This window comes from Garra rufa, chromosome 8 (genome assembly GCF_049309525.1).
Source record: "Garra rufa chromosome 8, GarRuf1.0, whole genome shotgun sequence".
Taxonomy (NCBI): domain Eukaryota; kingdom Metazoa; phylum Chordata; class Actinopteri; order Cypriniformes; family Cyprinidae; genus Garra; species Garra rufa.
This window is the reverse complement of record NC_133368.1, coordinates 37,958,759-38,030,847: the sequence shown is the minus strand read 5'-3', so window position 1 is coordinate 38,030,847 and position 72,089 is coordinate 37,958,759. Positions and strand designations below refer to the sequence as shown.

The window sequence follows — 72,089 nt, the reverse complement described above, 5'->3', positions numbered from 1 at the left end:
GCAACCCTAACCCATGTGACCTCTGCTTTGGACAGGCCATAGTAAGGCAGTGGGTGGCCGGATACAGTTCGTGCCCTAACTCGCTTGTGCCTGGCATCGGGCCGGGAGATGTGCAGCAGATGAAAGTGTCCCGGTGCAGCTGTGAATGCTATCATCGCAGCCATCTGCAGACAGAACGCTGCATGCTGGGGCTGGAGAGGAGACAGCAGCTCAATGCTATCACCGGGGCCATCAGCCAATGGCAGCAAACAAGAGAGGCAGCCCTGCACGCGCTCAGTGGCGGCTAATTGAGTGTGACCGCGGAGACATGAGGCATTGTACTGCACAGGTGAGCTAATACAGCCGCCCACACGGGGTAATGCGAAGACAATGCCCACACGCATGATCGCGCACACACACGACATGTACGCATGACTCAAAATAGTATATGATTTCAAATATCTCGCACTGAATCGTAGCATGAATATGAATAAATGAATGGACTATGAGTAAGGTCTGTATCGTGTAGCCTTGTTCTCTGGTTATCATTCTCTGTTTCCATGATGGAAGATCTCCATGATTCCTCTGGGCATCTTTATGTAACCTAGACTGAGAGTGGAAAGTTAATACCAACTGCACTAACAACTAATGACTGACATTTAGCCATTAACTACTGAGGGGTCAGAAATCAGCAGTGTTTCTCATACATACCGGCCTGGGAACTCATTAATCGCTACTTAAGGGGAGGAGAGAGAGATGAGGGCAGAGGCTGGTGGGAGAAAATGTTACATATTGATTCACATATGTTTCTTAATGTTTCTTTGTCATAGGTACCGCCGGTGACCGATAAGTAAGGCTTAATTAATAGTATTACCCACTTTTAAACTGAAGCTTGCTTTTCTTCCACAAGTTTTGAGACTTCGGTCTTTAATCTTTTTCAGGCCATTGAGCTTATTCTATAATATAAAGTATGGTTTTACTTGAAGAATTGTGTAGTTTTCTGGTTTACTTGTACCTTAATGCTAAGAACATTTCATTTCAATTCAGCTTTTCTGTTATGAATCTTCTGTTATAAATATTTTTAAATAAATAAAAACTATCAAGGAAATCAAGTTAGCTACACTTTCCCCAAATACTGTAGGCGTATACTGAAAATGTTTTGTTGTTCTGTCCCATTCACCCTTTTCCCAGCACACACTGACATAAGTCACTTGTGTGATTTCATTGTCTGAATAATATGTGTGCAGAGTTGTTTTTTTATTACTATTTTGTTGTCACAGTTACTTTATGTTGTTGTTTTGAGTTTGTTTCTCTATCGAAAATGATCACTAACTGAGTTGGCATAACCTTCTCGTGTTTCGCATACCAAATGTTGAGTTCTGTGTGTGGCATCTCAAGCTGTTTTAAAATAATCAAGTGAAAGTGAATTAAACAAAATCCATGCAAACCTTTATTTTTTATCCCTTTTTGTATCAGGGAGGGTGGCTGTTCTCTCAGCTTACTGGATTTGGGCTATTCTGAGCCCTGTTTACGAGCTCTGTGTCTTTTGCTCGGCATTCAGTGCTGACCTTTAATACCATGAAGAGGCACAATGAGCACCAAGCCCATCATTATTTCCTATTTTTTACACAGACGTTCCTGACCAACAATCACTGGAGCCCACAGATTGTAAACGGCACCATCCGCCACAAGTGTCCACAGAATGTGGCCTCACGGGCGATGTTTGAGATGGCTATACATAGAGCCCCTCCAAAAAAACCTCCATTCCAGTGGCTGGGTTAGCGGGAGGGGGGGATCGGAGACATGGCGGGCTCTTGGGGTTGGTCTGCTCTGTCAGATGTTAACCAGCGTAGGGTGATTGAGTTGGCGGAAGAAGTGTATTATGTGACAGCTTGCTGATGAATATTGAATAATGTGTGTAAAGCTACATTAGCGTGGGATTGTGTGGTAATGTGACAAGTGTACTGTATGTGTGCGGCACACATATACAAAAGAGGGTTCAAATATTTTGTGTGGGTGTGCGGATGTAGTTTAAAGACAAGTTGACCACATGGCCTTGTGCTTGACAGGCTAGAATTTTGGATTATTTAAGCGTTTGACAAGCAATAGTATATGCAATATGATTCCTTTTGCAGGTTACATCACCATACCTGTAGGTGTCAACAAGTTACTTTATGGGGGACTTAATGAGTCTTTATGAGTAAGTAATTGAATCATTCACTCAGCCAGTTTCTTCAGTTGACACAGATGCATTCAGGAATGAAACAATTGACTGTAATTATGAATGAATCATTGCATCATTCACTCAACCGATTTGCTTAAACACACTGAATCATTGATTCACTGAAACAAATCAAGTGACTCACTTGAGTAATTCATTTATTTATTTTTTACTCAACCATCGATTTTTACTTAATGGTTGAAAAAAAAAACAGATTTTACAAATGATTTTATGACACACTTTTTGAATCTTCTACTCAACTGATATCTTTATCTTAATAACTAATATTCATTCAGGAACTAAACAAGCAACTTTATGAGTGAATTACTGAATGTTTTACTCAACCGATTGTCTCTGAAACCAATTACTCTCTTGAGTAAATTTAATTTTTTTATCAGGAACAAAACAAACGATTTTATGAGTGACTAATTGAATCTTTTACTCAACTGATTGATTCTGAAACACTAATAAGTATTAAATTAGTATTCAAATTTACTCAACAGTTCAAAAACTCAGATTCATTCAGGAACAAAATAAATGATTTTATGAGTGAATCATTGAATCTTTTACTCAATTGATTAGTTCTAAAACAAATCAAGTAACTTTCTTGAGTAAACTTAATTATTTTTATTCAACCATTGTCTTTTACTCAACTGTTCAAAAAATTGAGAATCATTCAGGAACAAAACAAATGATTTTATGAGTGACTCATCAAATCTTATACTCAAGTGATTGGTTCTAACACACTGATTAATTCAGGAACCAAACAAGTGAGTTTATGAATGAATCACTGAATCTTTTACTCCAGTTGGTTCGGAAACAAACCAAATGACTCTTTTGAGTAAATTTTATTATTTTTACTTAACTATAAATTTTTACCCAACGGTTCGAAAACTCATATTCATTCAGGAACAAAACAAATGATTTTATGACTGATTCACTGAATCTTTTACACAACTGATTAATTCTAACACACATATTCATTCAGGAATTAAACAAGTTACTTTATGAGTGAATCATTGAATCAAAGTCAAACATTTGGTTCTGAAACAAATCAACTGATTCTCATTAATAAATTTAACTTACCCAACCATCAATTTTTACTCAATGGTTCAAAAACTCAAGATTACAAAAGATTAATTCAGGAAAAAAAACTACTGATTTTATGAGTGACTCATTGAATCTTTTACACGCCTGATTGGTGCTAACACACTGATTCATTCAGGAACTAAACAAGTGACTTCATGAGTGAATCATTGAATATTTTACTGAATATATTAGTTTTAAAACAAATCAAGTGACTCTTGAGTAAATGTAATTATTTTTATTCAACCAATGATTTTTACTCAATGGTTCAAAAACTCAGATTCATTCAAGAACAAATGATTTTATGAGTAACTCATTGAATCTTTTACTCAATAAATTGGTTCGAATACACTGATTCATTTATAAAATAAACAATTAAATTATTAGTGAATCCTTGAATCTTTTACTTAACTGCTTGGTAATTTTTAATGATTTTTACTCAACCATCGATTTTTACTCAACAGTTAAAAAACTCAGATTCATTCATGAACAAAGCAAATGATTTTACAAGTGATTTATTAAATATTTTACTCAACTGTTTGGTTCTATCACACTGATTCATTCAGGAACTAAACAAGTGACTTCTATGAGTGAATCATTGAATCTTACTCAACCTATTGGTTCTAAAACCAGTCAAGTGACTAAATTGAATGATTTTACTCAACCATCATTTTTTACTCAGTGGTTCAAAAACTCATATTCATTCAGGAAGAAAGCAAGTGACTTTATAAGTAAATCACTGAATCTTTTACTCAACCGATTTATTTTGAAAAATCAAGTGACTCTTGAGTAAATGTAATTATTTTTACTCAACCACTGATTTTTACTAAACAGTTAAAATCTCAGATTCATTCAGGAACAAAACAAATTATTTTATTAGTGATTTATACACTGATTTACTGTTTGTGTTGTTCGTGGACATGCAACAGTCTGCTCTGTTTGGAGCTCTTTTTATTGGCAGAACAAAAAACAGACAAAGTAACTGGCAATATTATGAGTAAAATGTATGTTACTTCATGTTAACTTGCTTATTGAGCTGTTATATTAAGCAATATCACACTTACACTAGGAGCGCTATTACTTTTAGTCATCAAAGCTTATTGTCTTTTACTCTGATTTGGTGTTTGGTGAGTTCTATTTAGTCCCTCATTATATTCCTCTACAACAAATGTGTTCCCAAGGTGTTAATAGTAACCATTAACAGATTTCAAGCAACCCCGCAGCGCTGCCCTAATTATGTGTTGGCGCGGGGCGTCACACTTTAGTTCTTGGTATAAAGTTATTTTTTGCATAGTAAATCTTTACAAGTTTCTGCTTACTTTGGCTACAAAGGAACATATTAAGTATAATATCAGTCTGTGGAAAAAAAAACACTGATAGATAAAAGAATGACAGCCATCAGTCAGGCTTTAATAAGGTAAACAATAAAGGGACAATCAGTGACGGGGAGATGGGCTGCTCAGTCACGTCTGTTACTGTGGTTAATGTCTGAAGTGAGTCCAGCACTTGCCAATGTCACGTCTGAATGGGTCAATCATTCATGGATGATGTGTCACTGCATAAAAAGGATATTAGAGGGGGTGTATGGAAATTCATTGAGAAAATTACATGTTAATGGACAGCCCATTGTTTTGATACAATGTCCATGCTGTAGTTTTGCTTGTTTGCGGGTGTACTGATAGGAACTAAGCCAAACAGGAGTAGTATGTTGAGTTTTTATTAATTTTTTGAATTAGTTTTTATTTTTCTATTTTCATTAGAATTTTACATTTTAGTAATTTTATATTTTTTGACATTTTGACATGTCAGAAAGAAATGTCTACAAAGTACTATGTTTGAACTGTGATAAATTTTGCAACTCTGTCTCCATAAGAGTGCTTGACTGTCAAAAAGCATCAGCTATAGATGGGGTGGAGGCACTTCACCCCGGGACCCCCTCGGGCAGGCTTGCTCCGCACACCTGTCATCATGCCCTGGCCGCCTTTGGGCATGAGAGGCGTCTGTGATGGCATCTTAGAGGAATCCTGTGAAATGCATTCCTTTATCAGTGCCATTCAACATATACAGTGAGGAAAAAAATATTTGATCCCCTGCTTATTTTGTACATTTGCCCACTGACAAAGAAATGAGCAGTCTATATTTTTAATGGAAGGTTTATTTTAACAGTGAGAGACATAATAACAACAACAAAATTCAGAAAAAGTTATAAATTGATTTGCATTTTAATGAGTGAAATAAGTATTTGATCCCTATCAATCAGCAAGATTTCTGGCTCCCAGGTTTCTTTTATACAGGTCACAAACTGAGATTTAGAGCACTCCCTTTAAGAGAGTGTTCCTAATCTCAGCTTGTTAACCGTATAAAAGACACCTGACCACAGAGGCAATCAGATTCCAAATAAATCAGATTTAGACCATCTAATGTGTGAGTTTGTGTGTTTGTTCAGGTTTTTGATGGATGAAATCATTTCATTTCCTCTCATGTTTTTTTCATGTTACAGAGGAGATTAGTTATTCTGGGATTTAGAGAAATGTGGCGCATTATACATTTTTAATTGCAGCAGCTGTTTGGCCTCTTATATTGAATATTGTGCTTGACGGGGATACTGATGAAATCAGACAAATCAAACCCACTGCAACCCTTGTTGTTATTTTTACCACAAATAGTTTTTTTTTTTTGCCACACGTACACATACCTGACCCCCACTAATGCATCAGACTCTATAAACCCACCAAAATAAATATCCCACTTAGTAAATAATGTGTCAGGTCTCTGGTTTTGAGGTCAGATATCTAACTTTGTGATAGATTAGGAATAAAAGTATTCCTGTGTTTGTCAGAAGCCATCATTTCTATTTTTGCTGTCAAGCTAATTAGGGGCACCAATCAAACAGAGACAGTTTTGATTTTCATGCTCGGTTGAGGTAATTGAATGTTTGTTCATGAGAGCTGATTGGGTTGTGCTCATGTGAATGTTGTTGTTTGGTGCATTAGTGTCGTCGTATGACACTCTGATACGGGCCAGTGACAGATGCCCTGCTTTAGCCTGATCTCCCTCGGGACGTCATCATGACAGCTCACATTTCCTCTCATCCTCAATCTCTCACTCAAATGATAAGCAGGAACTCCACTGAGCTTCTGTGACACTTATTTCAGCTTTTTGTGAAATAAGTTCATCCAAAAAATGACAAATCTTTTCAAATCAATTTTTTTTCCAAACCTGTATGACTTTTGTTTTTATTCTGCGGAACACCACATTTTTTTTAAATATATATTTTTTGTCCATCATGACTTTTATTAAAGGGGCAAAAACAGTTCAAAAATTCTTAAAAATATATTCTTTTGTGTTCCACAGAACAAAGAAAGTCATGCAGGTTTGGAACAACATGGGGGTGAGTAAATGAATCAGTGTTATTTTATTTATTAACTGTTATAAAATGTATTAATATTTTAAACTAGCTTCTATTTTTTCAGTTTTCTATTTAGCTTTTTATTATATTGTATTATAATTTATTTGGATTGCAGTTTTAGTTTTAGGAATTTTAGTACTTAAACTTATTTTAATTAAATACTACCCGTCAAAAGTTTTTTTTATAATGTTTATTTATAACATTCATTTATAATGTTTTTTTAAAGAAATAAAAACCGAGCCTGCATTTATTTGCTCAAAATTACAGGAAAAACTGTAAAAATTAGAAATATTTTTACTATTTAAAATAACTGTGTTCTATTTTAATATATTTTAAAATGTAATTTACTTATATGATTAAAGCTACATTTTCAGCAACATTACTCCAGTATTCAATGCTTTTGTAACATTATACCATTCCAAAAGTTTGGAGTCAGTATATTTTTTTCTTTTTTGGGATAAAAAAATATATAGAAGTTAATACTTTTATTTAGCAAGGATGCTTTAAAGTGACGATAAAGGCATATATCAGATAAACGCTGTTCTTCTGAACTTTCTATTCATCAACGAAACCTGAAAACATTCTACTCAGCTGTTTTAACATAATAATAATAATAAAAATAAATGTTTTTTGAGCAGCAAATCAGATTATTAGAATGATTTCTTAAGGATCATATGACTGGAGTAATGATGCTAAAAATTCAGCTTTGAAATCACATTAATAAATTGTATTTTAAAATATATTCAAATAGAATATTTTAAATAAGAAAAATTAATACTTTTATTTAGCAAGGATGCATTAAATTGATTAATAGTGATGATAAAGGCATTTATAAAGTTACAAAAAAATAAATTTCAGATAAATGCTGTTCTTCTGAACTTTCTATTCATCAAAGAAACCTGAATAAAAAATTTACTCAGCTGTTTTTTAACATCATAATAATAAATGATTTTTGAAGGATCATGTGACTGGAGTAAGTAATGGTGCTAAATATTCAGCTTTGAAATCACAGAAATAAATTACATTTTAATATATATTCAAATAGGAGAAAGTTATTTTAAATAGTAAAAATTTTTCAGAAATGTACTGTTTTTGCTGTACTTTGGATCAAATAAATGCAGGCTTGGTGAGCAGAAGAGACTCTTTAAAATCTTACTGTCCAAAACCTTTGACTGGTAGTGTATATTATAAAATATATGTGACCCTGGACCACAAAACCAGTCTTAAGTCGCTGGGGTATATTTGTAGCAATAGCCAAAAATACATTGTATGGGTCAAAATTATTGATTTTTCTTTTATGTCAAAAATCATTAGGAAATTAAGTAAAGATCATGTTACATTAAGATTTTTTGTAAAATTCCTACTGTAAACCTATCAAAATGTAATTTTTGATTAGTAATATGCATTGTTAAGAGCTTAATTTGGACAACTTTAAAGGTGATTTTCTCAGTATTTTGATTTTTTTGCACCCTTAGATTCCAGATTTTCAAATAGATGTATCTCGGCCAAATATTGCCCTATCCTAACAAACCATATATCAATAGAAAGCTTATTTATTGAGCTTTCATATGATGTATATATCTCAGTTTTGTAAAATTTAACCTTATGACTGGTTTTGTGGTCCAGGGTCACATATTTGTACAGTGTATATGTTTGTTGTTTTATTTTAGCTTTTTAATTTTTTAGTAGTTTTAGTTGTAGCTTTAGTAAGCAAATCACTAGGCAGAACAATCTTGTAAGTGAACAGCATGCTATTAACTTTGAACCAAAAAATTGGTTGTTTATTATAGTTATGGCTTTAATATATAAATCTAAATTTAAAAAACAATGCAAAATTATATGTTAGTTTATATAGCGTATTATAAATGTGTCAGAAAATCTGTTTTAGAGACAAAATGTGAGAGAAAAGCCAAATGGTTTGAGAGGAAAGAGCCACTCGTATGAAAGCGCGCTCTGGGTATTAGCGTGTTTATCAGTGTGTGTATTAATGTGCGGGAGTGAGATTAGGGGGGTGGGTAGCGAGCGTGCCAACGGGAGACCACAGGTGTGTGTTTGCGCTTCACCCCGCTGAATTCTGGGTAATAACAGGCATCGGTGCACCTGCGTCCTGTGCCGCCCCCTCTCTCTCACCTCTAATGGCCCCTAATCACGGTGCCATCAGGCCCTAATACCCCAGCAGCAGTGCCCTGGCAGCTGCCCCCTCTCCCTTGGCAGAGAGCTGTCAATCTCAGTTCATCTGTTCTCTGTCCATCACCCTAACCGCTCAGTTCCCATCTAAGACACACAACATCAAAAGTCCATAAATCTCCAGAGCCCAAGCGAGACTAGATGCGTATTTGATGTCATGCAATCCCGTAGTGTTGCAAACCATTGTTTTCCAGGATGTTTTTGTCACTTAATCAGGAAATACGAGTCCCTGGCACAATTTAAAAAGCATTAACGAAGGCTGATACAACAAACAGAATCAAAGTATTTGTCAAAAAGGCCACACACAGACCTGCTCGCAGACACATTGATGTAAACACAAAGCAACACAGGGAAACCGCATACAGCCACGACCTCACAGCTCTCCGTCACATGGAGTGCGACATCTAAACCTTTCCCACAGAAACAATGATGCCTTTTATTGTGTCCGCTTAAAACCCTTGGCCACATGGGCCTCTTGAGTTTCCTCACACGCACTTCTTCTGTGGTTTGATAATTACAAACAGACAGCACAGTGTTAGAAAGTTTAGATGCTGCTTTGCTGGGCCAATATTTATTCTGGGGTGCGTGCTTCGCTCATGCCCGAGTGATGCCCACTTACCCAGGGGCCCTGACCTGATTATCATATTCACCTGTCAAACTGAAAAAGCTGCTGCGACCCCTCCAAACACTGTAGATTAGAATTAATAGACATTTCATTGCTCATCTAAGTGGCTTCATCAGTTCTAGGATGTTGCAGTGATCGTTTAAAGATACAGTTCACCCAAAAATAAAAATTCTGTCATTAATTACTCACCCTCATGTCTTACCAAACTTGTAAGATCTTCATTCATCTTCGGAAGACAAATTAAGATGTTTTTGATGAAATCCGAGAGCTGTCTGACCCTGCATAGATAGCAACACAACTACTACATTTAGGACCCAGAAGGAGATCGTTAAAATAGTTTATGTGACATCAGTGGTGCAACTGTAATTTTATGAAGCTGCGAGAATACTTTCTGTGTGCAAAGAAAACAAAAAAAGACAACTTTATTCAGCAATTTCTTCTTAGACACTGGTTCAGGAGCTCAGAAGCAGAAGAAAATACACAATTTACATAGAACAGTCTTTTGTAGACATGTCTGAAGAGCATGACTTGCAATTTTTCCCCCAGCCTTACTTATTCAAACTGGAATATACATACAATGAACTAAGAAAGATGGACGTTGTACGTCTGAATGCCAGCTCCAGCATCGCATACTTCATGAAACTATCGTAAACGAATAAAGTAAATTTTTTTGTTTTCTTTGCGCACAAACAGTATTCTCATAGCTTTATAAAATTAAGGTTGAACCACTGATGTCACATGGACTATTTTAATGATGTCCTTACTACCTTTCTGGGCCTTGAACATGTCAGTTGCGTTGCTGTCTATTTAGGGTCAGAAAGCTTGCAGATTTCATTTAAAAATATCTTAATTTGTGTTACGGGTTTTGAACAACATGAGGGTGAGTTATTGATGAGTTTTAATTTTGGGTAAACTATTTCTTACGTTTTTTTTTTTTTTTTTTTAAGATTATACCTTAATAATTACTGCAGGGGAAAAAAGCTTGTTTTCTGTGATCTGAATTTATGTTATGTCATTTTGCAGACATTATTTAAAGAACAAAAAGTAAAATAACTCCATAGAATAATTAAAAGCATGCATACAGTTGTGCTCATAAATTTACATACCCCTTGCAGAATATGCTAAATGTTAATCATTTTAACAAAATCATGAAAAATCATGAAGGGATCATGAAAACTGTGTTATTTTTTATTTAGTAACATCCTGAATACTACAAATACTGAATACTGAAACTATTTAACATAACAGATGTTTATGTATACTCCACAAGACAAAATAATAACTGAATTTATATAAATGACCCCGTTCTAAATCTTTTTATCTTAATACTGTGTGTTGTTTCCTGGATGATCCACGACTGTTTTTATGTTTAGTGATAGTTGTTCATGAGTCCCTTGTTTATCCTGAGCAGTTCATCGGCCTGCTATTCTTCAGAAAAATCATCCAGCTCCTGAACATTATTTGTTTTTTCCAGCATCTTCTGCGTATTTCAACACTTTCCAAAAGTGACGGTATGATTTTCACATTGAGAACAATTAAGGAGCTCATACATAACTATTACAAAGGGTGAAACTGGTGCTGATGCATTTACTGATGCTTAAGAAGGCAACACAATGCATTAAGAGGGTGTAAACTTTTGAACAGGATGATGTGGAAATTTATCTTATTTTATTTACAGATTTTTTTTCCATTTTGTATTGCACTTTAGAAGCTACATAAATATTACATGTCTCCCAGAAGACAATATAAATCCAGTTTTCCTTGATCATCCGATTCAAAAAGTTTACACCCTCCAGCTTAATGCATTGTGTTGCTTTCTTGAGCATCAGTGAATGTTTTTATCTTTTGTAATAATGATGTATGAGTCCCTCAGTTATTCTCAGTGTGAAAAGATGGATCTCAAAATCATACATTCACTTTTGGAAAGGGTTCAAATATGCAGATGCTGCTGGAAAACCAAATAATGTGCAGGAGCTGGAGGATTTTTCTGAAGAACAGCAGGCAGATGAACTGCTCAGGACAAACAAACATAAAAACAGTCATCCAACTGATCGTTATTATTTTGTCTTGTGGACTATATATATATATATATATATATATATATATATATATATATACATCTGTTATGTGAAATAGCTTATTCAGGACAGTATTAAATAAAAAATAAAATGCAATTTTTATGATCCCTCTCATTTTGTAATAATTATTAACATTTTGCATATTCTGCAAGGGGTGTGTAAATTTATAAAAACAACTGTATGTACAAAAACCCATTATATATAAATTTAAATATGTAATAATATATTTATCATAATCATAATACATTTCATTCCAGTTAAAAATGCTTATATATATATATATATATATATATATATATATATATATATATATATATATATGTACATAACTAGAATTTTTACATACCAGAAGAACAAATAAGGCAGTGTTTGCTGTAGTGGTTTCAACTATTTGTTCACTTTTCTCTAATATGGGTAGCATTCTTTCCACTGGGGGATATAGGTAAGAGAACACCAGTGTTCAAGCAAATGATCTCAAAGAGCAGGTGCTTGGATTAGTTTTTGTGTTTTTTTTTCTTCTGAAGACTTATATGACAGCTCTCCAAGGTTGCACTTACATTCTTATCATTTGGCATTGAATGATATCCGTACAGTTATGGAACCCTGTCCTATTGATATGTGATAAAGGGCACACATAGACGGTCATTAAAATATTTAATACAGATTTTGGTTGACATCAGAGAGGAAGAGACAGAGAATGAATGAGCAGAGAAAGACAGAGAGAGAGCGATCCAGGTCGCCAAAGCTATCAGCTGGGACTAAAACTCATCAGCCAGAAAACAAACTGGGCCACACATCCCTCTCTGGGTGGTCTGGCTCCACTGCACTCATAGAATGAGCGCTGACTCTCTTCCAGCGGATGCAACTGCAAATCCTGCCAGGGACCACGGGTTTATAGCTACACCCCTCCAGCTCCCGATGCTCTCGCTGCGACCGAAAAATCCTCTGGCTAATGACATACAGGCCCGGACCTGGAGGGGGAGAAAGGGTTAAAGCAAGCCAATTGAGCGAATAATAAGTTCAATTTAGGAGATTGGAGGGCTGGTGTGGAATGAAAACCAGAGGACACCACTGCAAGCTGTTCTAGAGAGAAGGGAACCATGGAAAGGAGGGAAGCCTGGCAGTTGGCCAGAAAGAGAGGACTCTGCGGTGGCTTTAGTACCGAGGGCTACGTGCGGTCAAGGGACTGATGGGGTGTCACATAATTAACGCAATTCTTATCTTTGCACACAATAATAAATGATAACGAAAATTGTCACATACGCCGAGGCAATTCAGCAGAGTTAACGCCAGTGGAAGTTTATCACTTGTATGCAAATGTGCATTTCATAACCCACAATAAGCCCAAGAGAGCGCACAATGGAATGAATGCAAAGAAGCCTGCAGCAATCAGGTTGTAAAATGCAATAAGGCGTGGAATTATTGATGCAGGAAACTTTTCCTCAGTGTACTTCTTGTTTATTGTGTTGAAATGAAAGTCAGGTTTGTTTTCAGTTGGGACAAAATGGATATTTTGAATAATGCCCGATTCGAAGGAATTTACGCATTCGACTCTGATTTATAGAGGCACTTCAGATTCAGATAGACGCTGAAGCAATATGCTAGACGTTTTTTCACCGCTCACTAGATTGCAGTATCAAGTGATTTATTTATTCAAATTCTCCTAAACGGATAAGCATGAAATCCTACATTGTCATTTCCAGTAACATTTTTCCTATTATGGTTTGTTTGATTACTTTAATGTACAAGTGAAACTGTATTTTGTTTCTTTCCACTCATTTGTCTCCGCTTCTAATCCCTCTGCTCAATACAACATAGCATTGCGCATTAGTCACCACTTTCTTTTAACTTCTGTGACCGTAATGTGGACTACGGATAAAGCAATTTGACTTGCAGACCACCCAGTTTAGTCAACAGTCTGCAGGTAGAACAAACCCACATGCAGTCGTTCCATTTCCTTGAATGCACTTTATTTAAACAACAGCATTTGAAAAAAAAAACTAAATCAAAAAAACAAAACATCGTCATACAAACAAAGAAGCCAAATAATGCACATAAGTTAATTATCACTTAGTGATAATGACAATGCATTCGATTGACAAGGAAAGTACCAATTCAGGAGTGGCGATCCTGATTCACATTGTAGGCGTTTATGAGTACAAAATGATGAAAACTGATGAAAATTATGAGATCGGCTAATTTTGTCATCTCCGAAGCAAAGAACTGGAGCATTGTGCTTAGTTCAGAGGCACTGTATGATAAACCAAAGACAAGCAAAGAACATCTTTCCTCAGAAATTTACGGGGTATCGAAATGATCCTTTTTTTTGTACGGGACATTCTTGTGTACCTGTAAATTTCAGGAGAGTGAAGTTCAGATCGTCCCAATCGAATTGTCTAAATATCAGAAAGTGACCTTGGAGGCCTTCAGCTTTTCCATTTAAATTGTTAGAAGTCAACCTAATGTTCTAGTGGCTTTGCAGACGACCAGACACTAAACTAAAAGTCAAACCAAGCCTTTGTCTTAACCGCAACACTTCTCAGACATGCCTCTCCAGGTGTCTGCTGCCTCTCAAGGAACTAGCCTCTCCACAAGGAGACATGATCACCTCCACTTAACCTCGACACCACAGCATGGGAGACGACGATTACTTTCCCGCCTGGTGAATGAGAAAATGAGGGAACAGAGGAGGATAGCACAGAGAGCTGAAAATGAAAGACATGGATAATTGGGCAGTGACCTTGACCTAGTGCTCATCAGGGACTCTTGGAATCTTCTTTGTTTCTCCTCTCGCCACTAACTCCGACAAAGATGGAGAGGAGGAGGTGATGAAGGAGAAGAAGTGCGTGGTTGTTCGCTCCCGCTGAGTGGTAAGCCACCCCCACAGTAGGTTAAACACCAGTCTAGCACACACAGACACATGCGTGCACATGCTTTCATCATTTATGAGGGTAATTTGGGAGGTGTACGGGGACGGACTCATCAGAAGTGCTTGTCTCCAGCTGATCTAGACTCGGCAGGGTGGCGGGATTTGGAGAAGATGCTCAGAGTGTAACGAAAGGGGCGGTGCGGGCCTCCAAAAGTGACAGATGATTGACAGACTTAAGTAAGGTGTAGATCAAGCAGGCAATCACTACCGTGTTATTAAAGACCTTTTGCGAAACCTGCAGGTATCCAAGATTTCACAGTGTGGACTGAGTATCTTGTCATTTAGTAGCTCTTTCCAACGTATGATAAGCAACGTTTAACATTTGTTCATTTAAAATACAAAGAAAATGTTTTTGACCATTTAGACGGAAAGATGATACACAAATGTAACTAACCTTAAAGGTTTTTAATGACAAGTAGAGTGTTCACAGATTTTTAAGGTTGTTGACAGTAATTTAAGATTTTTAGGGGACGAGTCTGTGTAATCGCCTATGATTGACCATAAAGTTCAGATTTGGGTAAATGCAGACCAGGGAACAATCAAGCAAGCAGCAAGAGTGAAATTGAAATGAGGCAATGATGCAGATGGGTGAATTGGACAGAAAATGGTTAGAAGAATTCAATCTCTCTGGAGAGGCCAGCAGCAGACAAGCACATCATAGTCTACACTCTTAAAAATAAAGGTTCTTTATTGGCATCCATGGTTCTGTGAAGAACCTTGAACATCCATGGAACCTTTCAAATGCAGAAAAGGTTCTTTATAAAGGTTCTTTACAACTGTTCACTGAGAGGTTCTTTAAGGAACCAAAAATGGTTCTTCTATGGCAAAAACACTCTTCTGGAACCTTTATTTATAAGAGTGTAAGGCTGTCTAGGTGTCAAGAGTTACTAGGTATGTAAGTATCTTATTAGAGAGCTCTAGTCATTGATGCCTTAGTCTGGTCTTTACTTGACTATTTGTGAGAAATGCAGCATGGCCAAAGTGTCATAACCAGGTACAAATGATCAATGTACTAGAGAATGATATCCTTGTGATTGGAATGCCGTCTATATCTTCTGTGTGTATCCCATTTTTTTAACTAACGTTCTGCTGGAATGCATTAGTCATAGGCGTGTGCCGGTGTGGACGCTGTGCCTATGTGAAAGAGTCAGGATGCTCAAAGTAATCGCAAGAACCACGTCAGCGTTTTGCACATTAAAGATTCTAAATAAAACATTTCCATTTGTAATAGACAAAACATGGACATAGACCACAATTATCACTCGTTTGAAACAAAAATAGTTTAAGGGTTAGCATAAGGTTAACAACAATATTTTGTCTATTATCTGTGAAAGAGCAAGTAGCAGCTGATTCTCGAAAACAAATCAGAACCCTGGATCCAAGTGTTGCCACGGTGGCCATGTTGCCTCAAGTTACGCTGATCAAAGTTTCAATCAGAATGCAGAGTTCATGCTTGCTGAGTTCTGATTGGCTCAAAAGAAGGATTGTCATCGTATGCACGAAAAAGATCATATAAATTCCAATGATTCCTCTTATTTCTATTGTTTTAATATTCAACATCTCATCTGCCAAGTGCTGTTCTCTTTGGAAAAGTACATAATGCTGATAGAATTGGCAGTACATATCACATGATTCAATCAGTAACTTCAGTAACTGCTTCCAAATCGTTCTTTTCTGTTTTGGCAGTGTTTCTTTCTTTCACAACGTCTCTCCTTACCAAAACATCTGCTGCAAGCCAAAAGCTGATATTAGACCATGAAAATAGAACTAAAAATAACAGCAAGAACAACCATAATAACAATAATAACAATAACAACAATAATAATTGAGGGTGAAGATAGCAATAAATAGTGCTGTGGAGTTGGGTGTGGGTAAGTGTGGTCAAATCAGGACGTTGTGGGCATCAGTCAGTAAAAGAGAAAGCTGTGGGAGGTGACGGAAGCGAGAAGGACTACCGCACTTCCACACAGTTGCTGGAAATGCTTCGCTCTTCTCCACTAGGCCAGAGGCAGATGCAGTTAGACTGCACCCTTACCAGTGTCCTTCTGTCCATAGAAGTCAGTCTTTTAAGTGTTGAGAGAGCAAGACTGAAATGAAACCTACAGTCTAAACATATCTGTATAAAGCAAACCTTCAACCCCTGGACAGGAGTGACGGATTGGAATGTTGTGCACAGTCTGTATTGGGTGTGCATGGGTGGTGGGGGGAAAAGGAGTGATTTCTTGAACCGTGTGGGACTGCTTGGAATGACGCTTGTGGCTGGTTGTGGGAAGGATGGCGTGGTCTTCAAAAGCGCCACTGGGCTAACTGTGGACCTTTCAGCACACCACATGTGTTTATAGTAGGGTTCCTGGGCTGGGCTGATGTGTACACCCAAGATCTCATCTATACCTCCAACCCAACCGACCGCTTTAGCAGTCAAGCACGGCCCTCAGTTGGCGACCGCCAGAATGCCCCATCACGGAGGGGAAGATGAGGACAGCCACAGCCGCCCACTAGACTCCCTGATCGGACAGGAGTGAAGTTGCCGGTGTCCTACAGGAGATCGATGGCTCATCTAAAGCACTGTCCCTGCCAGTTTAACCCTGTAGAGATAAAAAGGGGGGCATGGATAGTGGTATTTTGCGAGAGACCCACTGCTCTCAGATCAGAAATGACATTCTTAGCATGCAAGTTTGACTGCTTGTGACATCTTGGGGTTGAGGCAGCTATCTTGCCTTAATTCGATGATTTACATCTAGAAAACGAATGCTTCCCAGACAACCAGATTCCTTCCTTGTAGTACGCAGTAGAGATTGCTTCCGCACCATGCCATCCCTGTAAGTAACTTGTGAGGTATGAGGCCAGGAGTAGATCACAACTCATTTTTCTACACCAAAACTTTACATGTCACCTTAATCAAAAAGCAGATCTTATCTGGTTTGGTTTGCCATTTACAGGTCCTCAGAGGACACTGTGTCCTTGTCAGTAAGTTTCTCCTCTCTCCACTACAGAATAGTTGTAAGTGCTCACTCCTTGCCTTTCCCCACCTACAGTAAAGTCTTTGTTGAGACTGTTTTATCTCTGATATTCTGCTTGATCTCGGGGACTTGGGGATGAACCACACGGGGGCAGGGAGCTGGGTCTGGCTGATCCCAGAGGCAGGCCTTTGTCTTTATTCTCATCCTGGCCTGAAGAAACAGCTGGAGCCGAGACAGAGTTGGCCGCTCCGGCTGGTGCGCTTTCATGCCCGCTGTAAATCTCCTCGTGGCCATCTTCACTGGATTCCGCATCCTCTGAACTAGAGAGCAGCTCCTCGTCACGATATTCGGCTACGTCTACACCGCCGCCCTCAGATCCGAGCTCCTTCAGCCGGCCGTGATGCTTCACATGATAACGCTGGTTCTGGAAAAACTTTACAATGGTGTGTTTGGGCAGATCTAATTGGGCTGAAAGGGTGTGGATTGCTTCCTGGTCAGGGTAGAGGCCAACATCTTGGATAAAGCTCTGTAGGATGCCTAGAGCCTCCAGAGAGATCTTGGTGCGGGAGCGAGGTTTTTTTGTGACGCTGCTAACCCCACCGCTGTTGACCGAACCTGCGTTAGCCTGAGGGTTCTCTTCGACTCCAGAACTGGGAACAGGTTCTTCTCTAATAGGAGAGTGGTCCTTCAGTGGCTGCATGGGCTGTCTGTGCAGTGCCTGGAGAGAAAGTTGAAGAGTTATTAGTTGGGCCAGAGTGGTCTCTTACCTAAACTTCTAAACAAGCGTCAGCAGTATGGAATAATTGGAAAAACGACTTTAAAGTTCAAAGTGTCCTTTCAATGAATGTCTTTTAGAGTTAATGTCCTCTGTGCACTTGAGTATGCGATCAACTCTGGTAAAAATCCAACCAGACTGCTCCAGGCTATGATTGTTTAACTATGTATATTGTACACATAATTCCACAAGATTAAAACTCTTGTCATTGCTTCATGTTTTGAGACCATCAAGGCGACTAACAGCATCTTGAGCTGACACATCAACCGCATGAAATTCAACAGAGGAAGACGCTGAACAAATACACACCAAAACCAAAATAAATTACATCAAAAGAATCCGTTATGAGGAGACGTGTTTTGAAACAACCATTTGAAGTATAGTGGCAAGTTGGTTTCATCTGTCATTTTGACAGGGATAAATTCCACCCCTGTTAGCACAGTCTTGTGACATGCTTAACTTTTCTTTTACTGGTAAATTTAGCAGAGACTTTTGACTTTAACATGAGATGAGGGATTGTTTGCATATGCATACGCAGTGTAATCATTAGCATTTTCCAACAAGTTATTATTGTTTTTACAGAGGTTCTCAGACCCTCCACATGTTTCTCAATAAATCTGCCGTTTTCTTCTAGTGTGTGCGCCAACATTGGAATAGGGAGAAGCAGTGAAGGGGGGACAGAGTATAAACTAGTGGTAAAATAGGATTAGGAGTAAATAGCAGATCTTTAGCAAGAGGGAAAAAGAGGTATCTGGCGAGCTCCGATACAAGAGAAGGTGCAGTGTGTCACAGCTGAGCTATCGAAGTCTGTGGCGCTGTCCTGCTGAGTTTATGACCAGGGTGGGGTGCCCAGTGCCTCCACACTGGAATGCTAAGCTATAAATCTGCGGTGCATTAAAATTAAAGGACCTACATAAAGATAATAGTCATGCGCCTCTCTCTCTGTCTCTCTCTCTATTCCCTAAATAATAACAGGGTATTTTTTAAATAATATTGAGGGCAGGCCAGACCATGAAATTGCTCCGATTTCACTTGTGGGGGCTGTTTTGGGCTGGCGCTTTACAGGAAGTGTGTAGGTTTGTTCTTTTTCTTCTCTGTTTCTCCATAATGTATTACTTTCCATGTCTCAGAGAAACAAACAGAGGCCACAAGAAAGGACGAGAAAAAGAAATGTCAAAGAAGTTTGAAGATGGTGAATAATTAGATTGACCACAAGGCATAACAGCGCCGAATACCCGTTAGCTTAGCTAAAGAGACCACACACACACATTCGCAAACTCACTCATCCTGCATATGTTTGCTTGTTGTGTATATTATTTTATGAAATTCTGGGAACAATTTAGGTAAGTTCCAAAGACATATATACAGTACGATCCCAAATGCACAACATAAACATTAAAGGATGACAATTTCAAAATTCAGCAGCCCATTCAGAGTAAAGAGTCTAAGCAGCCTGTGCTCTAATGGTGGACGTTAATGAAGAGCTTTTCTGCCAAGCCAGAGGAGTGACTCCATTTCAAAACCCTGCTTTAGCTATAAAGCCAACCTCCGATTTCCTCCACCATCCAATTCATTCACCTACTCAGTTCTTAAACAACGTCTTCTCAACCACAGGAGTCACATTTGGACACTGGGCCATTTTTCCCTGCACGCCTTTCTTTTTTTCAGTATTCCTCTTCATTGCTTCCTTTTTTAATTCCAGGCCGGGACGGGTCTGTGAGTTCATTGCATTAAGAAAAAGTATCTTTTTCCCTTAAACACAAATCAAGGCAAATTATGGTGAAGAAGTATGAAAGAATTATAGAACATAAAAAATGCAGTTGATTCTTAATGAGGACCGGCCCTCGTGGGGACGGAGGCAGGATTAAGGGGGGGATGTGTTGCCACTGGAGACGCCATTAACAGGCAGATAAATATGTAATGATGAGAAAGACACTTTCCTGTTGGTTTGCTTGTGCATGACTTCACCTTCTCCAATTATCATGTGCATCATAATTTTTCTTCGCCACATTGCAATACCTCAGGAATGGGTGAGTCATGTATGTGTGTGCGTGCGTGCGTGCGTGCGTGCGTCTTCGCGTGTGTCTTGATATTTGTTTGAGAATGTGTAGACTTTAGGCGATCCACAAAATTAAAAGATATTTACTCAGGCATTACTCACTCAGAGAGAAAAAATTGTTCATTTAATTTGATCTCAAAATTGACATTATGTTTTTTAGCAAATGTGACATCTCGCAATGTAACATTAAATTGCAACTTTATTTTTATTTTGAACTTTATCTTACAATTATCTTACACCTCCTGCCTTGGCACTCAATCAGGGTCCCAATCCACATGCCAGGGTCTAAAGGGCACTCCAGTGCACATTGCAGCATCCAATTTAGCAAAAACAAAGGAGAAATAATTTATAAGAAACGTCTTGCCAAATGAGCAAAGGGAGGCACTTAAGACCATACACACGCATTGCAGAAACAGCGCGAAGACGACGTGGGACCGGGTCAGCCATCTAGAGTGCGTTAGTGTGAGTGTATCCCTAAGGTGGGACGGGCTGCACCCAGGGGGGCACATGGACAGGTCATTGGGTTTTTTTAAACTGTAGGACTTAAAAAATGGGGGCAAGGGCACAAAAAATATTTCCTACAAAACTGCTTTAAAACAATAGTTGTGCTCAATATGTATACTCTACATATCCATAAATTGAAAATTCTAAATGGGTATTGACAAGATACACTATTATTTTATACAAAGCAATTATTTTCCTGAAAATGTTGTAATATTGCTTTGGCTTAAGTACAGCAACAGTGTAAAATTTAGCAATTCTTTTCAACAGGATATACATGTGTTAACCATGAGAGCACACAAATAACATTCTTTATTATGTTTGACACATGAATGTTACAGGATTTCATGGTTAAAACCAGAGAAGGACTTGGTGCTGGAATTTTGAGTCATGTTTGATGATCTTATGAGGGTGAAGTAAATACATCAGTGTTTTCTATTGGTCACACTGAGGTGGTGTCTGCTAAATAAACTTTATACATGTATGTGCTGCATGTGTTCATTAATTAACATGCTCATGTCTGCATAAGCAGCTGGGATGCATGTGCTGTGGTGGCAGGCAGGCTGGAGCCGAGGGGGCTGCTGGGTATTTTGATCTGAGGAGGGTCCCTCATTACTACTATTACTGCTACTACTATTACTACAAAAAAAAAAGGACACAGATGCGCAAACAGCCACATACATGCTAATGTATTGCATTTTCATGTTGACGGCAGAATATCTTATTTATGTAGCTATTTTATTGTATTTTTATTATTTTTTAATTATGTAAGACATGTTAAGCTATGGTATAAAAATATTTATTATATTTATTTAATGTCATTTTTGTTTATATAATATTTTGGATATTTATATTGTTTTAATATTTTAGTAATATTTTAATAAATACAACAATGCTAGACACTCTATAAATGACAAAAATGCTGGGTTAAGTATGGACAATCCCAGCGACTGGGTTGTTTTGACCCAGCGGCTGGGTTAAATGTTTAACCCAACCTTCTGGGTAGTTTTATTTAACTCAACTATTGTTTAAAAATTACTATATGGCAGGCTTAATATCATCAGGCATCAGCAATAATTAAAAGGTGAACATTTAATAATAAGCAATTTTAAAAAATTTATTATTTAATTATTATTTATTCAACTTATTAATACATGTTCATGTATTGGACATATTCCTAAATGTTAATTTCTGACCTATTTTGACTAAATGAAAGCCATTAATAGTCATTCTTAAGCAATAGTTGAGTCAAATAAAGAGTTTTACCCAATCACTGAGTTTGTCCATATTTCACCCAGTATTTTTTAGTGTATAATTTTATATTTTAATATTTCATCAGTATATATATTTTTTTCAATTAAAGATAACATTCTATATATGTGCTCTATATGATATATGCATAATAAAAATAAATAAAGAACAGAAAAAGTGCCTGGTACATACACTGCCACTGCACTGCAAAGTTTGGGATCTTGTAATGTTTTTTAAAGAAGTCTCTTATGTTCATCAAGGCTGCATTTATTTGACCAAAAATACAGAAAAAAACAGTAATATTGCAAAATGTTATTACAATATACAATACTGGTTTTTATTTTAATATACTTTAAAATATAATTTTTTCCTGTGATGCACAGCAGAATTTTCATTAGCTGTTACTCCAGTCTTAAGTGTCACATGATCCTTCAGAAATCATTCTAATATGCTGATTTATTATTAGAATGATCAATGTAGGAAACAGTTTTGCTGACAAATATTTTTTTGGAACCTGGGATTTTTTTTCAGGACTCTTTAATGACTAACAAGTTAAAAAGAACAGCATTTATTCAAAATATAAATCTTTTCTAACAATGTAAATATATGCTATCCTTTTTTATTAATTTAACACATCCTTGGTGAATAAAAGTATTCATTTCTTTCAAAAAGGAAAGAATAAAAATTCACGGACCCCAAACTTTTTCACAGTAGTGTATGTTGTTAGAAAACCTTTCTTTTTTTTTTAACTAAACGCTGTTCTTTTTAACCTTTTATTGATCAAAGAATCCTGAAAAAAAAAATATCAGCCATCAAGCGGCACAACTGTTTTCACCATTGATAATAAATTAGCATAGTAGAATGATTTCTAAAGGATCATGTGACACTGAAGACTGGAGTAATGATACTGAAAATTTAGCTTTGTATCACAGGAATTACATTTACATTTTAAAATATGTTCACGTAAAAAACAATTATTTTTAATTACAATAATACCTAACAATATTTCTTTTTTCTGTATTTTTTAAAAAAGCCTTGATGAGCTTCAAAAAACATGAAAAATCGTACTGATCCCAAACTTTTGAGCGGCAGTGTATACTTTTAGCAACATACTGTTTTAGTAAATGCACCGACTATCCTCAACATATGTATGTTTTTATGATCAACGTTGTGTAAGAGTTCATGGTCAAAGCCAGTGTAGAGTTACTAAAGAGACTTACTGTAGTGAAATCCCTTGAGTCATTACGCGTGTGTGTATGTGCATATACGTGTGTCTGTGTCTGTGTGTGTGTTCCTTCTCTTCCCGTAATTATTAATATCAGGGCTGTGGTGGCACTGTCTGTCAGGGTGTGTCCTAATGGGGCATTTCCTTCTGCGCCCAAAACACATAAATGAGTATATTTACACACACACACACACACACATGCTGCCAACAGACTGTTTATTCCACTGACATAAAAGAGAAAGCGAGCAAGAGAGAAAGAGACGTAATGGGTTAAGACAGTAACAGAGAGTCACTCTGTCTCCATTTGTTAGTACTTAATCTTAATACTGCTGCTCAAGTTAAGTTAATAAATGTTAATAAACAGCAATCATTGTGAGTGAATTAAACCGCAATGCTTTACTAGCAGGGTGAGAAAGAAGAGTAGGTTAAAAGATGGTGGAAAGCATTGATCCAAGTGTTTGTAGATTTATGTGTATGCCGTTGGTGTGTGCATGTATTTACATATAAGTATTAGTGTGTAGATGTGTGTGCACACATGCATGTCTATGTTAATATTGGAGAAGTGTGTGTCCACAGTCTTTACTATAATGACCCTGGCTGGCATAGGGGAAAGTCCATTTAATCAGTAGTGTGTTATTTGGAATTCTGTGTGTGTGTGTGTGTGTGTGTGTGTGTGTGTGTGTGTGTGTGTGTGTGTGTGTGTGTGTGTGTGTGATTAAAGAGGCTGGGGTGTGCTGGGTTATTAGATGTTGGCAGGAATGCAGCGTGAATGATGCTGATATTAAAACTGAAGCCTCAAAGAAGTGTACAAAATGAACACACATTTATATGAGCTAAAGAGAATTAGGCTTATCGAATTAACGTTTTACCTCGTTTCCCTTACCCTCAAGTCTTCAGAGGTCAAATCATACATTTTTACTTTTAATCTTAATCAAGGTTTCTTGTAGAAAACACTTGCTCTTTTAGAATTAAACACACTTTTAATGGACAAAAACAGAAATATATATATTTTTTTTAAATTAAAAAATGTATAAATAAAATAAATAAAAAATAAAATAAAATAATGTAGATGACATTTTACTGAACCATTTTAATCAGGGTCAACCTTCTTTTCTTTGTTCTTTGTTCTATTCTTTATTTATTTATTTATTTTTTTTACGCTGTGCCTTTAAAGGGATAGTTCACCCAAAAATCTAAATTCTGTCATCATTTAGTCACTCTCCAGTTGTTCTAAACTTGTATGAGTTTCTTTCTTCCGTTGAATACAAAAGAAGATTTTTTTTGAAGAGTTTTGGTGACCAAGCAGTTGACGGTAGCCATTGACGTTCATAGTATTTTTTTATATATATATATTATGGATGTCACCAACACTCTTCAAAATATCTTCTTTTGTATTCAACAGAAAAAAGAAACTCATACAAGTTTGATCAGGCTGGCTGTGATTATTAAAAATTCATTTTCTGAATATATATTGATATAGTGCTAATAATGTGGACTGTTGTGTTCATTTATTCAACTGCCTGACATCAGAAAAATTAACATTTAATAATTGGTATTTATGAACGGGGAGGAATCAAGAGACCTTTAATATAATAATTTGACAATTTCCTCATCCCCATGTCATCCAAGATGTTCATGTCTGTCTTTCTTTCTTCAGTGGAAAATACATTTTTTGAGAAAAACATTCCAGGATTTCAATGGGACTAAATGAGTTGAAGGTCCACATTGCAGTTTCAATGCAGCTTCAAAGGGCTCTACGTGATCCCAGCCAAGGAATAAGGGTCTTATCTAGTGAAACGTAACCAAAAATGCTTGTGCGTTACGTGGTCATGTTGGAAAGCTCATGTGTGACATATAGTACCGACCCAGTGTTTACAAAGTGAACGTGCAAAGAAAGTCAAATGCCCCTTACAAAAAAGGCAAACCAATGATGTTGTATGATTTTGAAGTTGGAGGAGAAAATGAGATGGAGTTTTTCATCCTACCCTACCTTTTTAAACCAAAGTGCACAGATCAAGAACTAACCGTGCATGACTTTTCCAACGGGATTACGTAAAGCGTAAAGTCACGGATGTGCATCACAGAGCTAGTGCAAGACAAGTATTTGTGATTAAAAATATTTAAATCTGTATTTGTATTAAAAAATGACAGATCGTTTTGCTGTATAAGACCCTTATTCCTGGCTGGGATCGTGTAGAGCCCTTTGAAACTGCAGTTTGGACCTTCAACCTGTTGGATCCCATTGAAGTCCACTATATGGAGAAAAATCCTGGAATGTTTTTCTCATAACCCTTTTCAATTGAAGACAGGAACATTTTGGATGACATGGGGGTTATTTTAACTCTGTAAATGAACTAATCCTTTAATTTCTCATGATATGACCATCCTTCACTGCAAACATCACATTAAAATGCTTGATGTTTCATAAACTCACCTGAGGGTCAGTTGGCAAGTGTAGTACAGTGTGCAGTCGTTCACTGTGGTGATGACGGGACTCTTCCTCATACACCAGATCCCTGTCCGCCTGTGGAAGGCTCAAAAACCTCCGGATAGTACACAGGTTTTCCCAGAGAGTCCTGTTCTCCGGGCTGGGACTCTCTTTCCAGCGAAGTAGCTCACACAGCCATCCCTTGTAGAGTGGATGAGGGTTCATTAGACATTTTATTTCACTGAAGGAATTTTTCTAACAATATCACTGATTGATAACAATTTATGCTTTGACTGCTTAGTCGGTTACCCACTAAAGCACCACTTTAGAGACATTTGTCTCTTTTTTTGCCCATTTATGTCACTTCAACGTATAGGGACTCGTCAGAATGGGATGTGCAACAACTCAGCCCTTGTTCGTGTTTATTTTATGACTGTAAAGTTTACTTGACAGTAAACAACTACCACCACAAAGCATCACAAGTGCACTAAGAGAGCTGAAAGTGTGTGAAATGGTGGGAGATTAGTAAGATTTGATTATCTCTGCTAGACTGGGCCAGTCTTTGACACCAGCTGTTGTGTGCAGCCAACCACTTCCAGCACACATTGTTAATGACCTGAGCATCTCTCTCTCTCTTTCCTTCTCCCTCAGCTCCTCCTGGCCAGCTGCAGCAGATGGGCGCGTTCAGCCGTGACCCCCCCACCCGACCCCAGACCTGTGAGACCTAACCGCATCTGTCACACACACATACATTCATGTATACACACACCAGCAGAGCAGCACTTTGCTGACACATCTCATACACGCAAACATGCGAAGACGCCCCTAACACATGCCTCTAGATGAGGTGGCCGCACCTGCAGAGCCATGCCGCAATAATGCAGAGTTCCTTAGTAAAGCAAGCAGCAGAGACTGAGGCTCTCTCAGGCTATTACATGGTAAGAATTAGGCGCAGCTGGGAGTGGGATCATATTTGACTAAATCAATTATCCCTCTTTGATCTAAATGAGACAGAGACAAACAAATGGTCCAAAAGCTTTCAAAAAAAATTCCTTATCAACACTCTCAAATTAATGCCATGCTTTTCCAGTTTGCGTTAAAGAACACAATGTGTCCAGGGTCCAAAATATTTTTTTCCCCCATACCTGTCAATGGGAGGTTTACCCTCCATATACACATAAAAATGTATTATTATTATTATTATTATATAACACACATACACAAAATTTCTCAATATTATTTATATAAAATGTATAGATACACTACCAGTCAAAAGTTTTTGAGGATTTTTTAATGTTTTTAAAGAATTCTCTTCTGCTCACCAAGCGTGGATTCATTTGATCTGAAATATCAATATTTGATGATTTTTTATATTTAAAATAACTGCTTTCTATTTGAATATAGTTTAAAATGTATTTTCAGCATCATTATTCCAGTCTTCAGTGTCACATAATCCTTCAGAAATCATTCTAATGTGCTGATTTGCTGTTCAAGAAACATTTACTATTATTGTTATTATATGTTATTTAAAACAGTTGAGTACGTTTTCAGGATTCGTTAATGAATAGAAAGATCTAAACATCAGCATTTATCTGAAATAAAAAGCTTTTGTAACATTATACACTAAACCATTAAAAAGCTTGGAGTCAGTATTTTTTTTTTTTAAGAAATTAAATAAATTAATACTTTTATTCAGCAAGGATGTTTTAAATTGATCAAAAGTGATGATAAGGACATTTATAATGTTATAAAAGATTTCTATTTCAGATAAACGCTGTTCTTCTGAACTTTGTATTCATCAAAGAAACCTGAAAAATTTCTGCTCAGCTGTTGTCAACATAATAATAATAATAATAAATGTTTTTTGAGCAGCAAATCAGAATGTTAGAATGATTTCTGAAGAATCATGTGACTGGAGTAATGATGCTAAAAATTCAACTTTGGAAGCACGGGAATAAATTACATTTGGAAAGAAAATGTCAAAATGTTACTGCATTTGCTGTATTTTGGATCAAATAAATGCAGGCTTGGTGAGCAGAAGAGACTTCTTTAAAAACATTAAAAATCTTACTGTTCAAAAACGTTTGACTAGCAGTGTATAAAATATAAAAAAAAGAATATATGACTAAATATATATTTAGTTAATCAAAAATACAGTAAAACAGTAATATTCAGAAATATCTGCTTTTTTGGCGTTTCCCAAGTGTTAATTTTGGACTCTTTAATTTTGGAAAACTTTATGAATAAGCTTAAAGCTTATAAAATATTAAAAAAAAAAAAAAAAAAACGAAAGAAGATTCCTGATGTGCTTTTTGTAACTGCTAAAATGACTCTTTACTTCAGTTTGAAAAAATACTTCAGGCCTAAAAAACATTGACTATTACATATTTGTGATGTATACTTTTAGTCACAATATTCTGCATTCTTTATACAGCTGTCTGGGAACAAGTGTCAATGTAAAAGGTATGAGGAAAGAAATCAGATCAGTCTATGGATCACTGGATGCACGTCTTTATCACAACGTAAGCCATGACTCATGGGACGGGAGAGATTGACAATGGCACTGAAAGAGAGTGAGATCCTTTGGCAGGATCTGGAATGGTAAGTCAGAGATGAATAAATGCAAGGCATTTATCAGGCTATCTGTTGATGTTGATGTTTTTGTTTATCAACTGCAGAGACGCGCCAGAATCAGATATAACAGTCTGCACATACGGACACCGTTACTTCCCCTACACTGACGGAGGAAAGAACATGTAAGCTAAGTGTAATCTCAACATCTTTTCAGAATAAAATAAATCACTTTTTCACGATTTATGCCAAAAATCATTAGGATATTCAGTTCATGTTCCATGAAGATACTTTGTAAATGTCCTACTGTAAATATATCAAAACTGAATTTTTGATTGGTAATATGCATTGCTAAGAACTTAATTTGGACAAGTTTAAAGGCAATTTTCTCAATATTTTGAATTTTTTGCACCCTCAGATTCCAGATTTTTAAATAGATGTATCTCGGCCAAATAAGAAGCCATAAAAGCACCACACATGAACAACCTTATTTTTACAGTTAGTACATTAAGCTAGTTTAGATTAGTAGTATAGTTTAGTTTTGACTTTATGTTATGTGAAAGGATGGAAATGTGTCCAGTTTATTAACAACGATGAAAAAATCCATTCTTACTTGGCTTTTGTTGGCTGCCACCTTGGCGAAAAGGGCCTGAGACACTTTTGCCCGTTTCATCTCCTGCTGGATTTCATCATAAATGGCTGAGGTGATGTTAACCAGCGGCTCCAGTTTCAGGGGAAGGTCAGGGTTAGGACCAGAAGGTTTGGACTGTATGGGTCCAGCGGCCAAAGGTAAGAGCAACAAAGACATATTGGTTAGATAAATATTCATAATTACTAGAGAGAGTACAATCCGACAATGACGACATTTTAGACCCTTGTTTGTACCTGCAATGTACTAAGATTTTAGTAGATAAATCATTAAAGCATCCCGTTAGTAAACTCTTTGTAGTACGTTTTTGAAGTATGGTGTATTGATTTTAGAGTGGTGTGTTTTCTTATTCCATGTTTGAAGTTGCCCTGCAGGCACAGGCAAGTAATCTCACATTCCCCAGTAAAAACGATTGCAAGATAAACATATACAGACATAATAGTAATGATAATACCCAACCACATTCCCTAAGACTAAAGAATGAGAACTTTGTTCTCATATCAGAAAGATTTTTATTATCCGCATGGGTTCATTCACAATGGTCCTGAGGTTGAAAGCAGCCGTATTCATATGATTCATAGATGCATTCTAGAAAGTCCACGCACCCGGTTCCAGGTCATTTAATATAAACATGCCATGACAAGAGCAGAGCCATGCTTTCCTGCTTGTGTCATTTTAGAGAATCGAGCAAGAACGTGGACCCGACGTTTAAATGGGTGTGAACCATTATATGTATATAGTTGTAAATCTTCAGTATAAACATTATAAATTTGACCTTATGTAGTAGCTTGGCTTTTATTTACAAAATGTGAAGAGCTTTGTGCATACAGTTGATCACTACGGATCTTGGAGGTCTCGGATGAGGTACACTCTATGAGGAAATATAGTGAGTGTTGATGTAATCCTCACCGAGTTTGTGATTTTGGTCTTATTCTTCCAAATAGATGCCCACGCGTCAGGGGTTAACTGTTCATCGATGGTGCGCTCCCACACTTTCTGCATTGGGAGGTATAGTGTGAAATTAGCAATAAGAAGGTAGTAGTCAGATTTTAACTTTGACCCTTAGAGGGCACTGTCTTTAAAGGCAGTGTGGTTGTTTTAGTGAGTTGTCCATATTGTTGTTGTCAATGTCAATATGTATTCATTTTCAAAGTCAAGATATAATATACATCATACAAGAATAATAGCATAACACTGTGCGCAATAACTAAAGATGACAAGCTAAACATTTGACCTTCATTGTCTGACTTAATGTTGGAAGACACTACATGACTTTTGCACAGATGCTTTCCCCCAGATTTACAGTTTGTCAATGCTTGAAGAAAGTCAGAGATTTTGCTCAAAGTGATATTCTGAAGCAATTTTAGAACACATATTATTTTTATTTGTAGCCCTGGACCACAAAACCAGCTTTGAATACCACTGATATATTTGTAGCAATAGCCAAAAATACATTGTATGGGTCAAAATTATCGGTTTCCCGTTTATACCAAAAATCATTAGGATATTGAGTAAAGATCATGTTCCATGAATATATTTTTGTACATTTCCTACTGAGATCCTGCTAAGAACTTCATTTTGACAACTTTAAAGGGATTTTCTCAATATTTGGATTGTTTTGAGCCCTCAGATTCCAGATTTTTAAATAGTTGTATCTCAACCAAATATTGTATTATCCTAACAAACCATACATCAATGGAAAACTTTATTTTATATTTATTCAGCTTTTATGTGGTGTATAAATCTCAATCGACCCTTATGACTGGTTTTGTGGTCAGGCTCACATTTGTCAAGCATCTCCCATTAAAAAAGGTGCATGTTTTGCTGATTTTGTTGTGTTTAGAATGAATGTTAGAATTTTTTGTGCAACAGTTTACAAAGTCAGCAAGAGAGATGCCTAGTGGTTTAAAATATGCTCAGATTCTAAAAGTCATGAAGTGTATTCTAGCCTTTACTAAACTTTAGTGTTCTTTTTTAAAAGCTTTATAACTGTCTGATACAGATTACAAAGAAAACAACAGTGTTGGCCAAACAAAACAAGTAAACAGATCACATGAATCCAGACAGAAACAAAAGCAATCTCGTAGGCCTACAGATAAACAATTCAGAATCAGACACAACATAAGCTTTCAGGTATTTCTACACCCAGTCAAACATACAAACACAGACTTAACAAGGGAAAAGAGTGGTAGGACTAGGAGTGTGTAGGGGCCTGAACCCAGTCAAGGGTGTCAAAATGGGGTACCTGAGAAAGGCGGGCGCCACCAGGACTGGGGTTTGTGCTTGGGGGCAGACTCACAGGAGGGTTCATGCTGCGCTCTCGCTCTTCCTGGTAAATTCGGTCCCTTTCACTTTCAGGTAAGTTCAGGAAATTCTGCATCGCTTTGAGGTTCACGAGCAAGGACTGAGACGCTGAGCGTGGGTCCTCCTCTTTTCGCAAGATCTCTGACAACAGGCCCTGGTGTACACACATAAACATGTATGTAAGCACAGAGGAAGCGATTTGTGGTAGGCTTGCTTTCTTGCAACACATCCATCCAGTTACTTCACCTGCACCATGTAAGTCTCCACCCACTCTTTACCTGACTGCGCACTATGTTGGATGTAATTGGACATAATTTAGACCTGCAGTGACTCACCAGAATTCACCAGGTGCTTTTGATACTGAGAGGGTGTATGAGAGGATCCAACTTCTGGATACCAGAGTAATCACACTGAAATGCTTAAAATGACTCACAGAATAGCTTTTACACTTTTATTCACTTTTATTGTTCTTTTTTGTTTAGTTCTGATTTGTAAATGGTCTGATTTGCATATTTGTGACCCTGGACCAGTCATAAACCAGTCATAAGGGTCATTTTTTAAATTGAGATTTATAAGCTGAATAATAAGCTTTCCAAGGATGTATGGTTTGTTAGGGAAAGACAATATTTGGCCCGAGGTACAACTATTTGAAAATCTGGAATCTGAGGGTGCAAAAAAAATCTAAATATTGAGAAAATCACCTTTAAAGTTGTCACCTTTAAAATTTACAAATATCTTCATGGAACATGATATTTAATTAATATCCTATTGATTTTTGGCATTAAAAAGAAAATAATTTTGACCCATTCAATGTATTGTTTGCTATTGCTACAAATATTCCAGTGCTACTTATGACTGGTTTTGTGGTCAAGGGTCACATTTGCTCTGTGTTTGGGATAGTTACTAGGGCTTGGCAATAAATCTTATAGATATAATGTTGTAATATTTTGCAGGTTTTTGCAGACATTCGATATACTTCTCAACATTTATTTTGTATTAGGTCTTTAAAATAAAAAAAATCAGCAGTTTGTTTTTTTACCTGTGTACGGTTGAAGGCAACTCGAGCGAACACTGCCTGTGAGACACTGGCTCTTTTCAGCTCGTCTCGCACCTGCTGGTAGATATCAGAGGAGACTTCTGCAGCCGAGGGGTTGGACCCGGGCTCTCCAGGGCCACCGGATTTGCTAGGCCGAGGGATGGGTGGGTGATTGAGAAACTGCTGGTTAAGAGCCTGCGGGTGCTGATGCAGGAGGCGGCTGACGGCCAGCTGCTGGTTGATAAGATGAGCCATGGCTAACTGCTGCCTCACCAGCTGTGGACTGAGCTGGGGTGAGAGAAGTCCTCCGGGTGCCAAAAGAGGTTGCAGGGCGGCAGGCGGAGGTGGAGGAGGCACCTGAGCCCGTAGCGGAGGACTGTGATGGAGCTGCCCGTGAGATGATGGAGCTTGCGGCTGCCCTTGGGATGGAGGCTGAGACTGGCCTGAATTCTGAGGTTCCCCAGAGCTGCTTTTCACCAGAGAGCCAGCACTGTTTAACGGACCGAGCTGCGCCAGACCAGCCAGGTGAGGAGGTGGACGCTGGGCTAATACACAGAAGTCAGTGAGACTGTCCCTTTCGACTGCAGAGAGATGGAGATGCATATGAGGCACTCTTTTCTAGTTGACAAATCAAAGACAGTCCTTTACCCAAATAAACAAAGTAGATGCCTACCCTTGATTTCCGAGCTCTCCCGTCCTTGCCACAAATAATCCCCTAAAACACACACAAGGAACTCATGGTAAATGACAAAAGCATTCACTCACTTACTCAGTCACACTCACCATGAAACAACAATGTTCTTTAATGAATAGAAAGTTTTACAACTTCAGTTTACAACTGTGTGACTGACACGTGAGTCATCCAATGGGGTCTCTCTGCATTGGCACACACATCTGGCAATGCGGGCTGAGTGTTTAGCTCTGGGAGGCAAGGAGCAGAACTAATGGAGGAGGCTCGGTGTAACTCAACACCACTTACTCTGTCAGCGTCCCGAGGATCGCTTTATTCTTTGCTGGCGCTCGCTCTCTCACTGCACTTGGGGTTTAGCCCCCACTTTGATCTGTCCTGCTGTGTAATTATTTCACTTTTTGAAGGGGCAACGAGAGGAGGAAAATTGTCACAGGCATTTGGATACTAAGAGGCTTAAACAGCGGAGCTGTGGGACAACTCCTTGTAGGACCTGCCACTGAGAGACCCCCTGCAGCATTTTTGGGGAAGGAATAGTGGTTTCTATTAGGCCGCGAGGAGGCTTAAGTTACCCCATCCCGTTTAAGAGGAGTCATTAAGAGATAATGTATAAAACGTAGCACAAGTCTTGCTCATGACCCTGAATACCGAACCACACGCTTGACATGGGACACATTTCCTGCATCCGAAAATGCCTAGCTCCCTGCTATTTAGTAAATGAAAAACAAGAGCAGTATTCATAAAACAATGGATGACCTACTTCTAAAGTGTGCATTCAGTAGAAACTTTACTATCCCTTAAAGGGTTAGTTCACCCAAAAAATAAAATTATCCCATTATTTACTCCTCCTTTCAGATGATTGCAATCAGAGTTATATTAAAAATTATCCTGGCACTTCCAAGCTTTATAATGGCATGGCTAGGTGTTTCTCTTGAAGAGTCCAAAACAAGTCCAATAAAGTCCATCCATCTATAATAAAAAAGTGCCTCACACGGCTCTTGAGGGGTAATTAAAGGCCTCCGTTAGCGAATCGATGCATTTGTGTAAGAAAAATATCCATATTTAAAACTTAATCACTTTAATCTAGCTTGCGCCAACTGGTCTTACACGGAAGCCATTGCAGGTGGATGACGTAGGTTTCCTTACTTTAGCAAAGTAAAACCAATCTCCCCTTGGTTTATATCAAAATCCTTAGACATTTTTCTTTACAAATCCTCGTTTTGTACTTCTAATTGATGACCGTTGTTTTGTTTTGGTCTCTCCACTGCATGTCTGCGTTTGTCATCCGCCTACGTCATCCGCCCGGAACGGCTTCCATGTACAAACAGTTGCCGCAAGCTACATTAAAGATAGATTAAAATGATTATTACGTTTTACATATGGATATTTTTCCTATACAAAAACATCGATTCGCTACAGGAGGCCTTTATTCACCCCCCAGAGGCACTCTTTATAATGGATGGATGCACTTTATTGGACTTGTTTTGGACTGTTGAAGAAAAACAACCACCCATGTCATTACTCATTATAAAGGATGGAGGATGAGTAAATAATGGGTTCATTTTCATTTTTGGGTGAACTAACCCTTTAAGTCTACAACAGAAGAGTTGGCAGTGGCAATTAAGCGACGTAATTGATGGACATGAAAAACAACCCGCGGCAACAGTGTTAAAATAGCCCAATTCCACGGGAAATCGCAGACTTGGCAACACTGTGTGATGATGCCAGGTTAACATTTTAGTCTTTTTTCCACTTGATTTAAGATGGCGACAAATAACAGAGGAAGAATTGAACCTGGTTTTGAGGTGGATTTTGGTTGGAAGGAGTAAAAATACAACCAAAAAGACATCAGTACAAGCCTTACCTTTAATTTTTTTGTACTTCTTGTACCAGCGACCAAACTCTTGGCACTTGGCAGTTGAGACGTTAGCATAGTAGGAGCTATTCACTATCGAGGAGATCATACTCTAGAAAAAGTCAAAGAAACGAGTGAGAGGAAAAAATGAGAATAACGAGGATAACGGAAATAAACACACATGGTCAAGATCTTAAAATTGCAATGATAAATGGTCTATAAAACACATTACTGCGGAAAGCCACCCAGGCAAGGCGGATAGCGAACGCCGTGACAAGCTTCGAGCCGCAGTGACACAAGTAGAGACGAAGAGCCACACACATATGCAAACAATTGATATGAGGATCAACACCCACACAGAGCCCCACTTAAACACAGCATGCACAGATACATAAATCTTTAAGATTGCTCGCTTACTTGGAAATGAGCACAGCAATGATCGCGGATGCACACCCACATAGATACACACACGCATACTCTCTCTCTCTCTCTCTCATGGTGAAGTAATTTCAGGGTTTTAGAAATGGCCCATGAATGCTGGGAATTTCTGAGTAAATTTCGAATTGATGAATGAAACACGCTAAGACAGTTCATGCTACATTAACCATGCACTGACGCCATTGATTGGAACATCTGCAAGCATAATGCAATACTGAGCCCAACATTTTCATTTATGTTATACTGCTAAGTATTATGTTGTTAGTTTTGGATTAGTAGTTCCAGCAGTACATGTTTTACTACAGTACATGTGTGTTGGACTTAAAAAAATCTGAGTGGGTAGCAACTGTACCTGGGAAAGTGGACATTCTTTGGCCAGTGTGCTCTGGTTCATCTCTTTGAGCAGTTCTTTGAGGGCGTTGCGTACTGTAGCGTGATTCCACTGCTCGGATGGAAGGTCCTCCAGTTTAGCAAAGCTGCATCCATAAAATCATTATTACTCATCCCTCCGTTACTCTACAGTAACCATCTTCATTTCCTAATCAATAAAACCTGCAGCAGGCCAGGTCAACATTTATATCCCCATGGAAACACAGGGAAACAAACCTGGATGGTACACAACTACACAAAGACTACAATCTTCTCATTTGGACCCTGTGTTTATCTCCTCAGCATCCAAGAGAAAACTACAATCAGTGGGCATGAAAGAGCTTATTGAGAAGTGCAGATAAAAAGTTTACCCTGGCTTTCATGTATGCATAGGGCTTTAGAGGCTTGCTTAACTGTCTATCATTGACATAAGCAAAATAATCCCTTAATTATCTCGTCACTTGTAATGGAGTGAAACACTACCAGTCAAAAGTTTTTAGACATTAAGATTTTTTTAATGTGTTTTAAAGAAGTCTCTTCTGCTCAGCACCCTGCATTTATTTGGTCCGAAATACAGCAGAAGCAGTAATATTGTGAAATATTTGTACTATTTAAATATTATTTTAAATATAAATATTTAAAATAACTGCTTTCTTTTTAATTTATTCCTGTGACCAAACCTGATTTTTCAGCATCATTATTTAGCAAGGAAGCTTCAAAATTATCAAAAGGTGATGATAAAGACATTTACAAAAGATTTTAAATAAATGCTATTCTTCTAAACTTTCTATTCATCAAAGATACCTGACAAAATTGTACTCAGCTGTTTTCAACAACAATAATAATAAAAGTTTTTGAGCAGCAAATCAGAATATTAGAATGATTTCTGGAGGATCATGTGACTGGAGTAATGATGCTAAAAATTCAGCTTTGAAATCACAGTAATAAGTTACATTTTAAAATATATTCAAATAGAAAACAGTTATTTTAAATAGTAAAAATGTTTCAAAGTTTTACTGTTTTGCTGTACTTTGGGTCAAACACAGGCTTGATGAGCAGAGACTTTAAAAAAAAACATAAAAAATATTACTGTTCAAAAACTTTTGACTGGTAGTGTATACAGAAAAGGGAAATCTTTGTGTTTCTTCAATGAAAACATTAATGTAATAAATATCATTATTAGTTTTTATAATTATTTAATATTAGATTATGATTATATTATATTAACCTATATTTTATTTTCCCAGTTTGTAGACAGAGGACATTTTTACAATTTATAAAAATGATTTTATTTAATGTCACAAACAATATGAGACTCCCCAGTCATCACTAGATTATCAGGAGAGAATAAAAAAAAACATACATAAAATATGTATGGAAATAAATAATGTGCTTTACACTTCACTCTAAATAAATAATATTTTAATTAGAAGGGGTTTGCAACCTGATACCACAGGATAACTGTTTAAAATTGAAAATATATTTTATTTGTTTAGTTTAGAAAATAATACTGTTTGTGCTGATTTTTAAACCTAAAATTGGACCTATAAATGTTGTTGTTGTTGTTGTCAAAAATATAAAATATGTTTTATATTACATATTATTTATTTATCTAAAATTTCCCTAAAAAAAAACATATAACCATGAGGGTTCTTGATATGCATAGAGTTCTACTGAAGAACCTTTATTTTTAAGGGTGCTCTGTGGTCTCTTACCTCTGTAGCTGGATGCGTAGCGTGACCATGTGGTAAACGTCCAGCAACATATCAGCAACCGTTGCCTCTGGAGCATCTGTCAGGTAATGGATAGGCAAGGGGTTCCAGCGGCCCACCTTAATGATGCCTGTGAAAAGGAAGCAGAGAGAGAGGTTTAGAGAGTCGATTAACCCCACTTGATCTCATTGTGCCGCAAATTTGTGTAGCATATTTCCATGACATCATCAGAGATGGCCTCATGTCAATGATGGCTGTAATGAAATCTCAATAAAAGAATAAGTTAGGAGGGGCTCCACTCCATTGAGTAGGCAGATCCACCAAACCAGAACCAAACCTGGCACATTGCATCACCACACCAGCACCCACTTACAGCAAAAATAAACATTAGAGGACACACAAACATGCTGATTGAAAGACAGTGAAGAGAGGAACATCGTGTGATTTGAAAAAGGGGATTTAGGTAGGTGGCGGACCAACATAATTTACTGCATATGGTGAAATACAGTTCTTAAGTGACAAGGAAGCTTAGTGGGAAATGAGTCATATATTTATCATTTCAGAAACTATTTACACCACCTGTGAGTTATTGCATTAAACATTTTGGAAATCATAAATTTTGGAATGCTTTCTTTCCTTCTCATTTTCTGCGGTGCTTCATCTCGTGTTATAAAAGCAGACAGCAAGGAACAATTGCACCAATGATAAGGCTTTATCTATTAAATACTTATCAGGTGAGGAGGAAGCACCTAACACACATATCAAGGGCCACACCAATAACTGCAGGCCTAAGGGGCGCCTGTGGCTCTTTTACTGCCAAGAAGAATATATATAGAAAACAGGCACTCGTCTAGCGCATCGCTGCCTCTTACAATTACGTCCACCCCCAATCCCCCCCTCCATTAATGGGCCGTCATAAACACAGGTCAATGATTGTATGATTAACCCAAATTGACTGTTATAAATGCCTCTCGTTGTGCAAAGGAAGAGACGAGCATTTATGGCCGAGGAGCAATCTGTAATCGGGGTATCACTGTGAAACAAAGCCATATTTCTGAACGATGTTGTCCAGTTGTTTTGTAAATACTCCAGGTAACTAAGGCCGTCCCACATAGACCCGGGTGAGCAGACGTGCATGGCTTCCTATTTAAAAGATTGACAAGTCTGTCATTATTTACTGATGTCATTTCCAAACCATGACCTTTTTTCTTTTGCCGAATATAAAAATAGAAGAAACTTCATGGGTAAAATAATGTAAAAGACATTTACATATAGACCACAAGAGAAAATAATAGTTGCATTTATAAAAATTACCCTGTACAAAAGTTTACATACACTTGAATACTGTGTTGTTACCTGAATGAACCACAGCTGTGCTTTTTTTATTTGGTGAGACTTGTTCATGAGTCTCTTGTCCGTCCTGGGGCCTCATTTATAAAGACTTGCGTAGAAACCATCCTTGATTTTATCTAAGAACTTTTCTGATTTGATCGTAAGAGCGATTCAGAGAAAACGAACGTACCACGAAATCCATGCGTACGCCAGTCATTCGGTTATAAATCACAAATGATCGTGGAATTGTGTGCAGCTGAATGTTCCGCCGTCGAAACGCCCCTGCTTAATTAATTAACATATAAAATGAGCTCATTCCTAAAGCAAAAACTCTGTGACAATGGCAAGAAAAAAGGAGCGCAAGAAATCAAATTATAGTGAGGCTGAACTATCTGCAATACCAGGCATTACCACAAGGAAACGGTCGTACGCCAAGCTGGAATCTGACGCGGAGATAAGTACTTTTCCACGTCAAAGATGGTTTTTATAAATCTGTACTTTGACGTGGATTTGATCGTACGAACACTCTAAGATCAAATCAGTGCGTAAGAAAGTTTTATAAATGAGGCCCCTGAACAGTTAAACTGCCCACTTTTCTTTAGAAAAGCATTTTTGTGTATTTGAACCCTTTCCAGCAATTACTGCATTTTTTGAGTGATGACTGCGGGACTTATACACAACTATTACAGAAGGTTCAAATGCTCACTGATGCTCCAGAAGGAAATACAATACATTAAGAGCCAGGGGGTAAAACTTTTTTAATGTGAAGATCTGGGTAAATTCAACTTATTTTGTCTTTTGGAAAACAAAAATATCTTCTGTAGCATTTGAAGGGCAGTACTAAATGAAAAAAATATGATATTAAGGCAAAAGAAGAAAAATGTACACATCATCATTCTGTTCAAAAGTTTACACCCCCGGCTCTTAATGCATTCTTTCTGAAGCATCAGTAAGCATTTGAATCTTCTGTATTAGTTGCATATGAGTTGTCCTCAGTGTGAAAAGATGGATCTCAAAATCATATAGTCATTTTTGGAAAGGGTTTAAATACACAAAAAAGCTGAAAAACCAAATAATCTGTGGGTCCTGAAGGATTTTCTGAAGAACAGCGGGCAGTTTAACTGTTCAGGACAAACAAGGGACTCATGCACAACTATCACTAAAAAAAAAAAAACATAGCTGTGGATCAATGAGGTCATTTTTATAAATTCAACTATTATTTTCTCTTGTGAACTATAGGTGTATGTAAACTTTTGACTTCAACTGTAAGCTGTAGTAGATCTAACAGGACATTTAATTTTACAGTGAAAGTAAAAAGAGTAGAATTTTGATTTAGGGTGAACTATCCCTTTAAAGTTGTGTGGTGTTGTTTCCTTAATATACTGAATCTAAATAGGCTTACAGATCAGGATAAAAGCTAAGCAGCAGTGGCATCTACTGAGGGTGCCATCATTTTTTTTTTTCCAAGAACCACACTGTGCTATTAAAAATGAATTAGCTGCATCTATTATGCCCTCCGCTCTATTTATTTCCAGATGTCGCAATCATTGTCAAGATGCGGCGTACAAGTAAACCGGACCCTGTGCTCATTGCATTATTAACCGTTTTCCAAACACTGCAACACTTTTCAACACGCACTGCTTGTGTGCATGTGCAGTCAATGTTCGCCCCTTGTGCCAATGTATATATTCAACACATCCGACAACAGGAAGTGAACCTGACCAGAACCGAAGGGTGTGCCATGAAGAGATACAAAACACATTCACACACACAAACTCTCACACAAAAGTATTTCCCATGGTCTTAGGAGGGACTGACTGAAGCTGTGAAAACTAAACAATGCTAATCACATTACTCTCCGCTAAATGAGACCCAGACGCTGCCCAGCTTCCCGCTCTTGCTCTCTTGCTCTCTTTTTTGTCTTTTTTTTTTGTGTGTGTGCTTTAGGCTGTTTGTGTCATCTGAAGAGCTCCAGCTGCTCAATCACACACAGACATGCCGATGGATCACTTACCTCCATTCAGACACTGTATTCCAATGCCACTGCTGCCACTAAACCCTGATTGAATGAGTTAGTTTTGGACAGAAACTGCTTTCGCAAATTAGCAAGGGCTCCATTGTTTCTCTCAGTTCAGTGTTTGTGTTTTGACTAGAGAGAAGATAACAAGACATTCTGTGTGACCTGTTCAACCGTTTTCTTCCACTATTGGCTGATTGCTCCTTATGTGGGAGCTTATCAGTGTCAGAATCTAAACAAGACCAGTGTGTTTTTGCAGAGCCTTAGGCCCCTAAATCATGAAAATGGTCCTCATTAGTTTAAAAAAAATGGGATTAATATAAAATAATAGATAGTTTCTATCTAGGTTGTTTCTTTTAAGTACATCATACTGTACATTACTGTGTGCTTCAGACTAACAGATTTAGAGCAAATGAACAACAAGGGAGAACTATGTACAAAAGGGAATAGGCCTATAAATAGTCCTCTGATAATTGTTCATGAGTCCCTTCAGGTCCCACAAATTCTTTAGTTTTTCGTCTTTTTTGTGTACTTGACCCCCTTTCCAACAATGACTGTATAATTTTGAGATCCAACTGAGGGAATCATATGCAACTATTACAAAAGGTTCAAATGCTCACTGATTCTTCAGAAATAAACATGATGCATTAAGAGAACTTTTGAACAAATTCAACTATTATTTTTTATGGACTGCATGTAAATGTCTTTTTTAAAATAATATGAAATATCTTTTTCAGGTCAGTCCTAATTAAAAAATACCATGCATTTTGTACAATCCCTCTAATTTTCATAAAATAATGAACGTTTTGCAGATTCTGCAAGGTGTATGTAAACTTTTGAACAAATTCAACTATTATTTTCTTTTATGGACTATATGTAAATGTCTTTTTTAAAATAATATGAAATATCTTTTTCAGGTCAGTCCTAATTAAAAAATACCATGCATTTTGCATAATCCCTCTAATTTTCATAAAATAATGAACGTTTTGCAGATTCTGCAAGGTTGGGTTTACATGTTTTATGGGGACATTCCATAGGCGTAATGGTTTTTATACTGTACAAACCGTACTTTCTATCGCCCTACACCTACCCTACACCTAAACCTAGCCCTCACAGGAGATTGTGCACACTTTTACTTACTCAAAAAAACTCATTGTGCATGATTTATAAGCCTGTTTCCTCATGGGGACCTGAGAAATGTCCCCACAAGGTCAAAATCTACTGGTATTCCTATCCTTGTGGGGACATTTGGTCCCCACAACGTGATGAATACCAGGTACACACACACACACACACACACACACACACACACACACACACACACACACACACACACACACACACACACACACACACACACACACACACATTTAATAACTATATACGCAGTAGATTTGTCTTACTTCTTGTACTGTACTTCTCATCAGCAGTGCCCGGATTTCTCTTTCCTATATTATTCTTCAGAAAGCGTGACAAAAAAATATGCTTTAACAGATGCTGGTTTTGCCATGCCTCAGTGTATGTTTTTTTTTAAATGTTTTATTTTTGTCAAGTGTAAGGATATTGTCAGATTTTTATTCATGTTATTAGAAGAATTCAATGACTATATGGGGAAGGGTCTAGGTTTGTCACTTGTGCTCCCTTGTGTCTGAACTAATAATTGATTTATTCTAGTTTATTTTGTGCGCCCCCCCCCCCCCAGTAAGTCAGGGTGCCAGACAACCACTACAAGAGGGCCAACCCTGCTGGTGACCCTTGTAGCTACAGTGAACTTCTATCCTTTGATATAAAGGCCTCTTGCCTTTGTTCTTAAGGTATTTGCGGAGATGTATTCCCCAGACTGTGAGAGGCAAGTCAGACAGATGAAGACAATTTGTGTGATTGTGCCACGCCCCCTGTTAGATCTGTCCTTCTTTTTCAAGTCTGTGTTTATATTACTGGCTTTCCTTTGATTTTTGAGGGATGTTGCTGTTTTGTTTCATTGCGCACTTCTGAATGTATGCCCAATGCAGACGTCATTAGTATTCCCACTTTGAGCAGTAGCATCAATTAAGTCTAAGCTAAGATGCTCTTAATGTACTTTAAGTTCAGCGGTACGAGTTGACTGTCAGCGAGGTTACCCAATTCACATGTTCAGTGTTAAACAGACGGCTCACTCCAGCTAATCTGAAAAAAAGCAATGAGCTCTGTTCCATTAAAAAGCGGTTAAACGTATTCCTATTTACAGTATGAGCTAGCATCATACAGAGACTGTGGTAATGTCATTAATGAATCATTTTTAACTTGGAAAGACTCTGTTCCTTGTCATTTTCCTCCCCCAGTACAAACCATTGTTCCCATTGCCACATTAAAATTCCTCCTCCCAGTGCTGGGCTTTCATGTGGTCGGCTGGTGGCTTGGCTAAAGCTTATGTGTATCCATCCATACACACTCACACACACAAACACAACCTCACACACAGCCTGAAAACGTTCCCGAGCACACATACTCTGTTCAGCAGAGCTAGTTTGGATAGATGCACTGAACTCCGAATGTTTGCTGTTCTGAATGACTTGGCTCTGCTATATGAGTCGTGAAGACCACAGACTGTTATGACCAATCGTTAATAATGCATCTAAATAGATAGAATAATTCAAACTGGGAAAGCAGGCCTGAGAAACACAGTCTGTCTTTCCCAAATACACTATATTATGGTTTTACTACAATATCATAATATAAGCATATTTTATCTGTTATGAGATCCGTATTTTCGTGGAAATACTATAGATACATATAACCAAAAAAAGTAATTTCTGTCATCATTTATTCTCCCTAATGTCATTCCAAACCCATTTTTTGTTCATATAATAAAACTCAATGGGATCCAATGTTGTTTAATAGAAGAAGAAAAATTCCTACAGGTTTGGAATGACATGAGGGTGCATAAATGATTTCTTTCTTTTTTTTTTTTTTTTTTGGTGAACTATCGCTTTAACTAGTTTAAGCCGCCCGTGGTAAGCCCGTTTCACCATAAAGATTACACTGGTTGACCAGCACTTTCAACAAATATGCTGATCCACCTGCTAAAGAAACAATATACTAACATAAACCACACAATCCTGGTCTTACCCAGTCCTTTTAACAGATGAGTGAATTTAGTTTTTACTAATTATGTGACTCTGGACCATAAACCAGTCATAAGGGTCAATTTTTTTTAAAATTGAGATTTATACATCATATGAAAGCTGAATAAATGAATAAATAAGCTTTCCGTTGATGTATGCTTTGTTAGGACTGCTGCTGAGAAAATTGCCTTTGAAGTTGTCCAAATGAAGTTCTTTGCAAGACTAATCAATTACTAATCAAAAATGAATTTTTGCTATATTTATGGTAGGAAATTTACAAAATATCTTCATGGAACATGATCTTTACTTAATATCCTAATGATTTTTTGGTATAAAATAAAAATGATAATTTTGACCCCTACAATGTATTGTAATGTACAAAAATGTGCTACTTAAGACTGGTTTTGTGGTCCAGCGTCACATATATGATAGCTGAAGTTATAATTTCTAAGTTTAGAAATAAAATCATTGGAAATTATATAATAACAACATACCCTAGACAGCTTTTATTGAAATAATAAACATATTGACTAAACACTGATTAAAAAATGCCAATGAGAGTATTGTTTGCAGCAGTGAAACTATAGTTCAAATTATAGATTTATGGATTAGACAGCTTCACCTTATTTTGAGGTTTAACCATAATATAAAAGTTTCTCTGGAAATTACGTTACTGACATAAATGACCTTATGTTAGAGCATTGAAGAACCCTGGCAACAACAATGACAAAACTGACTTGTTTCTGATTGGTTGCCAGGTGATGGAAAGCTTACTCACTTTGGTTGTAAATCTAAAGGATTCGTTGAGGACAGAGCATTTTATACCAAAACAATAAGAAATTTCTTCTCATAAAAAAACGAATTCAGTCATTATTTACTCACCGTTATGTTTTTCCATGTTGCAGCTATAGTTTACATTTGTTTATGGTGTGTGTTTTTGTTGTTTTTGAAGCATGACAGTAGTCAAAATGAACAGTCATTGTATGGAAAAGAGGAGTGTGAACATTCTTTGAAAACTCTCCTGCAATTTTCCACACAAAAAAGCATACAGGTTTGGAACCAGATGAGATAAATGAGGTCAGAATCTTCATTTTTGGGGTTTATCCCTTTAAAAGTAAGGCAGAAAATCATTACATCATCTGCACATGTCAAGAACTCTTAGATGTTCATACCACAGGTTGAAATTAGTTAACATTTGAGCTGACATTGCTCAAAGTATGTAAAGTGACTTGAGGCAACAGAGCGTATTTTCATCAAACTGCCCCAGTTCGACCCGCCGTGGCTTCATGTCAAACGTGGCAGCACAACAATGCACTCGTGCTGTAATCCGTCACCACTGTTAATTGTCTGAAGCCTTAAAGTACAGGTCTGTCCATACGATTCTATAAAAGTACTCAGACCCTTATAATTGAAATAAACAATATCTCCCAGTTAATTACTGGTCAGGCTAATTAAAGAAAGGCAGCGGTGCTGGGAGAGGAGCTTAAATATACCACTACGAGAGAGCTATGCAGGACACAATTCAAACAGGGAGAAAATAGATGGGACTCTGTGTAATTTTGGTTGTGAACCGCAGAGGAAAAAATGTATAATTTAAGCCAGAAATTATTCATTTAACATAAACGCTTGCTTTAAAAACAAAAAGTATTCATTTGAGAGGAGAGCTCTCCCTTTCTCCTTTTCTCTCTATTGCTCATTCTCTGCTCATTTTAGGAATATAGTGAAGTCAGTGCAGTGCTTCATAATGAGAGAATCTTGTTAGTATGTGTGAGCGAGTGTGGGAGTGCTTTTTTAACCGTATGCCACTCTTTTTATTTTATCTGGCCTCATCTGAACTGATCACTGTGAGGGTGTGTGGATTATATTGAGCCTAAACGGTTTGTTTTCCACTGCTGTCCTGTCCTCCTCTGTGTCCTTTTGATATTGTTTTGCGATTGTACAGAGGTGACCGCTTGTTTTTAGGGGAGTAGCGTCTGGGACTTCCTCACAGATGTGGCGCCATTGTGTGGGCCAGACAGGACTATTTTGCCTTTCCAATCATAATGCCGCTTCTATCAATTTGCATACTTGTTTAATTTTATAGCACATAACGGTATTTTTGGAGGTTACACAAATGGCTTGTGTGGGTAACATATTGATCTGTTTTTGGCTCTTCAAAGGAATCTCTAAAAGGCGCTTCGAGTGAATTTAAAGACACGCTGTTGACCTACGAGTGACTCATGTTTTTTTTTTTTTCTGTTTTTGTTACTGTGTATATTTAGTTGTCAAAAAAAGAGAAAGGATGCTTATTTAACATTATTTTTGATGAATAACAAGCTGCAGTCGTGCACAAACACAACCACGCAGCATTTAATTTTAAAAACTACAATCACTACAAAAACGTTGCAGACATTTCATCAGCCTGACTTAAATGATCATTTAATTAAAGGTTGAAATGTGGCCTTCAATTTTCCCTCTCTGTTTTCTGACAATACTCTCAATAAAACGCAGCACCGTCAAATCGCACAGCAAACTTCGTTCTAGTCAGACGGACAGAGCGTGAACTGCGAATACAAACACTGCATTAAAATAAGTTCACATAAATGCCACATGCTCAACCTGTGAAGTAAATCGTGATGTCTTTTGTTACCGCGGATCAACATGAAGTAATGACTGTTTTAAATTTTCTTCATACTTCACAGAATACAAGTAAACTCTCAATCTTCTGGGAGAAGACAATCATGTGTACAACAATAAAGTAAAGCATTATGTTGCTTCTTTGGCCCACATACTCATAAACATTCTCCATATACACACACAAACACACACCGAAAACGAACATGTACTATGGGAGCACAAAGATCTCGAGCAGACACAAACTTGCATTCCCACATGTTACCACATACGCACAAATACAGTTCACACGCATCTTTTTGTGACGTGAAAGTACCGCATTCTTTGCCTCGCCATTTCCTTTGTTCTTGTTTAATGAGATTTTCAGACTGTCTGTGATTCAGTTATGTTGAACAAATGCCCTTCCTCCTCAGTGTTCTCAGACACATTAGACCAAAACAGTATATCCTCCTGTCAACATCTCAACAGCCGGACCTCCTCTCTGTACTCTATGCCTCTCTAATCGGTCTAAACTGTAAAGGCATTGCGTACTAACGTATTGCTTATTGCATACTGTGCAATATAGACTGCACATTGCTTAACGTACTTAAAAGAGTATGTATTATGTAATGATTACCAAGGTTACTTTTTACGTTTCAGGCATCCAGTTATATCAGAAATAAATATGATTATTTTGCATTGTCATAACACTACAAAAAATGTAATTTCATTAACACGAATTAATGCATTAGGTATGAAAAACTAACAATAAACACAAGTTTTACAGCATTTACAAATTTAATTTCTAAAGACAAGGATTTCAAATAGAATACATTCTTATTAATGTATTATAAATTAACTTCTTATTTTATGTGCATTTTTTTTTTGAAAATAGTATGTATTATGGAAATAATAAAATACAGTGCTGTCAAATGATTAATCGTGATTAATCACATTCAAACTTTTTTTTTACATAATATATGTGTACTGTGTATATTTATGTATATATAAACACACATACAGTATATATTTAAAAATATATATGTTTAAAATTATTTAAAAATTATTTAAAAATATATGTATTTACATATATATATTTCTTTATTAATATAATTACTATTATATATAAATATATTTAATATATAAAGATAACATTCTTCTTAAATATATCCATATCCATGTGTGTATATTTATATATACATAATAAATATACGCAGTGCACACATATACATTATGTAAACAAAAACTTTTCATTTTGGATGTGATTAATTGTGATTAATCGCTACTTAAGCGCAAGCTGAATTAAATGTTTTTGGATATTTAATTGCATTTCATTTAATTTGCAATTAAATTGATATTTTGCAGTTTACATTTATCTTAAACTGAAGTACATTTTTATATATCATTTTATAATTCTATTGCCTTTGAAATATGGTTAAATATAGTGCAGAATGTACTGACAAGCATTTATGGTAAACTACAATATATTTTAATATAATTTAAAAAACAAAATTTTAAATGTAACATCAAATAAAACACTACAGATAAAATAAAATAAAAAATTGAATCAAGTACTTTGCTTTATGTTAACCAATAAGTGTGCTTATTTAAAGCACAACAAAAGATTATTAAAACTTAAAGATTTAAAATGTACTCACTTATAAATGTACTTTAAAGGAACTGTTTTATTTTGACATTATTACAAAGTACACTGTGTGCACTGTTGTAAAAGTGTACTTAAGTGCGTAGGGAAACAAAAAAAGTGTACTCTTTTTAAGTACATTTAAGTTATACACTCAAGAGTTTTATTTCCTTATAGATTATATTATTATTTTTTTTACTTTTTGGACTTTTTTACACTTTTAATACTTAAATTACACTACTAAGTGCACATTCAACACAATTTAGCACACTTCTTTTTTTAAAAGGGACATTTTAAAAAGGGCAGCTTGTAAAATTGGGATTAAATATTAAAAAATATCTGTCACACCTAAAATGGAAGGTCGAGGTCTATTTATTTTTTTATTAGTTTGTTTTTTCTGAAATTGAATATGTAAATATATCAACTGCTTTGAACTGCTTGAAGTCTGGGACAGTGTTGAACTCACCATGTGCCTGGGCTGCAGAACTGTGGGAGTAGCCGAGGGCGAGAAGTGCAGTCTCAACCAACTGTGTGAAAAGGATGTCTTTCCTGACCAACACGAACTCAGCATGTTCCTCCCGGCTCTCTCCATCTGATATCATCCCTCCGTCCACCTGCTCCACCACACAGAAGACTGGAATCATCAAACCTGAAATACAAGAGCAGTACGGCATAGAAAACATTAGAGACACAATGGTAAATAGAGAAGAGATGAATTACTAAATTAATATCTGTTAAAAAGAAAGTCCAGTGACCGAACTGATGGAAATCTGACTCATTTTCATACAATTTGGAAAAAATATTTCTATATAAATCTAATTTATAAACAAAAGCGTGGCACTGTTTTGAATAGTCGCCACGTGCTGTTCACAAGAGAAGTGTTTTCATTAGAAATCATTAATGATTAATAGGTTCATTACTTGCATTTGAATAAGGTGGCCAAGGTGGGTCAATCACTTGTCCCAGGTTTCCCAGCCCAATGCAAATAGTCAACACAAGCAAACCGTTCAGATTGTCTATCAAACCAGCTCCATTATACTTCATTAAAGCTATCATTTTTTTATGGTGCCTTCCTTTCGCTTTGTCAGGGCAGCTGAGCTGATAACTCCTCAAGCCAACGGACTGCGTGCTAACGGCAGGGTCACTTAATAAAATTAGTTGCATGAGCCTCCAACGGATATGCAAACCTTTCTGCCTTCAGTGTTTGAGGTTACGGCTCATTGCGCTGTAACTTAACACATTATTTTAGTAGTGTTGACTTTGTTAACATTTTAGTTAAAAACATTTATGATTAACCCGTAAAATATGTTGGCAAGTGATTCGGTGGGTACAGAGTCCCGTCTTTTAATGGGATGTCGAGATGCATAGTCATTCACGGCTTGTTGAGAAATAGTATGCAGTACCTAATGATGCCTGAAAACACACATCCCACCCAAGTTTCCTCTGGTTGATCTAGGTCTAACCTATCCTTTGTTTTATTTTTCAATTTCCCTGAAGTGCTCAAAAGCTGACTATTAATTAATACTCCTTAGAAATTATAGGCTGAAAGCATTAGGCAAAATCCCAGTTGTACTAATAAGAGCAGAGCAGCACACACACACACACACACAAGCACACTTCCATACAAATACATATACATTCACACACCGCTCCCCGAGCCCCTTGGTTTAATCAGTCAATTCCTATATTTCTATTTCCTTTCCATTAATCACCCTGGCTTCCAGTTCAGAATGCTCTTATGGAGTGAATTACAGGCCAGGGGCCGGTGCCAATTCAAGTAAGTGAATTTCCCCCAACAGGGAAATATAACTGTCAACACACAGCAGCTCCCAGCAGTCTTATTCTCTCTCTCTTTCTTCCGCTAACTCCCATGGGCTCATCCCTGTACCCTGCGTGAGCACGGTTTCATCATAAGATAACGGCATGTGTGTGAAGCCTGTGTCTGACTCATTTTGTGTGTGTGTTTCAGTGCTGTGCAAAGCTCACTCTGAGTAAGTCTTTGTGTCTCTTTGATTATCTGTTTTAGCGCGCATTAATGCCTGAATATTTCTTTTAGACTTATGCATGACATTTGTCGTTAGAGTTATAGACGTGTAAGCATTTCTGTGGACTGTATTGTTAACACAATCGCTGAATATTTGCTTTAAACTGTATGTAAAGGTGTGACACTGCTGTTGACTAAAGCAACAATATTAAATATTTCGTAATACAGCAGTAAATAACATACTGCATAAAAAAAAGAAAAAAAATTTATTAATTAAAGCAAAAATGCCCTATAAAATAAAACTAAACTTCCTAAAAAGGTAAAATACAAACGTAATTAAAGACATATTTTCTTAAACACCAGTCTTTACGCCTTACACAAATTTGCAAGCTAAATCATCTTGTTTTAGATAATTTAGCTGGAAAAAAATAAAGATTACAAGATGGCAAAAATGATTTTTAGCAATGCAGGCATGTGTCTGAGTGATTTTGAGTCCATGTCTCGTTCGTGTGTGGCCCACTCTTTAGTGTTCCATTGTGGTTTGGAGAAGACTGTTTCGAGACAACCTCTGATTAAAACTAACCATTTGGCCCATCTGCCAGTGCACAGGGAGAGAAAGCCCCGCTACTTTCCTCTTCTACCTATTCCAGACATTTTTTAAGAAATGTTTGTTGACTTAGATATTGTGTCAAATCAAATCTGCTTCAGAGGTGTACAGCAAGACACTCACGCATATACACAATCACGAACAAACACTCAGTATGTGCTGTTAAGGTTTTGGCCTCTAAAAATATCTAATCTATATCTGATATGTGGCTTTATGATTGGCTACACACATTGTTCACTGTCAAGGTGAATTACAGCTTAACCTTAGTGACATTTTAGCCCAATGTGAGAAAATATAACACTTTTGCTGCGCCTGTGTGTTACTGGACACATACTGCATGTTTGGTTGTAGAAAAATGTGTGACTGCTTTATTGTCAGGACCACATCATGTTAACTGCATGCGGGTCGTTGACACATTTGAAGCAGTAACAGCAGTATCTTGCAGTATGGTATGCTATACATCTAAAACTAGATGTACAATACACACATACACTATCGTTCAGAATTCTGGGATGGTATGATTAATTTTTCAGTTAAATTATTGAAAGAGGTCTCTTATGCTCACTAAGGCTGCATTTACACTAGCAGTCAAAAGTTTTTGAACAGTAAGATTTCACTGTTTTTTAAAGAAGCCAAGCCAGCATTTATTTGATCCAAAGTACAGCAAAAACAGTCAAATTTTTACTATTTAAAATAATTTTCAATTTGAATATAGTTTAAAATGTAATTTATTCCTGTGATTTCAAAGCTGAATTTTTAGAATCATTACTCCAGTGACATGATCCTTCAGAAATCATTTTAATATTCTAATTTGCTGCTCAAAAAAACATTTATTATTACTTTTCTAGTAAGTATGATGCAAGTCTCTATTTAAACACCAAATAAATAAACTTTGTGATTAAAATTTGTGATATCTTTTTTTTATTTAAACCTTGATGCTGACTTAAAAAAGTTCATGTCTGTGTTATGTGTCAGATACCCATGTGTAAAAACATATTTAAAGCCATTCAATAATCACATCTGCGACCACACAACGGTATGTGGCAATTCGTTAGGGTCACTATAATCAATATGACCCCCCTTCTGACACACGCTGCTGTTGCAGTCAATAACTGGCCAAGGGGAATAAATCAGGTCTACATGGTGGTACTTAATTCATTGATAGATTCACTTATAGTGGCCACAACACTCCTGTGAGCTGAACTACAGTAGTGTGTGGAATTAAATTGATCTGCATCATGCACTATGGGCAGCTCTTTTAATAATGTCAGATAATATTTAGAACGAGGTTAAATGCATAGCTAGATGTGCTGTTTTGATGTTTATTTTTTTATTTTCTATAACAATTATCTCACTAACATGCTAGTGTGTGGTCTTTCTCCATCATACACAACTAATAAAAGAGGAAAAACTATACACTACCAGTCAAACGTTTTTGAACAGTAAGATTTTTGATGTTATTTAAAGAAGGTTTTTCTGCTCACCAAGCCTGCATTTATTTAATCCAAAGTACAGCAAAAACAGTCAAATTTTGAAATATGTTCACTATTTAAAATAACTGTTTTCTATTTGGATATTTTTAAAATGTAATTTATTCCTGGGATTTCAAAGCAGAATTTTAAGCATCATTATTCCAGTCACATGATCCTTCAGAAATCATTCTAATATTCTGATTTGCTGCTCAAAAACATTTATTATTATAATTATTGTGTTGAATTATTTGTATGTTATTATTATGTTTCAGGTTTCTTTGATGAAAGAAAGACATTATAAAGGTCTTTTTTATCACTTTTGATCAATTTAAAGCATCCTTGCTAAATAGAAGTACTAATTTCTATAATTTCTTATAAAAAAAACATATATATATATATATATATATATATATATATATATATATATATATACACACACACACACACACACACACACACACACACTGACTTTAAGCTTTTAAATGGTATAGTGTGTAATGTTACAAAAGCTTTTTATGTTTTACTCAACTGTTTTAAATACTGATAATAATAATAGAAAATGTTTCTTGAACATCAAATCATCATATTAGATTTTTGAAGGATCATGACACTGAAGACCGGAGTAATGATGCTGAAAAAGTAGCTTTGATCACAGGAACAAATGACATTTTAAAATATATTCAAACAGTTATTTTAAATTGTACAAATAAATTAAAATTAAAAATCTCACTGTTCAAAAACTTTTAACTGGTAGTGTAAATGTCAGGACCATAAAGGTTGTGAGTGTCTTACCGCTGAGAGGTCTCTGTTGGGCTCCATTGTGGCGACTGCGGTGACCTGTGGGACTGCCGTTGAGTTCCAGACGGCCCATCTTCGGTGGGGGGCCGCCGATATCAGGACTGCTGCTCCCACGTCGCTCGGGGCTCTCCCGTAGACGAGGGCTTTCTCCTCCGCCACGCTCCATCCCCCTCCACACTACAGGGGGAACACCAGCCAGAGGATATGGACCTGAGACAAAGAGAGGGGGAAACAGAGACCTAATGAAAACAGAGCATCAGAATATCATAAACTGCATATTCAATAACAAAAATAATGAGTTGGAAAAACAATTTGTGACTTTGTGGGAGACTTTAAGGTCTTGAAAAAGGTGCACGTTAAAAAAAAAAAAAATGACCAAACATTGTGCCAATCACGTTTACACACTGACTGACTTTCGTCCGACATTAAAAAAATCGGATTGGGTAAATTTTCTGCATTTTTCGAACACGATAAAACACTTCTGACTCAGTGTGCAAGGACCATATTATATCATGACTTAATTTCATGACATAATAATACATAACAATACATTCAGTTTCTTTGTTTTTTTTTATATCATGGTATAATTTATTATATATATATATATATATATATATATATATATATATACACACACACACACACACACACACACACACACACACACACACACACACACACACACATATGTACACAAAGATATATAAATCATAAATATTAAATATAACATAATCCAAAAAACTCTTCTGATTGTTGCGTTCTCATCATGACCAAGATAATTTGTAATTTGGATCCAATCCTAAAGCGAATCAATTATTATAAAACTGGGAAAACTGAGATTTGAAAAAAGTTATCAATTCTCAAAGGTCTTAATTGATGCAGAACTTAATTCAAATTACAATATATTTTGCATTTTTCTCTTAAATCAAAGGATTCCCTGTTGTTGACTCTTACACACAAACCAAACAACTGGCACTACCAGACAACAACACAATGACATCAAACTCTATATCCTAAAATACAGAGAATTGCTTAAGAGGACGCTGGCATCTTATCAACACTATCAGCAAACAGAAAAGCTGAGGCCCAGTGTCCCGTTCTGCTCCAGTGTCTATGGGGAATGTAAACTAATGTGTATATGCATTTATATGTGCATGTGTAGCCAAAATGATAGACCTCTAGGCAAACATACTATACGAAAGCAAAGATGCTTAAAGTCTTTTTATGGATTAAGCTACTTTAAGTTGTACAAATGATATCTATGTCTGCATGAATGCAAATACAGTATTTCTGAATGCACATGGATGTCTGTACACATTCATCTGAGCAAAGGAGGTCCGTGGGGGCAACTTTCAGAGGTCTTGGTTTTTCAGCCAAACCTCTAATATTGGTAATGTCCATCAGAGTCAGTGCCAGGCTGTACTGAGTCCATGCCAAATATAAAGACTAGGAACACACTCCCTAGTGGAGCATTTTGATTTGCATATCACTTCCTGAATACAGAGGGATACTAATGGATAGACAGATGTATAGATAGATAGACAGACAGACAGAGTTTCAGTGTCCACCCTCTTTGCTGTTCTTCTCACAGTGGTTATGCAAAAAACATCATTCTTTTCTCTGGCCCTGACGAGAAAAACATCATCATGGAACATAAAAAAGTCCAAAGAGAATTACAAGCTGGAGCTAAATTTTCAAAATGAATAATAAATTAAAAACATTAGCCTCTGCGTGATTAAAAACCTAACGCGGGTCCAGAAATCAAGTGTCTGAATTCTTTAGAGTTTAATAAGCGGGTGGGAGGAAAAACACTTTAAGAGCATTTGAATGGAAAGAAATGTGTTGGTGTGCTGCTGAGGGAACAAGAACTGATGGTCCACACTGTATTTACACACACACACACACACACACACAAAGAGGAAAGAGATTTACAGAGCCTTTGAGACAGTTTAATAGAGCTCAAGTGTGAACAATACACTACAACAATGGACATGCATGCTTATGAAAACACTCGCATGTATATACAAAATTAATAGCACCCATTAAATGCAGCTTTCCAATTAAAACTGATATTCCCCTGGTGTACATGCAGCTATTACGTCTCATTTCTTTTGAGCTTGTCATGTCTTAAATGGCACAAAGTTTGAAAACACTGCACCTCAGAAACAATAGAGGATAAGGTTCTAAAATATAACAGATACAATCCACTGCTATGTTTAAAGTCATTGGGATCCGCTTTAACTGTATGAGACGAACAGATCTGCTTTTAATTAACAGCTCGTCTACGATGCGGGCTTGCCCATTAGACTTGCAGTCCCAGGGGTAAAATAAAATCTCTTCACAAAAAGTGTCTTGAGATGTTTCAGATACTTGCACGGAACCGAGCGAGAAATCTGAAGGATGAAACCGCAAACGGACACAATGCCCATTGTACTTGATGCACTCGTTAAGAGCTTTTCATCTGTTTGCCTAAAAGTCGCACTGTTTTACCAACCCCTAAAGTCTTTATCTGGAGCTGATGGGATGTGTTGTTCCTTCCTTCACTAGGCTTCACAGGTCCAAACCTGCCTGATTTTAATGAGTCTTCCGATCCCAATCAAGAGCTTGTCTGAATCTCTTCTCCCATCTCTATGCTAATCTCTCTCGCTCACGCTTTCTCTATCATTCTGATCCTCCTCCACCCCAGCAAATATTTGATGGGGAGATAAAACCAGCTCCAGTGTGTCTGCCCACTCACGTATTAAGATGGCAGTGGCTATGGAAAGATGGTGCTGTAAAAGTTTCTTCTGGTCAATACACACCTGCTGTAACAAATCAATACTGTACAAGCCTACTGAAGAGGTACGCTTATAGTTATGATAGACTACTTCGGAAACTTTTGCAACAAACTACTGTGATTCAAGGTTTTGGAATTCATGAACTCAAATGCGAGGTGAAAGAGATTGTGTGATTATGCTGGTAAAAGCTCTGTAATTCAGCACCGCAAGATCTCATCCAGATTTTGCTGAGCTAATGGGGAGATGGTTTAATCAAAGCTTTTTCAACAGAGAATGTAGATTGTAAATATAAATGACTAATTTATTTATTTCTAAAATTGAACATTATGATATCATAAAGGATAAATATGACCCTGGGCCACAAAACCAGTCATAAGGCTCCATTTTTGGAAATTGAGATTTATACATCATCTGAAAGGACAATATTTGACAGATGTCTATGGGTGCAAATAAAAAAATCTAAATTATTGAGAAAATCACCTTTAAAGTTGGCCAAAAGTTCTTGCATATTATCAATCAAAAATTAAGGTTTGATATATTTACGGTAGGAAATTTACTAAATATATTTATGGAACATGATCTTTACTTAATATCCTAATGTTTTTTGGCATAAAAGAGAAATTGATCATTTTGACCCATACAATGTATTTTTGGCTATATACAAATATACCTATTCTACTTAAGACTGGTTTTGTGGTCCAGGGTCAAAAATGGGAATGCTAATAATAAAAGAACACCTTTTTATATTAATAAAAGGCACTGTAATTTAAATTTATATTCATTGGAGGAATTACATTAGGTTTTTAAAGGAAAAGTTCACCCAAAAATAAACATTGTTATCATGTACTCACCCTCATGTTGTTCCAAACATGACTTATGACTTTTTTTTATGTTCCACAGAAGGAAGAAAGTCATACACGTTTGGAACAAGAAGAAGATACATAAATGATGACAGAGTTAAATTTTTAGGTGAACTATTAAATTTACAGTCATCATAAAATTGTGATTGGTCTTGCAACTAGTCCTGTCCTGTCCTTGCAACTAGTTGAAAATAGAGATAAAAGTCTAATCAGTGTTAGACTTTATTAAGAAGTTATCAAGAACAATCAACAAGATTATGAAGATAAGAAAAAATGAAAGCAAGATCTTGATTCGAGATTAAGAAATTGCTTACAGTAAGGTGATTAATAGCTGGAAGCACTATGAAAAGGTTATAGTGTACAAAATAGTACAGCTATTACAAATGAGCAGTTTTTGAATGCTAATAAAATGCATGCATACTAACCAGTCCGCCTGACAAATGACTCACAACATGGAACTGAAAGATACACAGCACCTTACATTTCAGAGTCGTACCAATAGGTATTCACAACCAGATACACGGTTCCATTTTTATTTGTAATGCTTGCAGCCACACATTACAAACATAACTAATGACTGTTATGTTTAGGGGTAGATGAGAGAAGCCAGACGAGGGAGTGGAACAGAACTCCGATCCCATGAGACTCAAATTTCCAAACTACGACGACCACACTGCAGAGACTCTCTCCTAAGCATGCGATATACATTTTCTGCTAACCTTCCTCTCCCCTCCACATTGCACTCTTTTCTTTGGCAATGAGCGTGGCCTCTGCCAGTTGTACCACACACAGGAAACTGAGGGCAGTAAACGACACACTACTGATCTGACTATGCTCACACTGTCAGTCAGTATACACAGCGAAGAGAACGATATTGAGAGAAAAGGCAGAAGGCTGGGGAAAAGAGAAGGAGAACTGCTGACTACAAGGATGACATAAAAAGCAGTTTCACAAATTAGGTATGGAAAAGACTGTTTGGCAGGACAAGAGTGTCCGATTTCTTGCTCGTTTCCAACTCAGAGTAATAAAAGCCCTTTTACCCGACAACAGTTAATAACAACTAATAGCGACACGCATGCAAATGAGCGATGAGATAAAGACGTGTGTTGTTGAGAACCCGGTGGTATCGTGGTATCTTTGTGTTGACGACATGTTAAGGCGTTAACCTTATTGACCAGGGAACAGGGCTGTGATACTCATTTATTGCAGGGTTATTAAAGCATCGGCTCAGTCAGGGTACAGATAAAGCAGGTGAAGATGGTTGAGGGATTCGTATTGAAGGCCCCTCGGTGTCTCACAGGTGTGTGCGTTGGGAAGGGAAGAATAGATAGATAGCAGCTTATCACCCATGAATTTGATGGCAGATCAAACTGTAACCAAGACAGACGATTACACTGGAAATATACATAGTAAGACAAGCTCGATACTGGGGCTTCCTTGGATGTAGGTGTAAATATATATATATATACATGTGCATATATGTATATAATCTCCTATGAATATATGAAATAAAATAAACACTTGACATTGAGGCCGTGAGACGTACATTAGCAGTAAAGTCATGTCATGTTAGATGAGTGTTCATGTGTTATTACTGAATTGAGAAAAGGTAACAAGCACAGCTGTCATAATGTGGGGGAGTGAGTAAATGTACTGGACGTGTGCGGAGAATATGTCGATTCAGATACGAAGAGAGGGCACACCAGATCTTCTGGAAAACACGTTTAGTTTGCTAATAAACATCTTAGACAGTAAAAGATAAAGAGTGAGCAGCAGTTTATTATGTTCTCCCTAAATCTCTTGCTATCTGACTCGCACATAGACAAAAACGGACAAACACAAGTGTACACAAACACTCAACACACAGAAACCACAGAGCAGGCTCACTGCTCTGACACTTCCAGGGACCACACATTGACTCACAAAAATCACACATGGTAGACTACACTGAGCAGGGCTATAAAACACACATGAACACACATACACACACACACGGTGTCGGTGACTGCGGTCTGGATTTAGGTATGTAGTGTTAAATGGTTTGATAATGTATATAAAAATATGGAGGTTAGCTGTCCCACAGGGAAGGTGTCACGTTGAATATGTCTCAGTCAAAAATTAGGTTTACAAAAATGTGACTTTTCTAGCACTTTTATAAGGTTTTAAACACCTACTTCAAAACCTTTCTGAATTAGAATATTTTGGTGAATTCAATCCTCTAAGCTAAGCTTTGAAATAGCTTTTGATACACACAATAATACCATGCTTGCATAATGACTACATAATGACAGATTTTATGTAAAAGGCTGAACTGTGCCCTCGGGACTAATAAGTTGTCATGTAAAATAAAAATAAAAACAAAAATGTTTGTTGGCCAAAACAATACCTTGATGTTTTCATAACGTGCATTTTACATTTTACTGTTTGAATTAAACGAAAACGTTAGCTGATAGGGTGCTTAATATTAGATTTAACTGTGACAGCTTACCCACATAAGCTGCCTGATCGGTAGCTTTCCATGGGCAATAACGATCGAAATAATAGCGTTTCTCCTAGCCAAGACTTGATATATAGGCAATCCAGTTATTTTTCAAATTGACTTTAAAAAATAATCTAGGCTAAAAAAAATTAATAAAGAGAAAAAAATTTGTATTTATTTATTTATTTTTAAATAATACTATTGTTAAAATTATTATAAATGATCAAATTAGAAGGAATCGCGACCAAATGCAAGGTAGCAGGCCTTGACGTGCTATTTGCGGCGAATTAATATTTAGGCCTATTGTACTAAACGAATATTTCTGGTCCAGCGAGCTGGTCGGTCGGTAGAGTGTTCCAGTCCTGCTAAGATACTCAATATACAGCAATGACACAAGCACCTGTTAACCTCACGAATGCCTACATCTGTGAATCACTGTGCGGAACCCCCAGGCCGGTTTGGTCAGTCAGGGACCGTATCTTCCAGCGGAAGAATGACTTTCAAGAATTTGCATAATAAATAATGCTTTATGGAAATTGAATGAAAATCAGTATTATGAAGTAACCTATTTATAAAAGCAGTAACGCAATGCTATATTGTAAATGCATGCTCAAGAGGTTGCTCGCTGCGTGAAAGCCATTCTTTTATTTAATTTTTATTCCGACCTTTCTTACCTAAAAACGGTTCCCGCCTTGCATACGGATATAACGACAAGTGTCTTTTGTATTAAACCAAATAATTAACAGGTATTGTAAGTATAGGCTGAAGTAAAAATGATTTGGCGCTGAACTCTCCCTGAAGTGCCTGAAGGTAGGGCTGGAGAAAACATGCCGTGAATAAATGCTGGATTTGATCCATTTTGATGGGCTCCCCAAAGCGCGAGATTAAAGTATCCTCAGAGGCTTCCATCTATTGCAAAATTACTGAGACGTATAGAGCCTCTCTGTTACGGAGACTAATTAACGTTTTGTTTTTCCTTTTGGTCCTGGTTAAGAAAACGTCTCCGCTGGCTATGGGGGCCAAGTTTGTGCAAATGAATAATGGATACATCAATGTAACTTTAAAAAGAAACAGAATGATCTCTACCGCTGATGGCAGCTATATAGCAACCATACCTCCCTCTTGCACAGGCATGATTTTGTGAGTGACTCTTCAAATACATTGCTGTAAAGTTTTAAAGTGATGTATACATAACTCGGAGTTTGAACTGACAGGGGAAAAAATATCGCATGTAATATAATAACAAATCATGTGCACTCGGCATGTGTTTTTTCTTGTTTTAATTTAGCTATTTACTTCAGAGTTCAGAGTCTAATAAGAGTACAACTGTCTTCTGGATTGTGGTTCCATTTCCATGTAATGTGTATTGTTTTCGACAACAGAGGGATAGCGATTTCATTACTTAATTCTGAGTGTGTTTTTCTTTCTCTTTTTTTGGCTTCAAGCAAAGACGATTTGGTTAACTTCCATCATTCTTATATTAAAGAGAAATCCACGGGTTCTGTAAGAAAAAGGGCTCACTGTCTTTCACTTCAAAGATTTGTACTCTTAAAGAGGAACATTGTGCGTTCTGATAGTGGAAAAACAGAGACATGAGATCTGACTTTTCACCAACACTTTTGCACCCAAATAATTCAGACTACCTGCTGCAGACGCAGATCACAGGTTTATTTCGTCGCATTGCATTAAATATCTTAAAACGATCAGCTGTTAATTAAAAATGCATTACCTGGTTGTCCTATTCTGATTTATTATGTGCTGCATGTCTGTGTTAGATTTCTTAATCTTAAACAACTGTCTTTATAGAGTTTTCAGACGGGCTTTAAAAACATATATTCTAATTACAATTAAAAATAAATGCTAAATGTAATTTAATCGAATTTTGATTTAATCGAAACAGAAGAGTGTAACAATAATTTTCGTTGAATAAAATAATCTTAATACCATGCCCGATCTTTTGCTTCAGGTTCCCTTTATAAAAGCTGTTTCTCCTTATAAAAAAAAATAAAAAATAAATATTCAATTAACAGTTGTTAAACAGCGCGAGGTACCTAAAACAAAAAGTACGGGGTTTTACAAAACATGTACCATTAGCGAAATATCGTCCGGCTTTTAATGTACTTTTAATGCATGCTATCATTTTGAAAACCTTCTTAAACAACAGGAAAAAAACAGCAATGCAATAACAATATTGTTAAACGAAAAAGAAAAGTTTCCGGGTAAACAAACCATGAGCGTCAATTTCTCAAGGCTGAAAATTATTTGACACATTAATAGCTTTGTTTTTGTTTTAGTCTTCATTTATTTTACAAAATTATGCAAGCATAATATAACATTTTCGAGTCTTGGATTTCTCTCCTAGACTTAAAAAAGAAAAAAATAGGCTCTCAAATACAAAAAATAAGTCTGAAAATGCCAATTACATACACACACGAACACGCACCCACACACACACACACACACACACACACACACACACACACACGACCTGAGGGCGAGGAGACCACAGACATAAAAGTCAAACACGTGTGAAGCTAAACTTGAGGCCTAAGCTTGTTGGGGCTGAAGTAAAAACAGAATTACCCATTAAAAATGCTTTCCGAATATCTAATAATTTGACATTACTTCGCTAGCTTTTTTATTTGTAAAACTGTAAATTAAAAATCTTAACAATTTTTAAACCAGCTCAACCTCAAGGCCTATAAACGCTTTAAAAAACACTCTCGTCAGTGAAGACTAATAATTCCTCAGAGAATATCGACAGGTTTATTAAATTAATGGTTTCACTTTAACCGAATATGCAAATTGATATACTTTCTTCAAAGAAAACGTCATTGTTCAAATTTTCCACACGATCGACAGTGCACAAGGTGCATGAAGCTGGTGCTCTTGCTCTGAACTTTCCTGAGCTTCTAATTAATTAAACGTAATTGCATGACGCTATTGTTCATGTTTTGCAATTATATTTGAAATTAAACTTATACAGAAACAAAAAATTAAGTACTATTATTGGGCTGTTTAATAAAAGCATCAATATTCTGGTGAATATCAAAAAAGTGAAACATCTCCCTCTTGTCCGCTGCATTCTGCATTTTACTTTTTTTAACTTCAGTCACTCTCCATGCTACGTTTTATAACTTTCAGCAACATTATTTATTTACTAAAGTGAGAAAGGTGTTGCACTTGAAGTACGCTGCAAGTGGGAATATGTAAAACATCCATGGCCTTCTAAACTGCTTAATGGGCCTACATATATTTTCTTTTTAAAGGCCTCAACGAATTTAATCTTTATGTTCAAACACAACATTAATGTTCATCTGTACTCATAATAGATCGATTTGAAACGCTACTTGTTGTTACAGTAGCAGTTAACATGAACGTGAAACATCGGATGAAAGAAGACTAAAGTTATTTTCTGTTGCACTTACTGCTTATGGCGTGTCGGTACCTCGGTTGGCCGTTGAGAGGGCTCTGTCCATTGATTAAAAGTATTGAATCCAGGGCTGGGCTTCTCGCTGCCTCGCGGAGGACTGAATACGCTCGGGTTCGGTGTTGGACACTTGGGCTCCGTGCACTGTGCGCTGTGACTGAGCCACTGGAACTGAGAGACTCCGAGCTGAGGGGTACAGGTAGCAGGAGATAGACAGCATGAAGAGAGAGAGAGCGCAAGAGAGAAAGAGAGAGAGAGGACAGTGCACGAGATTGAACACAGCACAGAGATCCGAGAAGTTCCGAGAAGCGACCGACGACAGTCTCTCCGGCAGTACAGAATCTTGCTCACCGTTTACCGCGAGTTTGAGTCACGAGTGTCCGTGGCAGAACTGAAAATCTCAGCAGCGGGCACAAAGAGAGCATCAAGATCTAAAAGCGTCCATCTATGTTGCTGCATGCACACAAAGAGAAACCAAGCTAAAACAGACGTCAAGTGTCTGCTCTGTGCGATGCGGACATTACCTATTACAGCGGCGCAAAATCTCAAGAGCAACAATGTGAGTGTGTCACTTTCAATCTCTCCCTTGCGCGGCGAGCGGACTGACGGAGAGCCGAGAGAGGAGTGGGGAGTGGGAGGGGAGGAGGACTGGAGAGCAAACGTGGAAGTGTGACAGGGAGGGAGGGAGGGAGGGACGGGGCTGTCCAAGGTAAGTAATTAATGCATTCCATGTATAAGTTATCAATAAAGCGACTTGGTTGAACTTCTGTTTAGCTTCTTAGTTTGACTTCTGTTTTTCAGCAATTATTTATTTCATTATTTTGGTGCTGCCTGTGTTGACATCCGTTTTAAAAGCTATAATTTTAGTTCAACCGTTAGCTCGCATTTCTATTGAGAAGCTGTTTCAGATCAACTGCACACCGGCATCTCTTTCCAATGCATTTTACGCGAACTCTCGCATCGCTGTGCTGTAAATGTTCACTTGTTAAACCGAATGAAATGATGACTGATCTGCTCGACAGACGTTAAACAGTGATAAGAACTTACAATATCTTCTACACGTGTGGATTCGTGGGTTAATGTTAAAACGGATAATGGAAAAATCTTGTTTGGAAATGATAGACGAGACACTTTCACGTGAACACCGACTACTTAAAATGCAGCTAATTTAGTTTCTGTGTCGATAGCGGAGTTGTTATTGTTTTAAAGGAATCAGCTTCTAATGGCTGATTTCTCTATCATAGCACATTGAAAGTGACAGACTCATCTTTGGTGGTCCTAAATCGAGAGGACAACTGACAAGAGCACAGATGACACAATCATAACAAGCCGTAAGCTATAAAAACATTTTCTAGACTGTGAAACGGTTTGTGATGTGCACTGGAAACCGTGGTGTCCAAGAGAAACGTGCAATACTATAACACGAGGGAAAAAAGAGCATGGTGCATGTCGAAACCTAATGTTTTTGTGTGTCTCTGTCTTCATTTGTTTTTTACCACTTACAAGCTGTCAAAGCTGAACTTGAAAACTTCTCGACAATATAGTTCCTAAACAGATCTTCCACAACAACAGTTTGTTCATTTCTACAACTTTGGCCTCAGCTGTGGTTTCAGATAGCTAAAGCCACATGAAGATGAAAATGCATGCATACATTTAGATTTACAGGTATTATATGTTTGTACGAAAAGAAGCTTACCTTTGTGATGGTTTAATGAGAACTCATTAACTGCACAATGGTGTGTGCTGTTGGCTGCTCTGCTGCTTTGAGACACTCTGGGGTGTGTGAGTGAACGCTGGCTGATTCTCCAACCTCATTCGTCACTATTATAATACAAGATAATGATCACGGTGATGATGGTGTTGCAGCGTTGCGTGACAGGTAAAATGCAAAATGGAATTGTGTTGTTAATACGGACTAAATAACGCAGTCGACCAACCTATACCATGTAGAACTTGAAATTCTGGTGTCTGCTGATCTGAATGAAGCCATACTAAATAAATTCAAATATTAGTTGGATGATCACTTCTTAACTGTGCTCCTCGTTGAATTTGACAGAACGCAGTTACGAATAAAATATAAAGTGCAGCATTATGCCTGTTCATCTCATGTAAACTTGAATAGGTAAGTGTAGTTGTTCCTATTTGGATGTATAGTGGCATACAAGTTGATGGTCACTGACAGAATGAAAACATCTACAAGAATGTTCCCATCAGCTAAAGTTTTGCTCGTTTCAGCATCATGCTCTTTTACTTTGACAACTCTACTAACCAAATATAACATTTGTGGTAGAAAATACGAATAATTCGTTAAATTAACACACATTTATATTACTATTATAAAACAGAAAACAAAATTTAAACATCTATCAATATTATTATTATTACTGTAGCTCTGCGATTATATACGTCTCGTTCTCTTTAGCATAAAAAACGCACATTTTAAGCCTTTGGAATTTTCAAAGAGACAAACAAAGATCCAATCGAAATTATTAACACATTTATAATCTAAATATTTGTGTTAATATTTGAATCCAAAATTATTAGATCGTTGTTCGTTATATCTTACATGTTCAATAAAAATCATAAACACAGGCTACCCTGAAATGACGGAGCGCGCGCTTTCTCTCACTTTCTCTGTAGGTGAATATAGTTTCTGTTGGTGTTTGAATGCAAAGTGAAACTCTGTATTTCGTAAATCCGACGTCCTTGAGAAATGTTATATTTTTTTTCGCCAGGGCTACATAACCCCAGATTTACAAATGAGTAAAAAAAAAATAACTATAGCATTAATTGAATAATTGAACAGATAGATAGATAGATAGATAGATAGATAGATAGATAGATAGATAGATAGATAGATAGATAGATAGATAGATAGAAAATATTATTATTACTTATTATTTGACCCACATATAAACTGTATAATAGTGTATTATATTCGTATTTTACATTATATTGGTAAAAATATATCGAAATATGTTAATGATCAATTATGCTCTGTGCATATTCATATTAATTTTATTTTGTATAAACATTACAAAAACAGTAATAATTTGCTGTTGCATTTCTCCCCATAGAAGAACATGGACACACTCTTGAACATCACACCAAATGAACATTACTGTGGTATATTTGTCGTGAAGAATGTTTCTCTAATTAATGTGAACTTTTTGCACGCTAAAGCTTGGTGTCTCAGGCAGATCTAAATTATTGAGCTCTGGGTTTGGAACCTTTTTTGAGCATCTTTCTTACGGTCCCCATGAGCTCTCCCTTTTCCATTTCTTGGGTAATAGGGATCTAAAATTAGCTGACTACTTGGAGTCAAAACAACATTCAAGCAGAAAGAGTCAAATCGTGAAACAATTAAAAATATATATGCCTGAGACTTCAGAAATAAGAAAACAATTCATTTTGAGAAAGTAAATAATTGAAAAGATTCCATTTTCCCGACGAATGCGTAAAACAAGACAATTATTACGTGGATTTTTGCAACGCGCAGAGCTACTGTCTCCAAGCAAACTACTGAAATATATTGAATACACTTTCGATCGATTTAACAATGTTTTTTAAAAATACGAGGTCATTAATAAAAAAATGTCTGATATACCATTTTCGTCCTAATAACGTCCCAGAAATGTAGGCTACTAATGAATTAAAAATGGGGAAGCCCTAAAATTACAAAAATGTTTATGGCTAGTTTACGCAGATCCACAGTGAAAGTCTCATTTAAAATCAATGAAGAAAATAACTAGACCAGCTTTATACAAAAAATAAAGTAGTCTAAAATAGTCTAAAATGTGAAAGTAGGCCATCTAAACGATTTACACAAACTTCACCTGACAAAAGCCAACATCAGCATAATGTCGATTCACAAATGTAAGTCGTTTTGTATGAGTTAGGCTATGTCTGTGCTGAAAAGGGGATCGTGCCTTCAGGTCATTGCTGATTACCCTGACTGGTCTCTGAATAGTAAATGTGGAACTAGCATCGTCTAGTGGACAGAATCAAAACTACGCCTCCAACGGTGATTCCAGACACAAGTGTAGTTGTGTTGAATTGTATTGCAGTGAGTGTGATCTTTCATGCTTGTAAACAGGGGCGAGGTTAATGGACGGAGATTCAAATAATAAATTAATAGGCTACTGAATTTATACAGCTGCTAAATATATGCACAAACGGATAATCCACCTGCATAGTGTAGATGTAAACTCAGGTAAACTATTACAATCCTCAGAGGTGACGATGATCAAGCAATATGAGAGAAAGAACACACGTTTTGTTAATAAAACGCTTAAACATATTTTCCAAAATTAATTTAATAAACATGAAGGGCATTTGCTGAACCCATATGCAGTTTCTGATCAATTGATTTCGGACAATACTAAAGAGTAGCCTAAATAATAATTCAATAGTAAAGACAATTAGCAAAATGCTTATGCTCATTCTATTCGTTTCGCTACACATTTTTATTAGCCTATTAATTCCGTATGTAAATCAACAGGCTCATTTACATTTACATCAAACATCAGATTTCATCTGTTAATATTCCACAATTATTCCTTCTTACTACTACTACCAATAATAATAATTCAAAAATGCATAGTCTCAGAACATTTAAGACGTAAATGGTCTTTGCTTTCGGCGTACCATAGATAAGACTATACAATTAATGCAAGATTAATAAATAATTGCACGCTGATTATTGCAAGATAATCGTTACATCGCCCTCACAATGCTATTCTGCAGTCTGTGCATGCCACGTGACAGGCCTAAATTTAAGGTATAAGTTTGTTTCACTGCATCTTGCTTAATGCAGTCACAAGTACACTACAGTCAGGGTTAGGCTATTGTACAAGCTTTTCATTAATATATAAGAACTTTAATAAAACTCCTATTTCATTTTCAATACTATTTAATAGTCTAAGTTTCTGAAATAATCACATTTGGCCTCATTAGAACTCTAAATCTATCTTCTAACGTGCAATATATTGGTTTGGGAAATATGCGTTACTCCAATCGTAAAACGTCCAGAATAATTAAAGTTGATTTTAAAAGTGTGATTTCCAATGTTACGCAGCAGACAAAAAAAATATAAAGTATTTTTTCCTCTAATATATTAATTCCAGGTCTTTAATTAGTTTATTTTCGTTATTTTAGCTATTTGACCTAAACGAAAATAAAAGTAGTAAATGATCTCATGGTATTTTATTAATATTGCTATACTGTTATTATGCAATGCTACGTATTAGCTATCCAACTAGAATTTGGTAGAAAACAAAACATCACCTTAAATAAATGTTAAACCTATTTGTTTTGTAAACGAATCTCTAATAGAAAGGGCGCTAATTACTTCCACTCAGAGGTCACGATTCCCCCCGTATTTTCCCCTTCTAATGGTTCCACTAAAGAGCATCACGTCTGCATCTTTCACAAGATTTTAGGAGAATAAAATTCAGTAGTACTAATAGACTAATAATAATAATATTAATACTGTTATTATTGATATTAAAAATATAATTATCCGCAAAAAATAAATGAATAAAACACAGCCGATCATGTGCCGTAAAATGTCTTGTTTTAATGGACATTTGGACTTCTTATTCATTCAAACGTTTCGCACGAAAAGTAGCCTATATTTGAAAGCACTGAGGATTAAGTTCGTTTAAAAAAAACAACTACAATCTTCTCAGTCGAGACCCCGTAAAACACCCCTAAAAAGTAAAAAGCAGCTACGTTTTCCGCAGGTCCCCGCATTAGTATTTACCTGTAATGAAATCCGCCTGACCTGAGACATTCATGTGGGGTTTTGGAAAGCAAACGCGAGTTGTTAAGCGTGAGCACTCTGCACTATGTCATTGGGCAAAAGTATTTGACAGTTGGAATGATCTGTAAATACTTCATTAGACTGTGTATGAGTTCCCCCTTGTGCCTCATGGTCCAGTTCTGGTAAGATTTACAAATGATAACATAAACAGAGTAAAAAGAAATTGATCCCGCGTTTGAAAGCGGAGGAGGGGCCCTTATGTGATCTGCCCACTTAACATGAAAAGCAGGACGTCTGTTTGGGCAAGATGAGTTTTTGACCCACCGCATAACTCGGGCAGTGCTGTTCCTAATGAATTTATTCAAGTTCAGCTGATAAGGAACCTCGTCAAGGGACGTCGCAGGTCTGTGCTGAAGGTAACAATCACAGCAGTTACTGGACAAGGGGAACCTATAATGTCAAGGGCTGTGGGGATGTTTTTGTCGATCTAACTGCTCAAAATGGAAACAAAACATAATAATGTTGCCTTTTAAATTATATATGTTTTGCAAAAGAATATTGAAAAATAAGTGTATTTCATTCTTTCGAATTTTGTAGATACTTTGATGCTGATTGCCACTAACTTAATAAGGACTCCAGATGAAAATTAGCCTGTATGGCTAAATCTGGCACATTTACATGATAGACACGTGCTCATGTCAATACATGTGTATTGTCTATTTTAAAATAAACAAAAACCCTTGTGCATATATTTAGTAAAATCACATTCCAACTGAAAAATGCACAAAATTATATTAGTAACTGAGAAACCAACGTTTTTCAAGCAGTATAATCAAAAATATGACTAATGAAATATAACTTGCAATTTTACTGGCAAAATCAATTTATATATTTGATTTTCAGTTTATGTTACAAAGACTTGATAAATGCAACATTGTTTTCTATGATATGATTTGCTAATAGGGATATATTTTGTATGTGTATGTGTGTGTGTGTGTGTGTGTGTGTGTGTAAGTGAATGAATGAATAAATTAATACATTTTAACAGCAACTTATGCTTATAAAAAATAATAATACACAACATTTGAAGCAGCTTAAAGCTGATCAACTTCTACAAGATTTAGCAGTGATCTTGTTTCGCTGGCCCATCCATCCTTTAAACCCCAACAATTCAACCTGAGAGTCATCTTAAGACAAGTGGATCATTTCTTTGCATCTCTAGGAAAATCACAGGGAGCACGTGAACAGGAAAGCCAGTAGATGTCTAGACAAAGAATCAACATTTACACAGATGCATTCACCACACTCAAGGAGAATGGTAAGAGAACCTCTTATCAAAGGTTTGTCTCAAGGACTCAGGTGATGGAAAAGACGGATGGGAGTAGTTTACGGCTACTGATGCTGATGCCATTTGTGTCGTCACTAACTTAATAGGGAGCAAAGTCCACTTTCTTATAGTGACCAGGACAATAAACAAATTCCTAAGAATGAGGCCCACAAACACAATCAGTCACACATCTCAAACACACCCTTGAGCACACAACAATACACTGCTGCGGCAATCAGCAAAACCCACTTGTAAATTTGGGCTTTACAATTAATGCTTTCCGGAACATTTAAGCGGATATCCTCGGGCAAACATCTGAACTGATAGATGTCAAATGAAATGATCTTACCCTTTTGACTCACCACTTGTTAATCCAGAACGTAAAGGCAGATGACTCTGGACACTCTTCATCAGGCCATCTGGCTTTTCTGACTCTCGCAGGCTTCGCTGACAGCAGTTTGGCAAAAGATCGGCCTAGTCAATCAATGAAAGCAAGCAGCCTGCACAAGTTTGGTTTCACGACTGGGCGGAACTATGACACTTAGTGTGAATCATTTACTGCCACTCACCAATGAAGAACCGAGCCATTGCCAGCTAATGTCTTTGATTGGCTTGTCGCTTGTCAAAGAGTCTGATTTACAGTTTGCTTTCGGTAGCGAACTGATGGTTTATTTTTGACGAACTTCAATAAAATGGAGGGTTAAGCCAAAGGAGGTCTCAATCAGAGTTTTTTTGTCGAACGCGACTGCGACGTGAGCTGATGTGTTTGTTAAAAGTAGGGAGGGTTATAGCATTGAGCTGTATTACACATCACTGATCCACCTTCTCAGTTCTGAATCGTCACTGGCTCTGTAAAGTTTTCCCAAAGCTGGAATAGATTTGTGTGTTTCTGATGCACTAAAACACTGAGTGAAAGGACAGAGAAAATACAAAGAGAGAGAGAGAGAAATGGGGACTGGAGCCAGGTCATATTACTCTTACTTATTAAAACCTCAATCAGGTCTGAGAGCTCTGGACTAGAGCAGTCTGTCAGACTCGGCTCAGAGCAGTACCACAGAATTTGATCCCTCTCTTTCTCTGTGACATGTTTGTAGTCTACATTTCATTTCATTTACAATTATGACTCAGTGGCATGCACAAGAGACATGTTTTAATGCAAAGTATCACAGATTTGAAGAAAACAGCTACAGTATTTGGCTGCAAACCACAGAGTGTCCTTCATCTTGCATTATTTTGAAAGTCAGAGTGGATATTTAGCATTAGTCAGTGTTTAGCGTTACTAAAGAGACCTTTTCCACCACTGTCCTGAAACAATAATTCAAGTTGAAAAGTCATGGCTATGTTTGCTTCAAATCAACAAATGTTTTTAGCAAATGATATTTCATTAAACAATATTCAAAACCGCTTATCGTAATGAAAATAAAACACTATATTAAAATACTTCCTAGTGTGTGACTATGTCTTTCCTCCTGCCTTGTTTGGGTCTTTGAAGCTGTTCCTGTTGATAATAATCTATGTGGTGTTGGGCAAGGGCTGAGAGGTCAGGGGTCGCACTGGTTCTGTGATCCTGTGTTTGTTATTGCTATGCTGCCCTTGGCCAGGTTAACACAGCGCCGTCATCTCAGACGTCTCACTGTGCGCCGCGGAGGGGGAAGGTGGAGGTCACCCTCTTAAATGTGTTGATGGGACCTGGGGTGGCTAATCTAAAGTGGTGAAATGTTATCCCACTAAAGAGGGGGAAATGAAATTTCAAAGCACACTTACCACCATTGCGCCTGCTTCCCTTGTCAGAAAGTCGGCTCGCCAAGTCGCTGCTCTGTTAAACGGGATAAGTGACAGCTGGAGGGAGCTCTCACACTTCAGTCACCAACTCTAGTACCGAAACTCTACTGCAGAAATAAAAAAGAATCAAAATTAAATATACAGATCATCTCAAATTTAATGTAGTAAGTATCTGACCCTTAATATTTCAACAATTATTTTCCATTACTTTAATGGGATAGTTCACCCAAAAATGAAAATTGTGTCATTAATTACTCACCCATAAGAACTTTGTTCATATTAAGGACACAAATTTTTTTCACAGATTATTTAAAATGAAATTCGAGAGCTTTCTGACCCTGCATAGACAGCAATGTAATTACCATGTTTAAGGCCCAGAAAGGTAGTAAGGACATTGTTAAAATAGTCCATGTGACATCAGTGGTTCAACCATAATTTTTATGACACCACGGAAATACGTTTTGTGCACAAAGAAAACAAAAATAACAACTTTATTTAACAATTTCCTCTCTGCTGTGTGTTCACGAGAGTACCACGATGCATGCCAGTTCTACATCAGAACGCCAGCTCCTGCATCAGCAGCATCACATGTTGTGAATGCGTGTTGATTGACACGGAAAAGAAGAAATTGTTAAATAAAGTCGTTATTTCTGTTTTCTTTGCGCACAAAATGTATTCTCATAGCTTCATAAAATAACGGTTGAACCACTGATGTTACATGGACTATTTTAACAATGTCCTTACTACCTTTCTTGGCCTTGAACGTAGTAATTACTTTCCTGTCTAT

General features: G+C 36.8%; 1 protein-coding gene across 1 annotated transcript; it reads right to left on the bottom strand.

The window, feature by feature from the left end:
• Window positions 1-15,724: 15,724 nt before the first annotated feature.
• satb2 (SATB homeobox 2) lies at window positions 15,725-62,764 on the bottom strand. Its single transcript, XM_073845843.1, has 13 exons — window positions 62,428-62,764; window positions 52,878-53,093; window positions 48,489-48,671; window positions 37,339-37,465; window positions 35,607-35,730; window positions 34,826-34,928; window positions 32,947-32,988; window positions 32,277-32,854; window positions 31,179-31,391; window positions 29,843-29,929; window positions 28,898-29,050; window positions 25,720-25,914; window positions 15,725-18,192 (listed from the first exon to the last, which is right to left on the bottom strand). The coding sequence occupies exons 2-13, from the start codon at window positions 53,047-53,049 to the stop codon at window positions 17,572-17,574; spliced, it is 2,598 nt and encodes an 865-aa protein (XP_073701944.1). The 5' UTR covers window positions 53,050-53,093; window positions 62,428-62,764; the 3' UTR covers window positions 15,725-17,571.
• Window positions 62,765-72,089: the final 9,325 nt, after the last annotated feature.

What these genes read in the sequence shown, in the direction of transcription:
- satb2 (XM_073845843.1), bottom strand. Translation starts at nt 53,049, where the DNA reads ATGGAGCGTGGCGGAGGAGAAAGCCCTCGTCTACGGGAGAGCCCCGAG. An exon ending in CCAACAGAGACCTCTCAGCG is followed by an intron (nt 48,672 to 52,877) that starts GTAAGACACTCA and finishes CTTGTATTTCAG; the next exon opens with GTTTGATGATTCCAGTCTTC. An exon ending in CTACGCATCCAGCTACAGAG is followed by an intron (nt 35,731 to 37,338) that starts GTAAGAGACCAC and finishes TTATGGATGCAG; the next exon opens with CTTTGCTAAACTGGAGGACC.